This window comes from Pinus tabuliformis, chromosome X (genome assembly GCF_031772625.1).
Source record: "Pinus tabuliformis cultivar Carrire ecotype Pingquan chromosome X, CPIR1, whole genome shotgun sequence".
In the NCBI taxonomy this organism is placed as follows: Eukaryota; Viridiplantae; Streptophyta; class Pinopsida; order Pinales; family Pinaceae; genus Pinus; species Pinus tabuliformis.
The window spans coordinates 114,121,723-114,193,811 of record NC_142308.1 but is presented as its reverse complement, the minus strand read 5'-3'; positions in this window follow the sequence as shown (position 1 = coordinate 114,193,811).

Here is a 72,089-nt window from a genome sequence, read left to right as displayed (position 1 = left end):
CACTATTAACACAAGTTCTTTGATTTACCTATTTAAATATAGGGTATCTTTTGCAACTGTATGAATTGTATATTAGGAATAGCCTACTTGTGTATAAAGTGTTTGATTTTTATTACGAATTGCAATTATATGTACTCTGCATTGCATAAACAAAATACCTGGATAGTTGCAGAGAAGTGTGATTAGCAATACAAAAGGCATCATTGTTAGATGAAATAGTTAATGTAGGTATCAATACTAGTACTATGTGTAATGGTGATTCAAGATTAGATCTAAATTTGTAGTTATTTATTTATTTAGTAGCTTGGGATATGAAGATTCTAGTGGAAACCATGAATATCCCCATTGTGATCTATGTTAACGTGTAGATATATATACTTTTATGTGGCAAGGAGACTATGTGTTTGGTTTGAAAAGTGGAAAAGGATCTTGTTAACATTTGTATAATTATGTCTACAAGTATTTATGACTTGTCCTAACAAGAAATTATTTAGCATTTTGAGCAATGAGATTATATTTTTTTACTACGAATTGGATTTCCAAGGAAAATAAAGACACATTCGTTGGGAGACATGACATGCCTTCTTGAATAACAAAATATTAACTTGTGGCATTTTTTTTTATGTAATGTAGAGTGTGGAGCTGTGGAGGAGATATTTACTACTTTGATGTATATTTTCAATTTTCTTGTTCAACTCCTTAATTCTCTTGGAATTTTTAAGATGGAAGATAGGGTTCCAAAACTCATGACCTACCCCACATTCCTCCACTACTTCCAGAACATTGAGCAGAAAAAATTCAAGTCTACCAAGCCAAATGGACACCAAAGTTGAGTCTCTCCTGTCTCCATAGTCTCTCAAGAGAGCTTTAATGGAAATAAGCTCTTAACAATGGGACTCAAAATATTCTCTGAAATGGGAAATTAGCGATACCCATTGGAAAAAATTTCCAATGAGAATAGAAATCAAATTTTCTATAACATTGATACCAAGAGTTGATTCATCCATCCTGTTTCTTTTCAGTATGGAAGTCTTGTTGGAGCTTAGATGTAACCATTAGGATATTTGATGAAAAATTTAATGTGAATGTAAAATGATAATGAAATGTACACCAAAAATGTAATTAAATGCAAATGAATTGAAGTGGAAATGCCATGTAAGGGACATGTGCAATGGGGGGAAGTTGGTTACAAATATTTTTATGTAAAAGATTAAAATAATCCCTTACATGCTTCTATCACGAGAGGATTTTTTTAGGAGTTGAATAAGGGTTTATAGGTTTTCTTTGCCTTTGGGAGAGCATAGGGTTCAAGGTTTGCATGTGTCACTTGGTGTCGCATAATAGCCTCCCTACCACCATGATAGGGAGGGTTTCTTATCTTGAAGTATATTCCTATTGGCGTTAATGAAATTTCTAGATTTGTGTGTCATATGTGTTTATTTTGCAACAATTTCTTGTGTGGTTCGTTGTCTTTTTATTTACAAAAGTTAAGTTTTTTTTTTTTTTTTGCTCCTAAGTTCAATTTTGCGGCTCCATATATGTAGAAATTATGGTTTAAGTTTGTTTTATTTTTATTTCATTAGCCCTCCCGGCCAAAGTTGCCAACAAGGCTCCTTGTAATTCATTGTGTGGATTGCGAAGGTGACTTCGCACTCTACACAATGAAAGCTAACAAATTATTGCACTCATGACATGACCCTGGAATAAGATCCAATAGCTTGTTAATGTCTAGGTAGTTCCCTGTGAGCTACAGGAATTCAAACCATGAAGGCAAAAACAGACCCTCGAAATTGTTATTGCTTAGTGAAATGTCCTACATATTGACCAAACATTCTATAGAATATGGAAGAACTTTGCCTAATTCTTTTTCATGTAGATGAATAAATGACAATGATGTGGGATTTACTAAGGAGTCCTAGATGCTAAAGCCCATAGCTAATAAATTCACTGCATGACTACAACTATTATAAAACCCTAATGTGCAAGTTTTTCACCACCCATTAATGCCTTCTATAAAAGGTACCATTTATCGTGATTATGTGTTTTCTTAGTTAGTTGTGCTATCATGTTTCTTCAGAGGTATGGAGGAAGATTTCATTGTGAAGAGTGTGGAGGTGGCTTTCATTGTGTAGAGTGCAAAGTGTGGAGGTGCAAAGGAAGTTTTGCAGAGTGTGAAGGTGTGGATGAAGCATTTGTGGAGGAAAAAATAATGACATATTGCATAAACAAAGCATTCTTGAATAACTACGTGAACCCCACACCACCTTAATCAATTAATTAGCAATAAAGGCAAGGACTATGCTGCTTTTCAGGCAGTATTATTATTTATTAATAATATTTTCTCTAAAATTATTAAAGCATAGTTTGACTATTATATATTTTGGTTTTTCTCAAGTATATTTTTTAGTCAATTTTGTTTAAACTGAAAAGAATTTGTAGGTTTCATAAGTTTGAGTTGTGTAATCTATAAAGTTTAAATACTTCATAATTTTTTTTATGAGGTTGAATCCATTTATATACTCAAGAATGCATTTTAAATCATGAAAAATTACAACCTCCTATATAAATCAATTTGAGTGAGTAAAACTAAAACATTTAATAGTTAGACTTCACCAATATTAGTATATAAAATTTTCACCTAATTATATATATGTTGTTGTAAAATAACATAGCAATATATATATATATATATATATATATATATATATATATATATATATATATCTATATATATATATATATATATATATATATCTATATATCTATATATAACGGATCTAGCGAACACCAAGAGGGATAAATTTTGTTGAGGTCCAAACATTTTTAGAGTGAAAAAACTTGAAAAAAAATTGCAACTTGAAATATTTGGTCCCCCTTGCCCCCTAATAAATCTATGGTTATATATATATATATATATATATATATATAGAGAGAGAGAGAGAGAGAGAGAGAGAGAGAGAGAGAGAGCAACGGATCTAGCCAAGACCAAGAGAGATAAATTTTGTTGAGGTCCAAAGTTTTTTAGAGTGAAAAAACTTGTAAAAAAAAGTTCTAACTTAAAATACTTGGTCCCCCTTTCCCCCTAATAAATCTATGGTATATATATATATATATATATATATATATATATATATATATATATATATATATATATATATATATATATATATATATATATATATATATATATATATATATATATATAGATATATATATATATATATATATATCGAGAGAGAGAGAGAGAGAGAGAGAGAGAGAGAGAAACCAACCTCCATCTTGGCCCAAGGACTAGAGTAAGGTTGTTGGTACTAGGCGAGCCCATCAATATGATCACTTAAGATTTCACAAGGCTCAAATTCAATATAACAATATTCACATGCATAAAAGTCATTACAACATTATTTATCCAAGGCATTATAGCTCATTATGTCAATAGTAAGGGTTTGGACATGGATGGGAAAGATAACATCCATTCCACCCAACCACCCAAGACAACCCTAATTGACATTAAATTTTGGGCATTGGTTATCACCCGAGAAGAAATTCAGCCTCCCTCTCACCCCGAAGGAAAGAGAGAACTTGGGTGGGAGAAATAACATCCATTCTACCCAACCACCTAATATAACCCCAATTTGACTTTAAATTTCGGGCATTTTGTATTTTCTAGGGAAGAAAGTTGACCTCCCTCTGAGCTAAAACACAAGAAAGAGGTTATCGGTACTAGGCTAGACCTCACTATAGACTCACTTAAGAGTGAAACATAGTTACTATATTCTAGAGTGTAAACATGTTGACTTATGAGACTTGAAATTGGGTGTAGAGGATAACAACTATTCCACCCAACCACCTAGGATAAACTCAATTGATATATATATATATATATATATATATATATATATATATATGGCATTGAAATATTTCATCTATAATCCACATTAAAATTTTTATCATTAATAATTGATGTAGGAGCATATGAACTTCCAAGTCATTTTCGAAAAATCAAGGCTTTTTGGTGATAAAGCTCCAAAAGCGGCTTCGACATTTCAAAATAATTATAATTCTTTGTTTTTAAAGAATTTTTTTTGAATTATTATAGGATAGCTTGAGAAAAGGAGTTGATAAGAAATATTTTATCCATGAGGAAAAAGAAAATCTTCCTTATACAACATGAGGGGTTATATGGATAGATTGAGTGATTTTAGAATCTGATTTATGGAGTGATTTATGGGTGATTAATGGAGTGATTTTAGGGTTTATGAAAATATGATTTATGGAGTGGTTTATGGGTGAATTATGGAGTTATTTTAGGATCTAGAAAAATTTGTGATGTCTTTAAATTCTATCTAGGCCTATGGGCAATAAAAAAGAGAGTAAGTGTGAGGAAAATAGGAGAATGCTCAAAGGAATGTCGAATTAGGTCAAGAGAAAAAGAAAGCTTCTTAGCGTATGTGTGTGTACATATTTGATTTAAAGAAATATAATTTCATGTAATTTTGATGAATAATAGGAGAATGCTCAAAGGAACGTTGAATTAGGCCAAGAGAAAAAGAGAGTTTCTTAGTGTATGTGTGTTTACAGATTTGATTTAATGAAATAGAATTTCATGTAATTATGTTCATGAATAATTTTAGGTTGTGTTAAATCTAGAATTATAGGAACTTCATATTATATGTACAATCTAAGGTTAAATTAGAAGAGTTTTAGTATATGTGTGAAATCTGAAACTAATTATATATTTGTTGATTAGTTTTTCATGTCGAAAATAAATATTCTACAAGGATTAAGATAGTTTGAATGAAGTGAACCAGGTGAAGAATTCAGTATGTGCATATATGTTTTGTGTGAGTTTTAAAGGAAAGCACCAATATTTCAAAGATAAAAGGTGTATGGGAACCTTGATGTCAGTAGTGCATTGACATCCTAGAAGTAAAGAAGTTAAAACTTGTAGGAAAACTAGAATTTTCCTGTATCAAGTGGTATCAGAGATAGAAATCCCTTGGTGGTAATATTAGGGAATGGCGGAGCTTGCAAAACTTTTAGAGGATTATATTTGGTGAAATCTAATAGGTGAAGCTTTATTGTTTTAATAAAGCTAATTAGGAGATGATATTTGCGATTTTTCTCTTTGGAGGATAAATTTAGAGATTGTCACCATCAAAGGTTTAAAAAATCTAATTGAGATAAATTGTTTTGTTTACAATTTATATTGATCACTATATGAATCAAATTTTTGTGCAGAAAGAACACTGAAGTTATTGGAATGAAATCTACTTGGAAAAAAGTAGAATGGATTTTTATTTGAGATAAATATGGAGAAGAATGTTCTTTGGATGAGGAATATCATTGAAGGACTACAACAATAGAGTCAGTAGAAGGATTGAAGACTGCAACAACAATATGCATGCTTGAATGATTTCAAACAAAGAGTTAAAGTGGTTTCATGTTTTAAACTATATAATTTGTGAAGTAAATACCCAATTACAGGTAGTAGTGATGATGTTTTCTATATAAAAAGGACTATAACCAGGAACAAAGGAATTTCTTGAAGAATTGTGGAAAAAATCCTTTGCAAGTTCTAGTTGAGGTTGGAAGGATGAGGACAAGTGGATATTCTCAGATGAAGTGAATATTTATAAAATCCTAAAATGAAAAAATAATCTTAATAGGTTCTACAGGAGAGAACCAAGGATATCAAAAGGATGGGATTAGAGATAACTTCGTGAGGTATTGTAACAAGTTAAGGAGTAACCTGTTATTGCAAAGGCTTGGATGCATTCTACAAGTGAACAAGGTAAAACTCACAGAGAAAAAGGAAGATGGTTAATGATATTCATGTCATGGGTTCATAGAGAAGCCACAATAGAAGAAAAGAAGATGCCAAATAAAATAGCATAAAGAGAAGAATGAGTCAAGAGGAAGTTGACCAAGAAGTTTCGAACATAAAAGTACAACTGAATAGACTATTGGAATTGCTACGGGAAGGTGAGGAAGGCCAAAGATGAAGATGGATTATGCAGAAGAAAGTAAAGTGGCACAAGTTTCTGGTGCAACTAAAGCAAAGATTGTGTACTTGGTTGAGGAGAGAACTCTAAAAAGCAGAGATGAAAGTTCACTATTGTGAACGTAAACAAGGACCTATCCTTTTTGAATACGAGGATGAAGTACTTGATGAGATCCAATGATCTCATGATTTTAAAACTAATCAAATGCATATGAATGTAGGTCATGTTGTTTTGGATGGTGGAGAGGTTCCTCATTAAGGAAATACTAAATAAATTCCAATTAATGGAATTGTGGATTAAATTCTTACACCAAAGTAAGGAGACATCCTTACAGAGGAGGATGAAGAGAATGAGAGACTTACTGCAAGTCTCATGGACTATTTGGGAATGTCAAATTAGCTTGAAAAGTTGATGTTTGAGGCATCAAATAAGGCCAAAAAACCTTATGGTTTTAAAGCTAATGATTGTGTATGTTTGTAGGTTACATAGATAAGCAAGAAAGATAGTCATCTGAAGTTATCATGAAGATTGATTAAGATGATAGAAATATGCTTTGTAAAAGCATAATTGAGGAAAATGATCAAAATTTTGGTACCAGTCAATATGAAGTTGTTGTAGTGGCTACAACCACCCTCCAAAATTTTGCCTTAGCCTGTTTTGGAGCCTCACTACCAACCTTCACAAAAACTTGCCTTGCTTCATCAATTCTTCAAGCTTCAGTGTCTTTCTTGCTCAAAGGAAGCCTGTCGATCATAGTTTGATCTTTGCCCCTCACAGACTGCTCACCTGGAATTAGTCTAGCTCCATGTTGAGCAGCTTCCTAGTGAAATTTGTGCATTTTTGGAGGGAAACCATCCTTCCCTACAGGAGTTGCGCAATTCCATCTGATAGCCTGCTAGGCTTCAGGATTATGCAATCCTGCTAGCCAACCCTACTAGCAGGATTTGCACAAATTTTTCTATCAATAGGCTATTTAGCCCAGGATTTGTGCAAATCTGGGTAGCAGTTAGCTGCTCTGCCCAGAAATTGCAAAATCCCCTTGGGCAGTTAGCCCAACTGAGAGTCATAAATGCACATTTTTCTCTAGCAGTCAAGCAGTCTCTTGCATGTGTCGCTAAGTTGACCGGTTCCCTTCAAGACTGAGAAAAACACACTTGCATGCAAGGGTTGTCTCTCCCAAGGTAGCATGCAAAGGCATCCCGTTTTTCAAGGATCTATGTTTAACAGTTGGAGGTTACATGCAAGGAACAATTCGGAAACCTCCCTCCAAGTGTCGCTTCCCATAGATTTGTGGCATGCGCGTCACAACCTCGATGTTATAAAAAATCATCAACCAAATGCTGTAGATCTCATTCCTCACATCAAGCTTGTAGCTTTGACATCCCACATCACATCTAGGATCAGTCGGCATATTCAGATCAGCTATTTTGGGGTAAGCTCGCTTCTCATGCCTTGTGCTGCATCTCTATCACTTTTTGGGTTTTCACTTGTATGAGTACTGTTTACTTGATTTCTTTGAACGCATGATGTCGTTTACATGTATTCTAACTTGTCCAAGCTCTGTTTCAATTTTTGTTCCTATCTCACTATTGTCACATGCATGAAACTGTTTTGCATGGACGTTCGCCCAACTGTCGAATGACCTCACCCACATGCATGTTGATCTGTTTGCTAAATCCTCCATTCATGTTTTGCATGCACTCTTTATCACTTCTGCTATCACTTAGTGTCAACATGCATTTCATCGACTTACTTGTTTTCAGTTTCCCAACGGTGAGTCGGGACAACCTTGGCCCGGTCTTTGCCTTCACCAAGGTTGCATTGCACAATCTGGAGAAGGAAGGCTCACCTTCCTCTCCAGATTTGGGAATTTTGGCCCATCACTAGCCTCCTGGACTGAATTGCACATTTCTAGAGGTCAGCGGCTTCTTGGCCCAAAAATTTGCACAAATCTGCCCCTGGGCCAGCAATCTTTCCAACTAGAATCACGCATTTCACAATCCCATCAGCCAACTTCCCAACTAGATTGCGCATTTTGCAGTTCCACCAGTCAGTTAGTCTCCCAGCAACCTAGACTGTGCCTTTTCCAGTCTTGGTAGTCGGTCTCCCAACCGAAATTGCATAACCTTCATGATCATTCACCCAGGTATGTTGCAAGTCAGTTCTCATGTTCATTTTGGTTTTCGACTGATAGATTGCTTGCTATGAGTGTTGCCATGTCTCCAAGTGTCACAGGTGTTCATCTACCTCTCAGCAGTACAAGTATCATGGTTTCCAAGGGAGCAGAGAAGAAGACACCATTCAAAGCACGCTTGAGGATGTAGTCGATCAAGTGTCCATGGGCTTACCTACTCACAAAGACATCAAGTCGTTCGTGGAAAAGGGCATCAAGTAGCAACCTCACAGTGAGAAGCATCATGAACAACAGCTGAAGGTAGCATACCAAATGCATCGAATGCAACAAATGAAGCAAACACACTAAATACAAGACGAAGGTTGTTGACAACATAGAGGCAGAGAAAAGTTGTAATATCAAGTAGATCCATTGATAATGAAAGCGAATTTGGAGGCTCGAGCTATGAAGTCACGACGTGACATGAAGATCACGTGAAGGCAGAAGATGGAACAAAGAAGGAGTTGCATGTGCTGAAGCAGCAACTCGGGAAGAAAACGAAGCTGCACAAATAATCCAATGAGTTGTATTAGGAACAGGAACAGAAGTGGGCGCAAACTGCACTCATGGATGAAACTGCCCGAGTACAAGTTAAGGATCCATCCCAACAGCTGACACAAAGCAAACATGGTGAGAAGTATTGTTGATCACATGCAAAGGATCTAGTAGCATGCATGTTGTTGAGCACACGCATGCAATCCAACTCATTCAACACACTCACCAAGGCGAAGACAAAAAGCAAGTCCAACTGGGGCTGAACATGTACTTCAGCAAGTTGATGTGCACGACCACCATCACACACTTGAATATCAACACGAACACTATGCATCAGTGTGTTTTTTGTTCAACCATACCAAAGAAGACCATGCGCATGTTAGTAGATGAGTTGGATGAAGGGGTCAAACCAATGCACCGGTTGCAATGGAGGCAAGAGTTGGCTTCAGCAAGATGCCACCATGAGGTGCATGCACATCATCATGGACGACCAAGTTTGGCATCAGCTCACCACCTTCACCATCACAAGCATGTCAAATAGTTGGTCTCATCACATGAGTACATGTGCATTATAATGTTGAGTCACATCAAGTGTAAGTCAAGTCTTAAGAGTTGGATGTAACGGTCATAGGGTAGGGGAAGAGTCATGAGTGTAGTTGAACTGTCACAAAGGGGAATGTTAAGGGTCACCCCACCCTTTTGTTATAAATAGTCCCTCATAACTCATTATATAGGCTTTTGGTCAGCCAAGCTTCTACTAAGACTATCTTGAAGAAGACTTCGATAGTATTGTAATGTGCCTTGGCTTCTCCACTGAACTGAGCTAGTTCATCTCTTTGGAGGAGCAGGTAGATGTGGTTGTAACATTCCACAAATGGGGCTAGTAGGTTTACATGGTGTATTGTATGATTGTGACTTACACTTCTTTATATAATAAAAGCGAGCACATTTTCATGCATATGTTTTTATTGTAGCTGGACTGCTCTGGTTGCCTTAATGATATATGTTGATTAACTTATGTACTTGTGTATGAAATGATTTGTATGCAATTATATGAATCTTGTTGTTAATGTGTTGCATATGTTGTTAATGTGGTCACCATCTGTGTCAAATGCTCTGTCGGACACCAGACAGACCTTTCTCATGAACCTTGTTATGTCAACTGGCACATTCATCTCAAACTGATCCATGCATGATGTTCGTGTTATCTTACCTGGTATGTTGTGATTGTCGAATCCATGTCGACTGCTCTTCCGAAAGCTATGCATGTCCTTTGTGTTGTGTGTTCCTAACCGAGTTGCTACTGCTCCCTTTCAACCTAAAACTCACCTTAACCTTCCTCTCCCCTTGAAGCGTTGGAACCTCTCATACTCATTCCTTGACTCACTACATCAGTCACACCCTTGCTACTGACAGCGTTATCTTACTTGCCTCTGTGCGACATTGCGGTCAAGGCATTACCTTACGATCCATTGCTGGGACTCCTAGACCAAACGGTCTGAGGTCTAATTGGGACTTCTTACTAGGGAGATCCCCTTGACATGTTGGTGGGTCCAACACCGTCAACATTTCTGGCGCTAGAAGGAGGGTCTGATGATAAGCAGTGTCCTCTCATATAGTTTTGAACCTTTGCATATCTTTCATGGAGTCTTGCATTCTTCTTCCCCTGAGGTGTTTTTCGAATCATGAATATGTCTCCATCTCAGGGAAGCTTTTCAATCTCTTGTCCACTCACATGTATGATGGTGAAGGCGAAGTGGCCTGGCCTGAGCACTTACATAAATTTCTTTCCATGATTTATGAGGGAGATCATTTTATTGACGAACAGGCCAGTCTGCTACTTGCATTCACACTTCGCGAATCCCCATTTCGTTGGGTGCTCAACCTACCCACTGACACCATGCACTCATGTGAGCACTTCTTTGATCTTATTGAAGACACTTTCTATCATTTTGATCTGGACCATCTTGACTGGACACTGTTACAACTATGGAGGGCTTCACATGAATCCATTATTGATTTTTTGCAACGCTTCCGTGACTTACAGTTTCAAGCTCCGAGGAGCCAGATGAAGCTCACTTACCTCTGGGACCAGTTCGAGTACTACCTTAAGAAATCTACCCATCCCAAGAGGAAGCTTGATATCAATCCTCACTCAACATTCTTCATTGATGGAATTACACAATCTCATGTGGGAGCAGGCACTGTCTCAATGGATTGTCTACTTCCCTCTCATTCAACAGTTCCACCATCACCCTGTGATGTTGAGGATCATGTTCACACACCTATTCAACCTTCACACCCTACTAACATCACTCCACACAATTTTCATGTAGATTTGGTTGTGAGTCCTTTGAGTTCTCATATGCATTATTTTTTTCGACCTCTGTCTTCACACCCAGGTGTTCCTTTGGATGATGTTGTCTTATGTTCATCCATTTTGGACTCTTCATATGTTGTGAATGAGGAACAACTCACTGATGGAGTTGGTGTTACACAACCAACATGTGTTATCATTCATGAAGAGTATGAGTGGGGGCTTGAGCATCAACACTCGGCGAAGGATGACTCCCCTCCATCCAAGCCCCCTCTGTTCTTTCCTAACATCATTGGTGAAATCGCCATCCATGATTTTTCATGTGTATCTTCATCTATGAATGCACCCATTGTTGATCTTTCGCAGGACACACCATATGTTAGCCCATCATCCAAAAACGGAGAGGACCAATCATTCATTGAAAATACACTTGATCCTTCATCTGATCTTTCCAGAAACGCAGAGGGTGAACATCCTTCCTTATCATCCACCCCTATGTGTGATTCATCAAATCATGAGGATGCCGATAAACATCCTGAATTTTCTGATCATGGTTGTCGTGATCTCTTCACCTCATCACCTGATCACGATGTTGAGTCACTCATTGTTAATCCATCTAAGCCACTGGTCTACGAATATCCATCTTTCAACAAAGTTGAAACCCCATAGAGCATCAAGGTACTTCAGCCCAGGCTAATGGTTATGTCTGGCCCTCACTGTCCTAAGGTTGGTTTTGCTTCAGATCAAGAAATTGTTCAAACACTCAAGGCTCCTCATCACTCATTTGTATGCACTCAAGATCAATATAACACTCGGATCACACATCCTCCACTCAAACTGCATGATCCCATTGCTCATGCATTGGAGGAGTCTTATATTGCAAGCACTTGTGTGCGACGCAAGCTATCTTTGTTTCTTTCGTTTGCTTGCATGTCACAGTCAAGAGTGTGCTTGTGCTTCAAAGTTGCACGTAGTCTCACATAGCACCATGATAACTCCACAGATTGTCTGCCATGCACATGCACTCACATATGTCCCATGGGCACTTTGAAAGATGAATTGTGGTTGTCTTCACTGTTATATCTTCCCTGTATGCTAGTCTGCATGACTGGGTTACTCACAGACCAAGCCTTCGCCAATATGGGTCTACCGATGTGCTAGTGGCTGCATTGGAAGTATCACTTCAAGTGATCAGGCCCATGCACCATTAGTGTAGAAGTAGGAGTAGTGTTTTCTTTTAGTTGTTTGCTTGCATGCTTCTTTGCTTACATGCTTTGTTTTCTTGTTTGTTTTCTTGCTTGTTTGTTTACTTTCTTAGCTTTCATTTTTGCTTCTGCTCTTGCTTTGCTTTATTGATTGCTAGTTCGTTCCCTTGTTTCGTTCGTAGGTTAGTTTGCATGAAACCATGTGTGACTCATGAAACGAGATGGGTATAGTACAAGAGGGCTTGTACACCTATGACTACTTGTTTATATGTCATCTTGCTCTGTTTGATGAACTTGTTACTCTTAGTCCACGATACATCGAAGGAAAATACGTACTCTTCAAAGTGAACCTTGGTGTAAGCACAATGCTTGCGCACTATTTAGTGTCACCTTCTCTAGTCGATTATTTTTGGGTTAACCCTTGTCATCTTAGTCAAGTAGAGTGAGGTGAGGGGGAAAACCTTAATAGGCATGTCAAAGATATAATAAACTACTTCTCTGCTTGAACAACCTTCTCTGCTCTCAATAAGTTGGGACCCCTCTTCCGCCTCTAAAATGAATAAGTGATATGCACAATGAAAATGAAAAATGGGAAAAAAAATGAAAAGTCAAAAAATTAAAAATTAAAAATGAATAAGATGAAAGGAGATAAAGGCTTCCTACGTAGGGAGGTGATGCAAGTAACTCCACCGAGGTACTAACCAGGCTTGCTGGTAGTGGATCCATGCTTGTGTTCCTATGTGACTCCACCGGGGTACTGTCTAGGCCTGCTGGCAGTGGAACAATTCTAGAGATGAAACTTCGACTCTAAAGACTATACTTATTGTGCACCTAGATACCCCTCAACCCCAATTGAAACAACTGTGTTTCCTTGGATTGGACTGTGTGTCAATCAACCAAGATTCTGGCAGATGCTACATCTTACATCAAGATAGTTTGAAGCCAAGATGAGCTAAGAATTGAACAATACTTCCAGAGGTGTTAAACTTGTTTTCCCAAACAAGGTCCATTCACAGAACTAGAGTTCTACCAGTGCGTCGCCAAGTGTTGTAGTGGCTACAACCACCCTCCAAAATTTTTCCTTAACCTGTTTTCGAGCCTTCCTACCAACCTTCACAACAGCTTAGCTTGCTTCGTCAATTACTCAAGCTTAAGTGTCTTTCTTGCTCAAATGCAGCCTGTCGATCATAGTTTGATCTTTTCCCTTCACAAGCTGCTCACCCAGACTTGATCGAGCTACAAGTTGAGTAGCTTCCTAGTAAAATTTGCACATTTCTAGAGGGAAACCAGCCTTCCCTCTAGGAATTGTACAATTTCTTTTGACAGCCTACTAGGCTCCAGGATTGCGCAATCCTGCCAACGAACCCTCCTAGTAGGATTTGTGCAATGTTTTCCATCAACAAGCTATTCAGCCTAGGATTTGCATAAATCTAGGTAGCAATCAGCTGCTCTGCCCAGAAATTGTGCAATCCCCTTGGGCAATCATCCCAGCTGACAGTTAGAAATGCACATTTTTCTCTAGCAGTCAAGCAGTCTCTTTCATGTGCAATTGAGTTGACCGACTCCCTCCGGGACTGAGAAAAATATACTTGCATGCATGGGTTGTCTCTCCCAAGGCAGCATGCAAATGAATCCCTTGTTTTAGGGATGTATGTTTAGCAGTTGGAGGTTACATGCAAGGAAAAATTCAGAAACCACCCTCCAAGTGTCGCTTCCCCTAGATTTGTGGCATGCACATCACAACCTTGATGTTATCAAAACTCATCAACTGGATGTTGTAGAGCTCATTCTTCACATCAACCTTGTAGCTCTAACATCCCACATCACATCTAGGAGCAACCATCACATTCAGCTCAATTGTTTTGGGGTAAGCTCGCTTCCCATGCCTTGTGTTTCATTTCTGTCACTTTTTGGGTTTTTGCTTGTATGAGTATTGTTTTCTTGATTTCTTTGAATGTCTGCTATAGTTTACATGTATTCTAGCTTGTCCTAGCTTTGTTTCAATTTTCATTGCTATCTCACTACTATCGCATGCATGAAACTGTTTTGCACGGAAATTCGCCCAATCAGTGAACGACCTCACCCACATGCATGTTGACCTTTTTGCTCAATCCTCCGTTCATGTTTTTCATGTGCTATTTATCACTGCTAATATCACTTAGTGTTGCCATGCATTTCATTGACTTACTTGCTTTTAGTTGCCCGTCGGCAATTCGGGCCAACCTTGGCCTAGTCTTTGCCTTCACCAAGGCTGCATTGCGCAATCTGGAGAAAGAAGGCTCACCTTACTCTCCAGATTTGTGCATTTTTCCCCAGCACTAGCTTCCTGGACTGAATTATGCATTTTACAGTTCCAGCAGTTAGTTAGTCTCCTGGTAGCCTGGACTGTGCCTTATGCAGTGTTGGGAGTCGATCTCCCGTCCTCCTAGTCGAAATTGCACAACTTTCATGATCATTCACCCAGGTATGTTGCAAGTCAATTCCCATGTTCATTTTGGTTTTCGACTGATAGCTTGCTTGCTATGAGTGTTGCCATGTCTCCAAGTGTCACAAGTGTTCATCTACTTCTCAGCAGTACAGGTATAATGGTTTCCAAGAGAGAAAACATGAAGACACCATTCAGAGCACGGTTGGGAATGCAGTCAATCAAGTGTCCATGGGCTTACTTACTCACGAAGACATAAACTTATTGGTGGACAAGGGAATCAAGCAGCAACATCACAATGAGCAACATCATGAACAATAGCTGAAGGCAGCATATCGAATGCAGCAAATGAAGCAAACAAAGTGAATGCAATAGGAAGGTTGTTGACAACATAGAGGTGGAGAAAAGTTGCAAGATCAAGCAAATCCACTGATAATGAAAGCAACTTTGGAGACTCGGGATATGAAGTGATGGTAAGACATGAAGATCGCATGAAGGTAGAAGATGGAACAAAGAAGTAGTTGCATGTATTGAGCCGCAACTCAGGAAGAACATGAAGCTGAACATATAATCCAATGAGTTGTAACAGGAATAGGAATAGAAGTGGGCACAACATGAACTCACGGATGAAACTATGCTAGTACAAGTTAAGGATCCATACCGGCAGCTGAGATAGAGCAAACATGGTGAGAAGTGTTGTTGATCGCATGCAAAGGATCCAGCAGCATGCATATTGTTGAGTGCACGCATGCAATCCAACCCATTCAACACACTCACCAAGGTGAAGACAAGAAGCAAGTCCAACTGGGGCTGAACATGTACTTCGGCAAGTTGATGTGCATGACCACTAGCACACACTTGAAAATCAGCACGAACATTATGCATCAGTGTTGTGTCGGTTCACCCATACCCAAGAAGACCATGCCCATGTTGGTAGATGAGCTAGATGAAGGGGCCGAAACAATGCACTAGTTGCAACGGAGGTAAGAGTTCGCTTCAAAAAGATGTCACCATGATGTGCATGCACATCATCATGGACGACCAAGTTTGGCATCAGCTCACCACCTTCACCATCACAAGCATGTCAAAGAGTTGGTCTCATCATAGCGGACCGAGTGTCAGTGATTTCTTGTAAGGCTTACTCGAGCCATGTTGTCTCACATGCGTACATGTGCATTGTAATGTTGAGTCATGTCAAGTGTAAGTCAAGTTTCAAGAGTTGGATGTAACAGTCATAGAGTAGGTGAAGAGTCATGAGGGTAGTTGAACTATCACAGAAGGGAATGTTAAGGGTCACCCCACCCTTTGCTATAAATAGTCCCTCATAACTCATTGTATAGGCTTTTGGTTAGCCAAGCTTCTACTAAGTCTATCTTGAAGAAGACTTGGACAATATTGTAACACGCCTTGGCTTCTCCATTGCACAGAGCTAGTTCATCTCTTTGCAGGAGCAGGTGGATGTGGTTGTAACATTCCACTGATGGGACTAGTAGGTTTACATGGTGTATTGTATGATTGTGACTTACACTTCTTTATATAATAAAAGCCAACACATTTTCATGCATATGTTGTTATTGTAGTTGGACTGCTCAGGTTGCCTTAATGATATATCTTGATTAACCTACGTACTTGTGTATGAATGGATTTGTATGCAATTATATGAATGTTGTTGTTAATGTGTTGCATATGTTGTTAATGTTGTCACCGTCTATGTTGAATTCCCTATCGGACACAAGATAGACCTTTCTCATGAACCTTGTTATATAAACCTGTACACTCGTCTCGGACTGATCCATGAGTGTTTTTCATGTTATCTTACCTTGTATGTTGTGACTGCCGCATTTGTGACGACTGCTTTGCTGGAAGTTGTGCATGTCCTTTGTGTTGTGTGTTCCTCGCTGAGTTGGGACTGATCCCTTTCAACCTGGAACTCACCTTCACCTTCCTCTCCCTTTGAAGTGTTGGAACCTCTCATACTTATTCCTTGACTCACTGCATCATTCATAACCTTGCTACTGACAGAGTTATCTAACTTGCCTCTATGCAACATCACGGTCAAGACATTACCTTACGACCCACTGCTGGGACTCCTACACCAAACAGTCTGAGGTCTAATTGGGAATTCTTACCGGGGAGATCCCCTTGACATGTTGGCGGGTCCAGCACTGTCAACAAAAGCATAATTTTCTATTATAAACAATTAGAGTGAAGATCGTGTACAATTCATAAATGAAATTTTTGGTAAGTTGTTGCAAGGATTTATTGGTGCAGATAACAAAGAAAAATTGACTATTGGAGACACTCAAAGTAAAGATAAGAAAAAGCATTCAAATGAAATATTTATGAAGTGTGACAAGGAGTGGAAATTTTTTTGAGAGGACTTGAGCCAAGAGAATATATTATTGCTAGAGATGAAACATGCTCACAAGTTCCTAGCAATGAAGGGATGTTTACAGGATCTAAAGAACTAGAGGTCAATTTTAATTTTGAAATTGATTATGAGGTTGAAGGAAGTGTTGATGAACATGAAAATGTGATTAAAGAAATAGAATTTGAACTATTTCTAAAAGGTGAAATCGAGTCTTAAGTACAACATTCAAAGCAAATGTTTAGATATTTTGAGGAAGATATTAGATTTATAGAGAAACGGATTCCAAGAGATACAGGTAATGATGGTTGCAAAGAGTTTGAAAACTCAGCTAATTTTGAGGAACAACTTAGAGTGCCATATAATAGTGGCATGCATGAAAAGAAAATGAAACAGTTGGTGAGGAACAATTATAGCACCATTTACCACTCTTGGTAGATCTGATGCTCTGATTATGGCCTAGGGCAACCCTTCCTTCTAGATTTGGTCCAAAATTAAAAAAAACAATGTTTTGTTCCCTATACGCTACTTTTCCCTGTGATAAAAGCGTGTACACATGGGTCAACGTATACTCAACCCACATACATATGTTAAAACACTTAAAAAAATTAAATTTCCTTAATTTCGAGTGGAGTTCATGGATTTTACCTGTTACTCACCTCCTATTGTCGTGGCCCAACTGTTTCCAATTGAAAAAACTAAGTTGGAGAAGTATAAATAAACCTCCATGGGAAGGCCTTAAGGGAGAAGATATGAGATATTGATACTATAGTGAGATTATCCCTTATCGAGTCTGATGAAATCCTTGTGCCTCCTGCACTCCCCAAATCTTCAGGAAACCCTTGTTTCTTTGTTGGAGATATCCTTGTATTGGTGATGGAGAAAGATTGCTGAGGCCGAGAAAGGATGGATCCGAAGGATGGTTCCGCATGGAGCTGGAGAAGGACCCATGTCTTATTTCTCCACTTTACTTGTAGCTAAGTTCAATAAAGGAATGTTGTTTTGTTTCCGATATTAAATGTGTTTATGCATCTATTTATATTGTAATCCGTTTATGAATCTTATATTGATGCGTAATTGTTAATTCATTTATATGATTCTAAGTTAATACCACGAACATGCTTTATGTTTCCACTGTTGTAAATGTTTCATTTGAATAATTTTCAAGTTTCAAAGACATCAAGAGAAGATGAGGGTTTTCACCCTGCGGAATCTACTCAAATGTAGGACTTCCGAGTAAGGACATTCTTACATAGTTCAATAGAATAAGCATTTAGGTTGATTGCCTGAGCATTTCTTGTTGTGGTTTTTCATCCGCTCTGTTGGGGTTCTCAACCCAAGACCCTAGGGTGTTCTCAACCCAAGACCCTAAGGTGTTCTCACCCACAACAGAATTGGCGACTCCACTAGAAATATCATTCTTGTTATTCCTGATTTGGGTTGTTTGTTCTCAATGAGGGTTTAATTTCTTGATTGCTTGCTTTTACAGTGTTGTTTGATCCATTAGTGTCCCATGCATCAATTCTGATCTTCTTGATCAGACTTTGATTTTTGTTTTTTCCTAATTAAGCTTTGTATACGATGTTTCCTTGGGTTACAATCGTGTATACACGCAGGTTTCTTCAAGCAGACTTGCGTATACGTGAGTTTCTTGTATTAGAAATGTGTGTGCACGCTTCTGTGTCTTTACATAGTTGCGTATGCAATTTTTTGAACTGTTTTTTCAAATCATTCTGCCCAGTTAGGGTTATTGCCTGGTAATTTATGTTTTTGTATGGTCATCTGCTGTCTGGAGAACTCAGTTTTCTTGCAAGATTTCTTTTTCAAAATCTCCTTCTCACTAAAAAGTCTTGATTGTCCTAGGATTGCTTCTTAAACAAGTTTGTAGTTTGTGTCTTGGGTTCAAGGCTTTGTTTTGAAGTTCTTGGATGCTCTCATTTTCCAGAGCAAGAAATTGATTTTGATTTCATTTTCAACCCAGATTTCAAGTTGACTTGTTTTGCTTTTCCTTTTGATTGGCTTTGTTGCTTTTTGTGCTTTTTGAGTGTATTTTTGGCAATTTTGAAAGTTTTTCTTTCTTGACATTTTTGCCGATTTGCTGAAATCTTTTGCAGCTGTTTGGATTAATTTATGCAAGTTTTTAGTATTTCTTGTTTCAAGTTTCATTTATTAATGAGTTTTATAACTTGCAAGATTTAAAGATTCCTTGTGCTTATTTCTTGATCTTTCGAATTTATAGTGCTTTTTGTGACCTCGAAAGTTTCTTTAGTTTCCTTAAAAGAAAAAAGAAAAAAAACATTACTTTTGCTTTTCTTTTTCTAAGATTTTGGCTTTTTGGTTTCTTTTGTTTTGTTTTTGAGCAATTGTGATCTTGTTCAATTTATTTTGCTTGGTTTTTAGGGAAATTTGTTATTGAATTTTTGCCCTCTTTACTTTCAAGTTGGCTTGTTGATCTTGTAAGGCAACACATTTGCTTCTTGTATGAGCATCCATGCACTATCATTATAGTTTGCATTGCAGGCATTTTAGTCTTTTTGTTAGCTTTTGGGTGTGTGGAGTGTGTTTTCTGGAAACAGAAAAAGTTTCTTGTACAAGTTTATTTGTAGAACTCTATAGAAATCAATTTTCATTGAAGAAAATAACTGCATTTGCATGTGGCTAAGTTTCTATTGGTTTCTATTGCATCAAAACATCATTAGTTTCACTCTCATTTTTACCCATGACTTAAAGAACAACCCTATAAAATCAAGCACTTTAATAAAATGAACTAGAACTTTTATTTTTGTCATTAACAAACACCAACAAGTTTAGGTTCATTAGGGCCTTGGAATAGGTGAGTGGAGAGTTAACTCTCCAAGGCTGCTCAGATTATCAAACATAAAAGTTGAATAATGAGTGAAATCCAATATCGTTAGAAAGATCGAGAAAGCTCAGTGACTGAGAGTTAAGCACAAGGGATAGTGAAGACAAGGAAGAGAGATACATACTCTCCTACTTGTTGGATCTCGCCTCACGACTGTTCCGCCCGGCTTTTGATACGAGTTGGTGCCCATAGTTTTCTTTCCTAGCGATCACATAGGTGGATGCTGAGGGGAATCCCATGGAACCTGAGGCAAATATTGCATCACATTCATTAGTACTTCTCGAGGGTACCCTTACGAAGCTTGGGTACTTGCACCGGCAAAGGCTTTTGTTTGGAGGTTAGTGTAACTGTTTCTGTTACCTTCACTGGTAGGCTTGGGTAGTTATTATCCCAATCTATCTTCGGAAGGTCCCATAATTCACTTTGTTGTATTTTGGTGTTCTGTCCTCAACATCCGGAGCGGAAATACTTGGAAGTTTCTTGATTGGTTGCATCTTTAAGGACTTTATATTCGAGTGCTCCTTGCTATTTGGATTTAGTTGCCTTTAGATGGTTTTGTTTTATCACTTTTGAACCTTAGATTCTGAGTGACTAACTTACTACTCCGTCAATCTTGAAAGGATTTTGATATTTCTTTTGAAAGTTGTGGAGTTGCCTCCTTAAGGGAAAAGGTTTTGATTGTGCATTCCTCTTCCTTGGAAAGTCATTTGTACATTCCTGCAAGGGGAGGATCTATGAATAATTTTGGTAAGGCCAAGATTCCTATGGAGACCAACCAAGGTAGCCTCCCAAAAGGGGATCCTTGTGCTTTTCCTTTCTTTGGAAACGTTGGTACCCCCTTGATGACCACTTTGAATATTCTTGGATTAAATGTTGGACTACCAATTTGGTTGTGGTCCACTCCGAATATTCCTGATGTTCTTAAAGCTTCTTAGATGAATGATTTATTTCAAGGGCATCAAATGGGTGTTAATTGTTCATCTTCTTTCAAAGAAAAATATGGGATTCCTCTTCCTCCCTCTTGCAATACGAGATCTAAAAAGAGGAGAAATAGGAAGACGAAAAAGAAGAATGGTTCTATCCAATCATCACCAAACTTTGCTAGTCATGTTGGAGATGAGCCTTCAGTTGCTGCCAGTCAAGTTGGGGGCACAAGTCTGATCACTGCGAGTCATACTAGTAATTCATCATAAACCTATGCTAGTTATGTTGGAGATGAGTCTTCAGCCACTGCAAGTCATGCTGGGGGCATAAGTCTAGTCACTGTAAGTCATACTAGCAATGAATCATCATCAACCTCTGCTAGTCATGTTGGAAATGAGATTTCAGCCGCTACAAGTCACACTGGGGGCATAAGTTTAGTCACTGCGAGTCATACTAGCAATGGGTCACCTACTTCTATGAGTCATATTTTTGTTGACTCACCTACCTCTATGAGTCTATGATTTTGTCAAGTTTTTTATTCAAGTTTGTTTGAATTTCTTTGACATCATATTAGAAATGATTATAGAAAGTCTCACTGTGTTTTGGACAGTTGTCTGGAGGCTAACCTGTAATTTAGGCCCAGAATCCGGGACCACATGCTTTGAACTGGACATTTTGGGTTGCAACCCCATGGATACAGGCTTGTGCATGTGGTTGGAGGCTTCGAATCGCATGGCGAGCTTGCTTTGGGAGCGGTTTGGGGTCTAGGGTAGAGAAGAAGGGTTTGGCAACCTAGGATGGTTTCTTATCCCCTGAGTGTCCTGTAGCACTTGTAGGATGTTGTGAAAGGTCAGTTTATTGTCATTTGTCAGCCCCACTTCCTTAATGGGACATAAGAAGTTGGGTCATGGCATAGTAGCTCTCTGTCTCATGTTTACCCTGGTAGGTCGGTGAAATTTGGTAAATGTGGGAGGGGTGGTTACACCTACCACCCTGGTACATATCCAAGTGGTCCATTCCACAACTTTATAACTCCATATGTCACTGCAGTATGTATGCATGACTGATCAATGTTTTAAGGCATTACAACAACTAACCTCAAGATAGCGTACAATTACAACTGCCACGCTCATACCTATCCAAGTGGTTCATTCCACAACTTGAGTCATTACGTGCTCTTGAGAAACATGTATGCCTAAACATGTCTTACAACTACTTAGGGGAATATACCTGCCTATGGCAAGATTTCACAAAAGGACAAAAAACCCTTAGTTTTTTCACACACCATTGGTGTTATCACACCACTAAGGCTCTCATCACATGTTGGCTCCTTCACTAAACTTCAAACTGTCGACTCCATCTGCATTTTCCCATCCATTGTACAATTCTCTCGCTACATCTCTAGCTCTGATATTAGTTGTTAACCTCAAAAAACTAAGAGAAATCATGGTGTCTAAAGACACTGTTGCTTGGGATCCCAATAGCAATATATGTCAATTTTACCTACAGTCTTTTTTCTGTAAATAGACTATATTCAACATGAATACCATGGGTTCTAATAAACCTTTGAAAAGTGTCAATAACTTGACCAAATCAACTTTACCTAAACTACCTTAACGCAATGGACAAAAACAAAAAGCTCAATTATATGAAATCTAAATTAGTTTCTAAAAAATCCAAATTAAAGGTTAGATTTTTAGTATAATTAAATTTACAATATTTCTTTTCAAAATATACCAACGTTTTCTCATCTTTATAATGAAAAGAAATAAGCAAGCAATGTAAATAAATAAATAATAAATAATTACAAACATGGAAATAACCACGGCTAGCTTAATTAAACTAAACAATAATAAAGACAAAGAATTCATCACAAAAATAAAACAACTAATAAAATGTTGTATTGTTAAATCACCAAAAATTAAGATTAATTAATATTGTTTATATTAAATTATATACACTTTAATATATATGTTTATTATATATATATGTGTGTGTATTTTTTATTTTTTATATGTGTGTGTGTTTTTAATATAACAATAAGTTACCTTAAATTGAAAATATGGAAAAAAAAATAAAATTTATGAAAATGGAAATAATAGAAAAATGAAAAAAAAAACTTAAATAAAAATGAAATAAATCTAAAAACAAAAAACTAGTAACTAACACAAATGGAAGTTATGAAAACAAAGTTAAATAAAAATGAAATAAATCTAAAAACAAAAAAACTAGTAACTAACAGAAATGGAAGTTATAAAGGGCTCATAATAAGACCCCAGCCAATCACTTTAAAAATAAATAAATTTAAATAACAAAAATTGAATTCCAAATGTTAATAAGGGAAAAAAAATTTGGTCAAAGACAAACTAATATGCAAGTCAAAGCAAAACTAAATCTATAAGTACCGCAATTATAATAATACATATTTACCTTTCATTTAAAAAAACCTCCATTCCTCCATGTGAATAGATGCCAAGAAACCTGCTAGGATTGAAAGAACCATTTCAAGTGTGAAGAGGAGGATACAAACCAAGGCCTACCTTGGAAAATAGAGAGCAATAAAATCATTATTGGTATTGGGTTCCACAGCAATAAAGGACATGATTTTAATTGAAATAGATGGAAAAACTTGAAAACAAGAGGCTTGAGCACCCCTCATCAGTCAACATTTCTGCCACATGATAGAAACTCTGAACATTACGGATAATTCAATGCAATTGATACGCCATCGGATTAGAAAAAGCTGCGGAACTGTGAGAACGGTGACTATCTTTATACGAATTGAAGAAAAAGTGTGAAGAGCAAGTACCTCTCGATTAAGATTCTATAGAGCAGTCTTTACAGGTATGTGCTCATCACTTTCAGAACTGTCATCCAATCTAAACCCCCTGTACCTTCAACTTAGAAAGAGATCTTTCAATGGACATCATACCGATCCTGTAGTGGTTTATTTGCAGTTATTTCAACATTTCTAGAAAAGTCCATTGTTTAATAAATATAATGATTTCTAGAAAAGTCCATTGTTTAATAAATACAACGGTTTACAGTTATATTGATAACGTAAAATTCAAATCACTTTAAATTTTATACATTTATTAAAAAAATTATAAAATATTAAAATTATAAAATATTTACATTTCTAAAAAATTTAAATTTAAATGAAAGTGCAAAATATATTAAAAATTTAAAAAAAATGGTTAAGTTAATAGATATGCGTAACAATCATATCTTATAAATTTCAAAATAACATAATACATAAAGAAAAAAGGGTTTAATATAAAAACCTTGGTTATATATATATACCATATTAAACCTTGGTTATATATATATATAAACCTTGGTTATATATATATATATATATATATAATTTTGCATAAAACATTAATATTGATTAATGCCACCGTAACACTGGATAGCTTGCATGTATAACTCGTATGTGCTTAATATTTGCACAGTCCACAACGTTTCTACGGAGGTTAGTGTTAAATATTCACATGGCCTTCGGTGTTTTGGCCATTATTGCCTTGGGTCAGTTGGTCCTCGTATGGTGGGACACGCGACGTGATCTCAACCGAGGGTGCTGAACGCATATGCCATTTGGTTCTACTCTTTTGTGCCATTTGCCTTGCTTCATCCCTGTCGATTCCTGCCCGGTGATCCAACGTTGGTGTGGGTCTAGGGTTTTGCCCCCTAACTACTTTCTCACGCCCAGCACTGGGTGAGTTAATTGTTATCGTCAACCCGAGGTTTCTTGATGTTCTGCAACGACGGTTTGGCTTGTTGAAGGTTTCAGACTGGCAGCTACTCCTCTTGTGGCTTGCCCTGGTTATTGGTCATGTGGTTTCAAGCAAGGTCGATAGTTTCCCTTTTATGTGTGTGTTTGCAAATTTGTTCGATGATGAGACTTACAGGTTGCCACCTCTGTCCACGGTATATAAAAAATATGGGAGAGGTTCTGCTCCAGGGTTTGGTAGGTAAGCTCATAAACCCCGAGATATTCCTGAGTTGTTGATAATCTTATGAACTTATAGCTATTTATTAAGGGGTTTTGATGTATTTGCAGGTAGTCGCTTGGAGAGGAAACCCTCCAGTTTCAGGTATGACCCATTCCTCTTACTAGTATACACATTTTGGTATTTTTCACTATCAGATAGTCTTATATTAATTCCATACTTGTTTGTGGTTATTGGCAGGTACTTTCCCCTCTCTGCTCCGTTCGCGCAAGCTTGGAACATACTCTTAGAAGTTTAATGGCTTACGATTTTATTGGTCGTTTCCAGGTTGGCACTCTTGTTCACAACTATTTAGTTTATGAAGGGTTTATTGCTCCATCGAGCTGAGCTCTGAACATTACTTAGATTTCCTTTACTTTTTAATTAGTTAGTCGTTTACGAGAGCTGGCAGCCTCTGTGCATGGCTTGAGTAATTGGGCAAAAATATTAGTCCCTAAGTCGACCATGAGTTTTTATGGACATATCTATTTTGCGTCTTATTTGTTTTGTGTTAAGTTATCAGTTGAAAAGAACTTTGCGGGTTTTGGTCATATCGACCCAATAGAGTCATTCTGGAATTGTAAGTTATTTTCACAGTAAAACATATATACATATATATTTCAGTTTTGAATGATATCCTTGTTATGTTGTTTCAAATTTAATAATGGGCCAAAGTGCCTCTGTTCTAAATCTAAGAGTATTTAAGATTTATCAACTTGTTATAATTTTCTCGGTCCCTCTGGAATAATTGGTTTAGTAAGGGTTTATACCAGGAATCTTATGGGTTACTACTAGATAGACTTATAATCTTTATGCCTTCTATCTCTGTCGTAGGCTAGTAAATTTTCGCATGGATGATTGATGAGGATACACCTCTACTCGTTCAGTATTTCTTGAATAGTTTCTTGTTATTATTGAAATTTATACAGGGTAACTAGATTATGGTGCGTTAATGAGTATGTGTTTGATTTGAAAAGCATAATACGCAAATGGATTTGGTAGAAATCCTGTAGGGTTTTGCACAGTTGGTTCTGTTGTTTATTGAATAAAAAAATTACAATGAATATTTAAGAGCGTAGGCTTATTTATGTACTGTGTAATACTAAATTTACTTGCTACGTCTTTTGCATATTATCATCAGATATTTTCTATTGTTTTATATACTGAGAAAATAGATAAACCCTGTCTGTTGTTTTTAATGTACTTTTAAAGAGTTTCTTTGTTCAATCATTCTACATACAGGAAATTCTTCTAGCATTAAATTGAAATGAGATTTCCTATTTTGTCATTTAAATCATTATTCCATAGTCCAACATTAATTCTTAATAAAACGTTTCATGGTACTTATCTATTTAGTAATAGCACCCAGTAATAAACAATCCTCTTTGGAAAGTCTCTCCTCCCAACCACGAGTCTGGAAATTATGTCTAGACCCTCCCTCGAGCACTTTCTTTAGTTCACAGTGAATTATTTCCAGCTATAGTCAAGTACCTTGGGCCTCTAGACTCCTATCCTACCTCAAGTCCTGTACTCTTTTCTGACTGTTCTTGAGAATTCTCCCACTAGTTTATTTCACCCAGCTCAAGGATCTCCCCCTGGATTCTTTTGCCCCCATCTAAATCTGCCTTCAGAGCAGACGGGTAACTGTTTTTTGTAACTGTTTCTTTTAATTAATGTAAACAATTTCTATTTTTGTTAAAATAGCATTACCAATAATTTAGGTAACCACAATATATATTTCTTGGCCTTCCAGCCTCAGTCACTTATTGTTTAACAACATAATGTAATAAAACTTAAAGTAACAAATAATAAAAATCAACTTAGTAACCTCAGTAATTTTATGCATTTTGGGGTGTTACATCTCCCCCCCCATATGAGGAACATTGTCCCTGGTGTTCCCTCAACTTTTAGAAAATAACGTTGGTTAAGCTTTCCGCATAAATTCCTCTTCTTCCCAAGTGGCTTCATCTGGGCGAAAGTGCTTCCACTGAACTTTAACCTAGGTGATAACTCGCTTCCGCAAGGTGGTTTCTCTATGATCGAGAATACAAAGAGGTTCTGTCAGAAAATCTCCTTCCAGTTCGACCTGCACAAAACAACTCACAGTCACAACCCCGTTTATTTTTAAAACAGTATATCCAAAATTCATATATCCCACTTAACCGTTTACCTGAATATTTTCCCAGTTAATGATATGTTGAGGGTTATACACATACTTTTTTAGTAAAGACACATGGAACACATTGTGGACCTGAATGTGGCTTGGTAGTGCAAGCTTATAGGCCACTGCCCAATTCGTTCCAAGACTTGAAAAGGTCCACAGTATCGGGGTGCTAACTTAGCACAACCCCGCCACTGTAAGGAACTTTTACGGGGTTTTACTCTTAAATATACGTGATCCCCTAGTTGAAATTCTCTGTATGTCCTCTTTTTATCTGCATACACTTTCTGTCGATCTTGGGCCACCCTTAGATTTTGTCGAACCTTCTTAATAGTCTCCTCCATTTCTGCTAGCATGTTAGGACCCAATGCTAGCTTATTAACTGGGTTATTCTATGGGCACCCTGCACTTTCTTCCATACAACACCTCAAAGGGGCTCATGCCTAGTGATTCATGATGTCCATTATTATACGCAAATTCCACTAGATGGAGATAATCCTCCCACTTATGTGGTTGTTTCATCACAAACATGCGTAGCATGTCCTCCAGCACCTGATTTACCCATTTAGTTTGTCCGTCCATTTGGGGGTGATAGGCAGTACTAAATTGGATCTGAGTACCCAATCCCGAAAAGAGAGTTTTCCAGAAGGTGGATGTAAATTTTACATCCCTATTGGAAATCACCACTTTGGGTATTCTGTGTAAGCGAAAAATTTCCTTCATAAATATGTCTGCGATTTCCACAGTTTTGTAAGTGGATTTCACAAGTATGAAGTGAGCAGTTTTACTCAATTTGTCTACTACCACCATAATTGAGTCATGTTGCTTCTTGGTGTGAGGTAAGCCAGTGATGAAATCTAAAGATATGGTCTCCCATTTCCATTCCGGAATGGGCAATGGTTGCAACAAACCTACTGGATGCTGATGTTTTTCCTTCACCAGCTGACACTCCAAACATTTGGACAAGTATTTTGTGACATCCTTCCTTAACCTGGGCCAAAAATACCCTTTCTTGATGGCTAAAAACAGTTTTTGGTAACCTGGGTGGCCAACACATGGTTTTCTGTGAAACTCATCCAATATCAATTGTTTAACCAAGTTTTGGTTAGGGACATAAATTATGTTCTTAAAAGTAAGAAGGTTGTCAGGATTTATTTCGAATTCTGATGTTTCCTTTTTCAGCAGGGCTTCCTTTGTCTGTTGCCAAAGGAAAGTATACTCCGGATCTTTGATAGATGCTTCCTTTATGATTTCAGGAATATTTGAGCTCACTTGGCTCATTTGGACCTCATAAATACAATGTACTTTTTTGCTCAATGCATCAGCCACATAGTTTTCCTTCCCTTTAAGATGTTTCATGTCGAAATCGAATTCACTTAAGAATGTTGTCCATCTATCCTGTCGAGCATTTAAGCTAGACTGGTTGAAGAAATTTGTAAGGTTGCTATGATCCATTAATAGAAGAAATTTCTTCCCCAATAGGTAGTGTCGCCACATTTTAAGTGCATGCACTACTACTGTCAATTCAAGGTCATAAGAAGAATATCATTGTTCATACTCCTTCAACTTCCATGATTCATAAGCAATAACCTTTCCTTCTTGTGTCAGCACTCCGCCAACACCCTCTTTACTTGCATCCGTGCAAACCATGAAAGACTTTTCCGGATCTGCCACTTTTAACACCGGTGCGGTGGTAAGCAGGTGTTTCAGTTTTTCAAAACTTTGTTGACACTCGGCTGTCCATTGGAAAGTGCACCCCTTTTTCTGTAAGGAGGTCATTGGAAAGGTGATTTTTGAAAATCCCTTAATGAATTGATAATAGTACTCGGATAAACCCAAGAATGATATGACATCAACGTCATTCTTTGGAGTTGTCCATTCCATGATTGTTTTGATCTTCTCTGAGTCTACCGTTATTCCATTTGCTGAAATAATGTGACTCAAGTACTGACTCTGATCTTTGAAAAAAATTACACTTGTTGAATTTAGCATATAATTGATTTTCTCGTAGCATTTGCAATACTATTCTCAGATGTTCTTTAGGCTCCTCCTGATCTTTAGAGTATATTAAGATGTCATCAATGAAAATCAATACAAATTTATCAAGGTAGGGTTGGAAAATAGCATGCATCAGACTCATAAAGGTGGCTGGGGCATTTGTGAGGCCAAATTCCGACACCACAAACTCGTAATGACCATAACGAGTACGGAATGTTGTCTTGTAAATTTCCTCCTCTTTTATTCTTATTTGATGGTAGCCAGATATTAAGTCAATTTTCGAGAATACTTTAGCTCCTTGCACCTAATCAAATAGATCATCCATATGGGGTAAAGGATATTTATTCTTAATGGTTAGCTAGTTTAATTGACAATAACCAATGCATAATCTCAGGGTCTTGTCCTTTTTCCGTATAAATAATACGGGAGCTCCCCAAGGTGACACACTAGGGTGGACTAACTTTTTGTCTGGAAGCTCCTGAAGCTGCATTTTGAGTTTTTTTAACTCAGGTATGCCCATGCGATAAGGGGCCCTGGATATAGGGGCTGCACCCAGAATTAGCTTGATGGTGAAATCAATATCACGCTCTGGTGGTAAACCTGGAATGGATTCCAGAAATACATCAACACATTCTTGAATGACAAGAATGCTTTCCAAGGAGGTCATTTTATTTTTGGTATTTGTAAACCCCACCTGAACAACATATATTTGACAGCCTTATCTGATACATTTGCCTAACTAATTAGTAGTGATAGGATGTAACTTGGTGTTGGTTTTAATTCCTTGGAGTTACTTCCTTTGGCCTGATTCAACAATAAAACATACAGTTTTCTGTTTGCAATCCACTAGGGACCAAAATTTTGCCAACTAGTCCATCCCAATTAAAATATCATAGGAACCTAAAGGAAGTATATTAAGGTCAACATAAATAGGTTGCCCTGAAATTGTTATGGGACAACATTTTGTTTTTGTGATTACCCTTATTTTTGTCCTAGTGGCTAATTGAACTAGCCATGGTTTTGAAAACTTACTGCTCTGCAGTTGACACTTTTCTACCACCTTAGGACTAACATAGCTTAAGCTAGCACCTGGATCAAATAAAACAGAGACAGGTTGCTTAGCAATCATACCTTCACATTCGATCATGGTGGGCTGAAATTCTGCCTGATGATCATCCAGAGCAGCATTAATTCTGGGCATGCTCCTTGCCACTTCCCCAACCGTGGATGCTTCTTGCATATTTGATAGTTGTTATGTTCTTGCCTTATGTGGATAATTTTTATAATAATGGGGTTCTCCGTATCCTCAGCATTGCAACAATGGTTTTGACTGTTGGTCATTAACAGATCTAGTGACTCCTTCTATCGGTCTATTTTTAGAATATGCAGCTTTGGGATGATTCCTAGCTGGAAACTTGCTGAGAGGTTTTTGTTGTACATTCCTGCTACTAGCAAATTTTGGGTGTCTGTTTGGAATTAGGCTTCTACCCTTCCTATTCAACCCCCCTTTAGGTCCTTCATTCTTCTGTTTCATTTGCTGGTAGCAAATGCGGGATTTTCACACAACATCATCCATTGTCTTAGGGTAGTCAAATTCTAGTTTTTCCTTCATAAAGTTGGGTAAGTTGCTAATGAAGCATTGAATTTTTGCCTTTTCCTCTTGCATATAAGGCACATAGCGCAACAAGGAAGTGAATCGTGTCACATATTCATCCATGGTTAAGGCTCCCAATCTTAACTCGTGAAATTCCTTTTCTTTTTCGTCATAATAGCACTCAGTTAGATACTTGTCTTTGAAATGTTTTTGAAACTCATTCCATGTAACCTGCTCTTCGTCAATTTTTCTTACTGTCTTGATTTCTTCCCACCAAAGGGTAGCCTTACCCCTTAGCTGATAAACTGCCAATCATGCCTTCAGTTTATCAGTGTACTCATAAATCTGAAAATACTTGCCCATATCGATTAACCAGGCCTCCGCTGCCTCTTCAGATTCTCCTTCAAAGAGTGAGGGTTTAATTTTTTTAAATTCTCCTTGTAATTCAGATTTCTGTCTTTTGGTTTTGCGCTAGTCGAAGACATTGTCTGAATGTCCTTCTTCATCTTCCCCATGTTTTTCAGCTGACTCAGCATTTTCTTCTCCATGCTGAGTCGTTGGGGTCTTCTCCCAGTCTTTCACACTGGGGTCTAGGTGTCGTTGATTCTATCGATTGGACAAACTTCTTAGAATTATCTCCTGTTCTAAATGTAACTGTTGATTATCCGTTCTTAAATTTGTCATTTTAGCACGCAACTACTGAACAGTTTCTAGTAACATCGCATTATCTTGATGGGATTCCTCGCCCAGCTGTATCCAAATATCCAGATTAGCATTCACATATGTTATTCCGGTTGATTCGGGTGGTTCGGAGCTTCTCTGCATTCTGACCTTTTTTTTATTGTTACAGTCTCTGTGTTCACACATACATTTACTTAGTTAAATATTATATATATTTTTATACAAACAACACATTTGCTTCAGGTATAATTATACATATATCCCAGAGAGTCTCAGTGTACGAACCTGAGCTCTGATACCATTTGTAACAATCATATCTTATAAATTTAAAAATAACATAATACATAAAAAAATAAAAATAAATAAATAAATAAATAGTTTAATATGAAAACCTTGGTTATATCTATCTATCTATCTATCTATATATATATATATATATATATATATATATATATATATATATATATATATATATATTACTCTGCGTAAAACATTAATATTGATTAATGTCGTCGTAACACTGGACAGCTTGCATGTATAACTCGTATGTGCTTAATATTTGCATAGTCCATAATGTTTCTACGGTGGTTAGTGTTAAATGTTCACATGGCCTCTGGTGCTTTGGCCATTACTGCCCAACCTTGGGTTAGCTGGTCCTCGTACGCTGGGACACGTGGCGTGATCTCGACCGAGGGTGCTAAATGCATATGCCATCTGGTTCTACTCTCTTGTGCCATTTGTCTTGCTTCATCTCTGTCGATTCTTTCCCGACGATCCAATGATGGTGTGGGTCTAGGGTTTTACCCCCTAACTGCTTTCTCGCACCCAGCACTCCGTGAGTTCATTGGTACCATTGACCCGAGGTTTCTTGTTGTTCTGTAATGGCGGTTTAGCTTGTTTAAGGTTTCAGACTAGCAGCTACTCTTTTTGTGACTTTCCCTGGTTATGATGTTCAGTCCAGAGAAGGCAAGTAACATTGGTCATGTGGTTTCAAGCAAGGTCGATAGTTTCCCTTTTCTGTGTGTGTTTGGAAATTTTTCCAATGATGAGACTGATAGGATGCCACCTCTATCGAGGGTATATCGAGGGTATATCAAAACTATGGGAGAGGTTCTGCTCCAGGATTTGGAAGGTAAGCTCATAAACCCCGAGATATTCTTGAGTCATTGATAATCTTATGAACTTAGAACTATTTATTAAGGGGTTTTGATGTATTTGCAGGTGGTCTCTTGGAGAGGAAACCCTCCAGTTTCAAGTATGACCCATTCCTCTTACTAGTATACGCATTTTGGTATTTTTCGCTATCAGATAGTCTTATATTAATTCCATACTTGTTTGCGGTTATTGGCAGGTACCTTCCCCTCTCTGCTCCGTCCGTGCAAGCTTGGAACATGCTCTTAGAAGTTTAATGGCTTACAATTTCATTGGTCGTTTCTAAGTTGGCACTCTCGTTCACAACTGTTTAGTTTACGAAGGGTTTATTGCTCCATCAAGTCGAGCTTTGAACATTACTTAGATTTCCTTTACTTATTAATTAGTTAGTTGTTTACGAGATTCAGCAGCCTCTGTGCACGAGTTGAGTAATTGGGGGAAAATATCAGTCCCTGAGTCGACCATGAGTTTTTATGGACATATCTATTTTGCAGCTGGTTCTTTTTTGATAAAGTTGTCAGTTGTAAATAACTCTACGGGTTTTGGTCATATCATCCCAATAGAGTCATTCTGGACTTGTAAGTTATTTTCACACTAAAACATACATATTTATATATATGCGTAGTGAATTTCAGTTTTGAATGATATCCTTGTTATGTTGTTTCAAATTTAATAATGGGCTGAAGTTCCTCTGTTCTAAGTCTTAAGAGTATTTAAGATTTATCAACTTGTTATAATTTGCTCGATCCCTCTGGAATAATTGGTTTAGTGAGGGTTTATACTAGGAGTCACCTGGGTTACTTCTAGATAGACTTATAATCTTTATGCCTTCTATCTCTATCGTAGGTTAGTAAATTTTCGCATGGATGATTGATGAGGATACACATTTGTTCATTCAGTATTTCCAAATAGTTTCTTGTTATTATTGAAATTTATATAGGGTAACTAGAATATGGTGCGTTAATCAGTATGTGTTTGATTTGAAAAGCATAATACGCAAATGGATTTGGTAGAAATCCTATAGAGTTTTGCACAGTTGGTTCTGTTGTTTATTGAATAAAAAAAATACGTTGAATATTTAAGAGCACAGGCTTATTTATGTACTGTGTAATAGTAAATATACTTGCTGCGTCTTTCACATATTATCATCTGATATTTTCTATTTTTTTTTATATTGAGAAAATAGATATCCCTTGTCTATTATTTTTAATGTACTTTGAAAGAGTTTCTTTATTCAATCGTTCTACATACAGGAAATTCTTCTAACATTAAATCGAAATGAGATTTCCTATTTTGTCATTTAAATCATTATTCCATAGTCCAACATTAATTCTTAATAAAATGTTTCATGGTACTTATATGTTTAGTAAAAACAACCAATAATAAACAATCCTCTCTGGAAAGTCTCTCCTCCAAGCCACGAGTCTGACAATTACGTCCAGACCATCCCCCAAGCACTTTCTTTGCTTCACAGTTAATTATTTCCAGCTACAGTCAATTACCTTGGGCCTCTGGACTCCCGTCGTGAGTCAAGTCATGTACTCTTTTCTGACTGTTCTTGAGAATTATCCCACTAGTTTATTTCACCTAGCTCAAGGATCTCACCTTGGATTCTTTTGCCCCCATCTAAATCTCCCTTCAGGGAGATGGGTAAACTGTCTTTTGTAACTGTTTCTTTTAATTAATGTAAACAATTTCTATTTTTGTTAAAGTATCATTACCAATAATTTAGGTAACCACAATATATATTTCTTGGCCTTCCAGCCTCAGTCACTTATTGTTTAACAACATAATGTAATAAAACTTAAAGTAACAAATAGTAAAAATCAACTTAGTAACCTCAATAATTTTATGCATTTTTGGGTGTTACAATATGTCTATTTTGGCATTAGGTTTTAATTTAATTTTAATTATTAATAATTACTATATGTATGGTAGCGATTTAATCTTTATGGTATATTTATAACTTTAGTGGTCTTTATGTTTTCTTTCATTTTTAATTAAATTCTTTAATTAAAAAGGTTGTCATATGAACAACATTATCAGAGATGAGTTATTGTTTTTTAGTGTGTGGTATTGGTAAGCCATGAAATTGCAACAACATCTATTGATTGTGTTGAGAGGCAAATTCTATATGAGTTGATGGGTAACCCTACATAATCCAAGTGACCTAGGGTGTTTCACGGTGCTAAATCCATGTATACAGTAAAAAAAACCAGTTTAAGTAACAAAATCAAGATTTCACCTAAAAAATACACCTAGAAGTCCAAAAAGTCGCACTAAAGACAACTCCCATTCTTTAGCCTAGTATGAAGGCAATGTGTGATTCGTTTTGTGCCCAACCTTGAGATAGCCAAGTGCCCCATTTAGATAGTCTAAATTAAAAAAAAGGCAAAGTCAATTATAATTAAAAAAGACAATGTTAATTATAATAAAACATAAATGAATATGCATATCTGGTTAGTTTTTAATTAAAAGTATTATAAAACATCGATAATCCTACTCTCATTGTGCTTGTTGTAGCTCAATTGGTTGTTAATATTTGTTAATATTAAAACCCAATATAATGGACCTAATAAGAAATACGTAATTAAAGGTAAGAAAATTTAGTTTCTTCTTAATAAGAGGACGATGTGTAATTCATTCAATTCGTAATATAAAATTGATATGTAACACCAGAAAATATTAATTAAAAAAAATCAATACGTGTTATAAATAAAATATTGTACTATGGAAAGTTAAGTAATATCGACATGTATCTAAAAGTATATTAAAACCATTTTAACAAAGACAAAGTGGTTCATAAATAAAATATTTCAATAACCATGTTAAGTAAAATATTTCAATGTTTTTATTTTCCCAAGGAAAAATCACAATTTTATTAATTTTGAACAAAATTACATATTGTAGATGCTAAATAGCATATGCATAAAATAATAGATCATGTTGTCCAAGATCAATAAAAACTCATCAGAGAGTGTACACTAGTCTACTCTTTTCTACCTTTCTTTTTTTATGGTTAAAACATTTCAAGTAGTCTTACTGTTTTTTATTTAGGCCATTTTTTTGTTCAAATTAGATTTAAATATAGAAAAAATTCGTTGGAATTGCAACTTTAAGTTGTGTATTCTAAAATGTTGAAGGGGATGCATTCAAAAATGAAATTTAAAAAACGAAAAGCTATAGGTGGTGTATGTGTGTGTGTGTGTGTGTACCAAGCGCCCAAAAAGATGAGACTAAGACAAAATTGTTGGGTTGTGTTATATTCTTTCCACGACTAGCCTACATAGTTAATGGGGGGGTTAGAGGTGGGGCGGAGCTCCCCCTTCGTTGTGTCGATTGCTCAGCGGGGGGGTCACAAGGGGTATGAGGGGGGCAGACCTACCTATCGTTTTGTGCATGGTTTTAGATGCGATGGTTTCAGTCCATGGTTTTGGATGTGATGGTTTTTTGGTCCATGGTTTTGGATGCGATGGTTTTCGGTCCATGGTATTGGATGCTTCAACATGTATAAATATGTATTGTAACATTGAAAGGAACATAATGAAAAATCAAGCTGGTAGTCCCGGTTTTGGGATCCAGGGGAAAATCTCTGTGTGTATGTGTTTTATGTGTAATGCTCTCGCATTGTTTATTTTTTTTGTTTTAGAATTCATATGAGGGTAATTTCTGTATGGGTTTAAATCCTACATTTGGGATCACAGTTGTTTTGGCTTCAAGGGGATGCCTTTGTTGCTGAGGGGTTTTGCTCGGGCCTGTTGTAGACCCTGTTTAGTGGGAGATTTGCGGGATCAATTCTGGTGGTGAAAGAAGATGGTGAGCAGTGGAAAGATAGAGATTGAGAAATTTAATGGTCAGAGTTTTGAGTTGTGGAAACTCAAGATGGAGGATCTATTGGTGGACAAAGATCAGTGGATCACGATAGATCCGGGTACTAAACCAATGGTAGTGTCTGATGAAGAATGGAAGAAGTTGGATCAGAAGAAAAAGAGCACATTACGATTGTGTCTCAAATTCAATATTTCTGAATGTATCAAGGGAAGCTACGGCTAAGGCTTTGTGTGACAAGTTAGGGACTTTGTACCAATCTAAGTCTCTGGTGAATAAACTATTCCTACAGAAAAAGATGTATAACCTAAGGATGAAAGATGGAGACTCGGTGACAGAACATCTGAACGCATTTAATACTCTGGTAAGTGTTGTGACCACCAACAACCCCCCTCCTCCTTTAGTATTAGCAATAACGCTAAAGAAGTGGGGACCCTTAGTAATAAAAAATCCAAAAAGATTTTATAAAATTTTTTTGTATTATACTCCTCAAAGATACATCGCACAGAGAAGAGTCAAGCATTCCTTTATGAGCACATTAAAACAAATGCGAAGAAGCGGCGTGAAATTCATCACATCGCATACATTGAGAAGCGCCCATAAATGACTAATCTCAAGAAAATCTCCGATGGCCGATATGCGATATCGCATATCGCAACGTCGCATAAGCAGCACACGAATAACTTGACAAATTGCAGCAATCTGCGATCTGCGATCAATGCGATCCGCAATCTGCGATATATACTATCTGCGATGCCGCGATACTGCGATAACTGCGAACTGCGGTCAATGCGATCAAAGCGATCTGCGATCAATGCGATCAAAGCGATCTGCGATCAATGCGATCTGCGATCTGCGAGTCACAGAAATCACCCATTGCAAATTTTCCTCGGCTCAGCACCCAAGAAAAGCTGTCCCTAAACCAAAAAATTGAGCGCACGGCTTAAAGAAAATTAATGAATGTACGTCAAGGTATTCATGAAGGAGAATTTTATGTCTTTCGAAGAGTCAGTTCACTGTGGGTGTCATGATTTTACACATTTGTAGAACTTGAAGCTTTCATGTCAAAATTTCATGAAAGCTTATATCTGTGTGTGTGTGTGTGTGTGTACACACACGCACACACACACAGATATATATATATATATATATATATATATATATATATATATATATATATATATATATATATATATATATATATATATAGATATGGCATTGAAATATTTCATCTATAATCCACATTAAACTTTTTATCATTACTAATTGATGTAGGAGCATTTGAGCTTCCAAGTCATTTTCAAAAAATCAAGGCTTTTTGGTGATAAAGCTCCAAAAGGGGCTTCGACATTTCAAAATAATTATAATTCTTTGTTTTTAAAGAATTTCTTTTTTAAATTATTATAGGATAGCTTGAGAAAAGGAGTTGATAAGAAATATTTTATCCATGAGGAAAAATAAAATCTTCCTTATACAACATGAGGGGTTATATGGATAGATTGAGTGATTTTAGAATCTGATTTATGGAGTGATTTATGGGTGATTAATGGAGTGATTTTAGGATTTAGGAAAATATGATTTATGGAGTGGTTTATGGGTGAATTATGGAGTTATTTTAGGATCTAGAAAAATTTGTGATGTTTTTAAATTCTATCTAGGCCTATGGGAAATAAAAAAGAGAGTAAGTGTGAGGAAAATAGGAGAATGCTCAAAGGAATGTCGAATTAGGTCAAGAGAAAAAGAAAGCTTCTTAGTGTATGTGTGTGTACATATTTGATTTAAAGAAATAGAATTTCATGTAATTTTGATGAATAATAGGAGAATGCTCAAAGGAATGTTGAATTAGGCCAAGAGAAAAAGAGAGTTTCTTAGTGTATGTGTGTGTACAGATTTGATTTAATGAAATAGAATTTCATGTAATTATGTTCATGAATAATTCTAGGTTGTGTTAAATCTAGAATTAGAAGAACTTCATATTCTATGTACAATCTAAGGTTAAATTAGAAGAGTTTTAGTATATGTGTGAAATCTGAAACTAATGATATATTTGTTGATTAGTTTTTCATGTCGAAAATAAATATTCTACAAGGATTAAGATAGTTTGAATGAAGTGAACCAGGTGAAGAGTTCAATATGTGCATACATGTTTTGTGTGAGTTTTAAAGGAAAGCACCAATATTTCAAAGATAAAAGGTGTATGGGAACCTTGATGTCAGTAGTGCATTGACATCCTAGAAGTAAAGAAGTTAAAACCTGTAGTAAAACTAGAATTTTCCAGTATCAAGTGGTATCAGAGATAGAAATCCCTTGGTGGTAAGATTAGGGAATGGCAGAGCTTGCAAAACTTGTAGAGGATTAGATTTGGTGAAATCTAATAGGTGAAGCTTTAGTTTTAATAAAGCTAATTAGGAGATGATATTTGCGATTTTTCTCTTTGGAGGATAAATTTAGAGATTTTCACCATCAAAGGTTTAAAAAATCTAATTGAGATAAATTGTTTTGTTTACAATTTATATTGATCACTATATGAATCAAATTTTTGTGCAGAAAGAACACTGAAGTTCTTGGAATGAAATCTACTTGGACAAAAGTAGAATGGATTTTTATTTGAGATAAATATGGAGAAGAATGTTCTTTGGATGAGGAATATCATTGAAGGACTACAACAATAGAGTCAGTAGAAGGATTGAAGACTGCAACAACAATATGCATGCTTGAATGATTTCAAACAAAGAGTTAAAGTGGTTTCATGTTTTAAACTATATAATTTGTGAAGTAAATATCCAATTACAGGTAGCAGTGATGATGTTTTCTATAGAAAAAGGACTATAACCAGGAACAAAGGAAATTCTTGAAGAATTGTGGAAAAAATCCTTTGCAAGTTCTAGTTGAGGTTGGAAGGATGAGGACAAGTGGATATTCTCAGATGAAGTGAATATTTATAGAATCCTAAAATGAACAAAAAAGCTTAATAGGTTCTACATGAGAGAACCAAGGATATCAAAAGGATGGGATTAGAGATAACTTGGTGAGGTATTGTAACAAGTTAAGGAGTAACCTGTTATTGCAAAGGCTTAGATGCATTCTACAAGTGAACAAGGTAAAACTCACAGAGAAAAAGGAAGATGATTAATGATATTCATGTCATGGGTTCATAGAGAAGCCACAATAGAAGAAAAGAAGATGCCAAATAAAATAGCATAAAGAGAAGAATGAGTCAAGAGGACGTTGACCAAGAAGTTTCCAACATAAAAGTACAACTGAATAGACTATTGGAATTGCTACGGGAAGGTGAGGAAGGCCAAAGATGAAGATGGATTATGCAGAAGAAAGTAAAGTGGCACAAGTTGCTGGTGCAACTAAAGCAAAGATTGTGTACTTGGTTGAGGAGAGAACTCCGAAAAGCAGAGATGAAATTTCACTATTGTGAACGTAAACAAGGACCTATCCTTTTTGAATATGAGGATGAAGTACTTGATGAGATCCAATGATCTCATGATTTTAAAACTAATCAAATGCATATGAATGTAGGTCATGTTGTTTTGGATGGTGGAGAGGTTCCTCGTTAAGGAAATACTAAATAAATTCCAATTAATGGAATTGTGGATTAAATTCTTACACCAAAGTAAGGAGACATCCTTAGAGAGGAAGATGAAGAGAATGAGAGACTTACTGCAAGTCTCATGGACTATTTGGGAATATCAAATTAGCATGACAAGTTGATGTTTGAGGCATCAAATAAGGCCAAAAAACCTTATGGTTTTAAAGCTAATGATTGTGTATGTTTGTAGGTTACATAGATAAGCAAGAAAGACAGTCATATGAAGTTATCATGAAGATTGATTAAGATGATAGAAATATGCTTTGTAAAAGCATAATTGAGGAACATGATCAAAATTTTGCTACCATTGAATATGAAGTTGTTGTAGTGGCTACAACCACCCTCCAAAATTTTGCCTAAGCCTGTTTTGGAGCCTCGCTACCAACCTTCACAACAACTTGCCTTGCTTCATCAATTCTTCAAGCTTCAGTGTCTTTCTTGCTCAAAGGAAGCCTGTCGATCATAGTTTGATCTTTTCCCCTCACAGACTGCTCACCTGGAATCAGTCTAGCTCCAAGTTCAACAGCTTCCCAGTGAAATTTTTGTATTTTTGGAGGGAAAACATCCTTCCCTACAGGAGTTGCGCAATTCCATCTGATAGCCTGCTAGGCTTCAGGATTATGCAATCCTTCCAGCCAACCCTCCTAGCAAGATTTGCACAAATTTTTCTATCAACATACTATTCAGCCCAGGATTTGTGCAAATCTGGGTAGCAGTTAGCTGCTTTGCCCAGAAATTGTGAAATCCCCTTGGGCAGTTAGCCCAACTGAGAGTCATAAATGCACATTTTTCTCTAGCAGTCAAGCAGTCTCTTGCATGTGTCGCTGAGTTGACCAGTTTGCTTCGAGACTGAGAAAAACACACTTGCATGCAAGGGTTGTCTCTCCCAAGGTAGCATGCAAAGGCATCCATTGTTTCAAGGATCTATGTTTAGTAGTTGGAGGTTACATGCAAGGAACAATTCAGAAACCTCCCTCCAAGTGTCGCTTCCCATAGATTTGTGGCATGCGTGTCACAACCTCGATGTTATAAAAAATCATCAACAAAATGTTGTAGAGCTCATTCCTCACATCAAGCTTGTAGCTTTGACATCCCACATCACATCTAGGATTAGTCAGCATATTCAGCTCAGCTATTTTGGGGTAAGCTTGCTTCTCATGCCTTGTGCTGCATCTTTATCACTTTTTGGGATTTGGCTTGTATGAGTACTGTTCGCTTGATTTATTTGAACGCATGATGTCGTTTCATGTATTCTAACTTGTCCAAGCTCTGTTTCAATTTTTGTTCCTATCTCACTATTGTCACATGCATGAAACTGTTTTGCATGGATGTTTGCCCAACTGACAAGTGCTCCCTCTCTGACATCTGCGCTACTGCAACATCTCCATGCATCTCGCACCATTGCACACCTCTCTGTGCCACCTAACACTGTGCAAAACACTTGTGCCTCTCGCATTGTTGCAGCCTGCTAGCTATGCGCTATCTTGGGGTTCCTTGCACTGTCGCTCTCTCTGCCGCTGCATCCACATCCGTCTCTACCCAATCAGTCAGTTCCTGCTACTACACATTTGGGGCTCCTGTAGCAAGGTCTCATCCAAGAGGTTGGGTACCTCAAGGATCCTGCCCCTCCTCCTTGGGACAATCAATCCACATCACCCCACCTCCTACCTGGAGGTATGGCTGCATGCGATCCCTCAGCGCACATGGCTCGAAGTTTCCCCCTACTAAAGGTCTCTGGATGAGTAGATGTCTCTACTCGATCTCCTCTCAGCTTCCTCTGTTGTGGCTCCTCCACAACCTCCTGAAGCTGCTACACCAATCGTGGCTCCTCCACAATCGTCTGAGACTTCTTCTGGCTCTGCATGTTGAGAGGTAATATACTCTCCCTCTCAACCACCAAGTCTCCATCAGTTGCCTCACTGCTCAAGGCTTCGCATGCATCTTGAACCTCAAGAGCATACAGGTTCCTGACCTGTAAACCAATCTCATGACAACGAAAGCATCTCACCTTCGACTTGTCAACCTTCTTCCCATCATTGGAAGAACTGGATTTGGAAAGAGAAACCTTCTCCTTCCCCTCCTTTGCCTTACTCGCTAAGGCACAGTTCTCCTCATCCTGCATGGATGAAGAACCGTCTCTGGTGCTCCATCTAATCTCCTCCTGCACAAGATCTGACCAAAGTCTCTCCCATCCTGGTAGTTTCTCCCTTCCATTCACCGAGTCCTGGTAGCTATGCCAACTCTTAGGAAGGTCAAGGAGTGCTAGACTCACCATCCTCATCCGACAGTCACCCCCACACTTCCCAGCTCATCCCGGCATTGGGTGAACTTCGTGAGATACTGGGGCATACTATCTCCATTCTCACACTGAATGTTTCTGAGTTTATCTCTTGCTTTGGAATTAAATTCCAATTCCACCAGCACAAAACTCAACTGCTTCCGATCTAGAATTCGTGAGAACAAAGTATTTCTTGTACAGAGATCGACTGTATGGGCATTCACCGGATATCTCACCTTCCAAAAGAAGGATGAATCCGGAGGCTACCTGGCCTGACTATAGACTCTGCCTGAAGAAATAAATTGTAAACACTTTCTGAATAGTAGATCTGATGATCAATCCTCGCTTTGATATCCTGTAGAACTTTTCCTACAAATCAAAGGGCTCCGATACCATGTAGAAATTTTGAATAATAAACACATATTCAATGGAGATTATCCTGATCATGTACTATTGCGGAATACATACACAATACATAAGCTCCTCTACGTTGATCATCAATTTACAGAAGCAGAAACATTCACAGGCGCACATAGAAGCATCAATCAAACTCATTAAGACAGTATGTATCCCGGGAAAGCATCTCGCTAAAAACCCCAACTATCTATATATTATATTGATTGAATCATGTAACATTACAAAGTACAATGCTTATCACAAGCAATCCAGTACCAGCTCCACCTGTTACACACAATACAGCTCAGATCTGATCTCGAAATCTCCCCCGCTGCTTGCCTGCCTCCACAGCTCAATACCTGCTCAAGAACTGATGAGAATGGTTTACCAAACTCGTATTTGACCTGCAAATAATCACTCACACTGTGTTGGACGTGAGAACAGGCTAAAATTCTTGGTATTGGCCAATTCATTGGCATACTCAATCCCTCTGATTGTGCAAATCATCATGCACATCTATAGTCACAACTGATAGCAATCTGATCCTCTAACACCTGTCCCTGTTGAACTGAACATGCACTGACATGCAACTAAGTTAACTGATGTATTCTATAGTTGCATTATGAGTTAATAACTTGTGAATTAATTAATAACTAATTCACCCGACTCATCTCTAGTCTATTGATCAGTTAGACTAAATACAACTAGTTTAACAAAGTTAAACTGAACACAACTCCATCAACTGCACCTCCAGTCCACTAAACTCAACTCACTTGAGTTCTAACTGAAGTCCTGCATACAAATATTAGTCATCCCATAGGTAACCACGTATTTCCTTCTGGGATCTGCATGTACCACATCCGTAGCTCATCCTGAAGTGCTCCAAGAGAATAAGATCAAGTTTATAGTCCAAATATTATTATGAGACAATAATATTTGACTTTTCTATTTTTGACAGCCAGTCTAAAAATAGACTTTGATCACTCATACTGTGATCACTCATACTGTGATCACCCATACTGTGATCACCCATACTGTGATCACCCATACTGTGATCACTCCTGCTGTGGTCACTCCTGCTGTGATCATCCCTGCTGTGGTCACTCCTGCTGTGATCATCCCTGCTGGGATCCAAAAATAGAACTTGCGCCATAATTTGCCTGCGGGCCCACTTAGTGAAGGCGACTCCTTTCCACTAAGCTCCATCATCTTGTTGCATTCTCAACAAGCATTTCTTGTTGCACACTTTTCAACAAGCATCATGCATGTTGTTGAGCACATGCATGCAATCCAACTCATTCAACACACTCACCAAGGCGAAGACAAAAAGCAAGTCCAACTGGGGCTAAACATGTACTTTGGCAAGTTGATGTGCATGACCACCATCACACACTTGAATATCAGCACGAACACTATGCATCAGTGTGTTGTTGGTTCAACCATACCAAAGAAGACCATGTGCATGTTAGTAGATGAGTTGGATGAAGGGGTTGAACCAATGCACCGGTTGCAATGGAGGCAAGAGTTCGCTTCAGCAAGATGTCACCATGAGGTGCATGCACATCATCATGGATGACCAAGTTTGGCATCAGCTCACCACCTTCACCATGACAAGCATGTCAAATATTTGGTCTCATCACATGAGTACATGTGCATTGAAATGTTGAGTCACATCAAGTGTAAGTCAAGTCTTAAGAGTTGGATGTAACGGTCATAGAGTAGGGGAAGAGTCATGAGTATAGTTGAACTGTCACAATGGGGAATGTCAAGGGTCACCCCACCCTTTGTTATAAATAGTCCCTTATAACTCATTATATAGGATTTTGGTCAGCCAAGCTTCTACTAAGACTATCTTGAAGAAGACTTCGATAGTATTGTAATGTGCCTTGGCTTCTCCACTGCACGGAGCTAGTTCATCTCTTTGGAGGAGCAGGTAGATGTGGTTGTAACATTTCACTAATGGGGCTAGTAGGTTTACATGGTGTATTGTATGATTGTGACTTACACTTCTTTATATAATAAAAGTGAGCACATTTTCATGCATATGTTGTTATTGTTGTTGGACTGCTCCGGTTGCCTTAATGATATATGTTGATTAACTTATGTACTTGTGTATGAACTAATTTGTATGCAATTATATGAATCTTGTTGTTAATGTGTTGCATATGTTGTTAATGTTGTCACCATCTGTGTCAAATGCTCTGCCGGACACCAGACAGACCTTTCTCATGAACCTTGTTATGTCAACTGGCACACTCATCTCAGACTGATCCATGCATGATGTTCGAGTTATCTTACCTGGTATGTTGTGGTTGTCGCATCCGTGTCGACTGCTCTTCCGAAAGCTATGCATGTCCTTTATGTTGTGTGTTCCTAGACGAGTTGCGACTACTCCCTATCAACCTAAAACTCACCTTCACCTTCCTCTCCCCTTGAAGTGTTGGAACCTCTCATACTCATTCCTTGACTCACTACATCAGTCACACCCTACTGACAGAGTTATCTTACTTACCTCTGTGCGACATTGCGGTCAAGGCATTACCTTACGATCCATTTGCTGGGACTCCTAGACCAAACGGCCTAAGGTCTAATTGGGACTTCTTACTGGGGAGATCCCCTTGACATGTTGGTGGGTCCAACACCGTCAACATTTCTGGTGCTAGAAGGAGGGTCTGATGATAAGCAGTGTCCTCTCATCTATTTTTGAACCTTTGCATATCTTTCATGGAGTCTTGCATTCTTCTTCCCCTGAGGTGTTTTTCGAATCGTGAATATGTCTCCATCTCAGGGAAGCTTTTCAATCTCTTGTCCACTCACATGTATGATGGTGAAGGCGAAGTGGCCTGGCCTGAGCACTTACATAAATTTCTTTCCATGATTTATGAGGAAGATGATTTTATTGACGAACAGGCCAGTCTGCTGCTTGCATTCACACTTCGCGAATCCCCATTTCGTTGGGTGCTCAACCTACCCACTGACACCATGCACTCATGAGAGCACTTCTTTGATCTTATTGAAGACACTTTCTATCATTTTAATCTGGACCATCCTGACTGGAAATTGTTACAGCTATGGAGGGCTCCGCATGAATCCATTATTGATTTTTTGCAGTGCTTCCGTGACTTACAGTTTCAAGCTCTGAGGAGCCAGATAAAGTTCACTTACCTCTGGGACCAATTCGAGTACTATCTTAAGAAATCTACCCGTCCCAAGAGGAAGCTTGATATCAATCCTCACTCAACATTCTTCATTGATGGAACTACAAAATCTCATGTGGGAGCAGGCACTGTCTCAATGGATTGCCTGCTTCCCTCTCATTCAACAGTTCCATCATCACCCTGTGATGTTGAGGATCATGTTCACACACCTATTCAACCTTCACACCCTACTAACATCACTCCACACAATTTTCATGCAGATTTGGTTGTGAGTCCTTTGAGTTCTCATATGCATTCTTTTTTTCGACCTCTGTCTTTGCACCGAGGTGTTCCTTTGGATGATGTTGTCTTGTGTTCATCCATTTTGGACTCTTCATATGTTGTGAATGAGGAACAACCCACTGACGGAGTTGGTGTTGCACAACCAACATGCGTTATCATTCATGAAGAGTATGAGTGGGGGCTTGAGCATCAACACTCGGTGAAGGATGACTCCCTTCCGTCCAAGCCCCCTCTGTTCTTTCCTAACATCATTGGTGAACTCGCCATCCATGAGTTTTCATGTGTATCTTCATCTACGAATGCACCCATTGTTGATCTTTCGAAGGACACACCATATGTTAGCCCATCATCCAACAACGAAGAGGACCAATCATTCATTGAAAATCCACTTGATCCTTCATCTGATCTTTCCAGAAACGCAGAGGGTGAACATCCTTCCTTATCATCCACCCCTATGTGTGATTCATCAAATCATGAGGATGCCGACCAACATCCTGAATTTTCTGATCTTGGTTGTCGTGATCTCTTCACCTCATCACCTGATCACGATGTTGAGTCACTCATTGTTAATCCGTTTAAGCCACTGGTCTACGAATATCCATCTTTCAACGAAGTTGAAACCCCACAGAGCATCAAGGTACTTCATCCCAGGCTAATGGTTATGTCAGGCCCTCACTGTCCTAAGGTTGGTTTTGCTTCAGATCAGGAAATTGTTCAAACACTCAAGGCTCCTCATCACTCATTTGTATGCACTAAAGATCAATATAACACTCGGCTCACACTTCCTCCACTCGAACTGCACGATCCCATTGCTCATGCATTGGAGGAGTCTTATATTGCAAGCACTTGCGTGGTGCAAGCTATCTTTGTTTCTTTCGTTTGCTTGCATGTCATAGTCAAGAGTGTGCTTGTGCTTCAAAGTTGCACGTAGTGTCACATAGCACCATGATAACTCCACGGATTGTCTGCCATGCACATGCACTCACATATGTCCCATGGGCACTTCGAAACATGAAGTGTGGTTGTCTTCACTGCTATATCTTCCTTGTATGCTAGTCCGCATGACTGGGTTACTCACGGACCAAGCCTTCGCCAATATGGGTCTACCGATGCGCTAGTGGCTGCACTGGAAGTATCACTTCAAGTGATCAGGCTCATGCACCATTAGTGTAGAAGTAGGAGTAGTGTTTTCTTTCAGTTGTTTGCTTGCATGCTTGTTTGCTTACACACTTTGTTTTCTTGTTTGTTTGTTTACTTTCTTAGCTTTCATTTTTGCTTCTGCTCTTTCTTTGCTTGGTTGATTGCTAGTTCATTCCCTTGTTTCGTTCGTAGGTTAGTTTGCATGAAACCATATGTGACTCATGAAACAAGATGGGTAAAGTACAAGAGGGCTTGTACAACTATGACAACTTGGTTATATGTCATCTTGCCTTTGTTTGATGAACTTGTTACTCTTAGTCCATGATACATCGAAGGAAAATACATACTCTTCAAAGTGAACCTTGGTGTAAGCACAATGCTTGCGCACTAACTAGTGTCACCTTCTCTAGTCGATTATTTTTGGGTTAACCCTTGTCAGCTTAGTCAAGTAGAGTAAGGTGAGGGGGAAAACATTAACAGGCATGTCAGAGATATAATAAACTACTTCTCTGCTCGAACAACCTTCTCTGCTCTCAATAAGTTGGGATCCCTCTTCCGCCTCTAAAATGAATAAGTGCTATGCACAATGAAAATGAAAAATGGGAAAAAAAAATGAAAAGTCAAAAAATTAAAAATTAAAAATGAATAAGATGAAAGGAGATAAAGGCTTCCTACGTAGGGAGGTGATGCAAGTAACTCCACCAAGATACTGTCCAGGCTCGCTGGTAGCGGATCCATTCTTATGTTCCTATGTGACTCCACCGGGGTACTATCCAGGCCTGCTGGTAGTGGAACAATTCTAGAGATGAAAATTTGACTCTAACAACTATACTTCTTGTGCACCTAGATACCCCTCAACCCCAGTGGAAACAACTGTGTTTCCTTGGATTGGATTGCGTGTCAATCAACCAAGATTATGGCAGATGCTACATCTTACATCAAGATAGTTTGAAGCCAAGATGAGCTAAGAATTGAACAATACTTCCAGAGGTGTTAGACTTGTTTTCACGAACAAGGTCCATTCACAGAATTAGAGTTCTACCAGTGTGTTGCCAAGTGTTGTATTGGCTACAACCACCCTCCAAAATTTTTCCTTAACCTCTTTTGGAGCCTTCCTACCAACCTTCACAGTAGCTTGCCTTGCTTCATCAATTACTCAATCTTAAGTGTCTTTCTTGCTCAAAGGCAGCCTGTCGATCACAGTTTGATCTTTTCCCTTCACAGGCTGCTCACCCAGACTTGGTCTAGCTCCAAGTTGAGTAGCTTCCTAGTAAAATTTGCACATTTCTAGAGGGAAACCAGCCTTTCCTCCAGGAATTGTACAATTCCTTTTGACAGCCTACTGGGCTCCAGGATTACGCAATCCTGCCAGCGAACCCTCCTAGTAGGATTTGTGCAATTTTTTCCATCAACAAGCTATTCAGCCTAGGATTTGCATAAATCTAGGTAGCAATTAGATGCTCTACCCAGAAATTGTGCAATCCCGTTGGGTAGTCATCCCAGCTGACAGTTATAAATGCACATTTTTCTCTAGTAGTCAAGCAGTCTCTTTCATGTGCAGCTGAGTTGACCGACTCCCTTCGGGACTGAGAAAAATATACTTGCATGCATGGGTTGTCTCTCCCAAGGTAGCATGCAAATGAATCCCTTGTTTTAGGGATGTATGTTTAGCAGTTGGAGGTTACATGCAAGGAACAATTCAGAAACCTCCCTCCAAGTGTCGCTTCCCCTAGATTTGTGGCATGCACATCACAACCTCGATGTTATCAAAACTCATCAACTGGATGTTGCAGAGCTCATTCCTCACATCAACCTTGTAGCTCTGACATCCCACATCACATCTAGGAGCAATCAACACATTCAGCTCAACTGTTTTTGGGTAAGCTCGCTTCCCATGCCTTGTGTTGCATTTCTGTCGCTTTTTGGGTTTTTGCTTATATGAGTATTGTTTTCTTGATTTCTTTGAATGCCTGATGTAGTTTACATGTATTCTATCTTGTCCTAGCTTTGTTTCAATTTTCATTGCTATCTCACTACTATCGCATGCATGAAATTGTTTTGCACGAACATTCGCCCAATCGGTGAATGACCTCACCCACATGCATGTTGACCTTTTTGCTCAATCCTCCATTCATGTTTTTCATGCACTGTTTATCACTTCTGCTATCACTTAGTGTTTCCATGCATTTCATTGACTTACTTGCTTTTAGTTTCCCATCGGCGATTCGGGCCAACCTTGGCCTAGTCTTTGCCTTCGCCAAGGCTGCATTCCGCAATCTGGAGAAAGAAGGCTCACCTTCCTCTCCAGATTTGTGCATTTTGGCCCAGCACTAGCCTCCTAGACTGAATTGTGCATTTTACAGTTCCAGCAGTCAGTTAGTCTCCTAGTAGCCTGGAATATGCCTTATGTAGTGTTGGGAGTTGATCTCCCGTCCTCCCGGACGAAATTGCACAATTTTCATGATCATTCACCCAGGTATGTTGCAATTCAATTCTCATGTTCATTTTGGTTTTTGACTGACAGCTTGCTTGCTATGAGTGTTGCCATGTCTCCAAGTGTCACAAGTGTTCATCTACCTCTCAGCAGTACAGGTACAATGGTTCCCAAGAGAGAAAACATGAAGACACCATTCAGAGCATGCTTGGGGATGCAGTCGATCAAGTGTCCATGGGCTTACTTACTCACGAAGACATAAAGTTATTGGTGGACAAGGGAATCAAGCAGCAACATCATGAATAACAGCTAAAGGCAGCATATCAAATGCAGCAAATGAAGCAAACGCAGTGAATGCAATAGGAAGGTTGTTGACAACATAGAGGTGGAGAAAAGTTGCAAGATCAAGAAAATCCACTGATAATGAAAGAAACTTTAGAGACTCGGGATATGAAGTGATGGTAAGACATGAAGATCGCATGAAGGTAGAAGATGGAACAAAGAAGCAGTTGCATGTATTGAAGCCGCAACTCATGAAGAACATGAAGCTGAACATATAATCCAATGAGTTGCAGTAGGAATAGGAATAGAAGTGGGCACAACATGCACTCACGGATGAAACTGTGCTAGTACAAGTTAAGGATCCATACCAGTAGCTGACACAGAGAAAACATGGTGAGAAGTGTTGTTGATCGCATGCAAAGGATCCAACAGCATGCATTTTGTTGAGCGCACACATGCAATCCACCCCATTAAACACACTCACCAAGGTGAAGACAAGAAGCAAGTCCAACTAGGGCTGAACATGTACTTCGGCAAGTTGATGTGCATGACCACTAGCACACACTTGAAAATCAGCACAAACACTATGCATCAGTGTTGTGTCAGTTCAACCATACCCAAGAAGACCATGCCCATGTTAGCAGATGAGTTGGATGAAGGGGCCGAACCAATGCACTGGTTGCAACGGAGGTAAGAGTTCTCTTCAACAAGATGTCACCATGATGTGCATGCACATCATCATGGACGACCAAGTTTGGCATCAGCTCACCACCTTCACCATCACAAGCATGTCAAAGAGTTGGTCTCATCATAGCGGACCGAGTGTCAGTGATTTCTTGCAAGGCTTACTCGAGCCATGTTGTCTCACATGAGTACATGTGCATTGTAATGTTGGGTCATGTCAAGTGTAAGCCAAGTCTCAAGAGTTGGATGTAACAGTCATAGAGTAGGTGAAGAGTCATGAGGGTAGTTGAACTGTCACAGAAGGGAATGTTAAGGGTCACCCCACCCTTTGCTATAAATTGTCCCTCATAACTCATTGTATAGGCTTTTGGTTAGCCAAGCTTCTACTAAGTCTATCTTGAAGAAGACTTGGACAATATTGTAACACGCCTTGGCTTCTCCATTGCACAAAGCTAGTTCATCTCTTTGCAGGAGCAGTTGGATGTGGTTGTAACATTCCACTGATGGGACTAAAGGGTTTACATGGTGTATTGTATGATTGTGACTTACACTTCTTTATATAATAAAAGCCAACACATTTTCATGCATATGTTGTTATTGTAGTTGGACTGCTCAGGTTGCCTTAATGATATATCTTGATTAACCTACGTACTTGTGTATGAACGGATTTGTATGCAATTATATGAATCTTGTTGTTAATGTGTTGCATATGTTGTTAATGTTGTCACCGTCTATGTCGAATTCCCTATCGGACACCAGACAGACCTTTCTCATGAACCTTGTTATATCAACCTGTACACTCGTCTCGGACTGATCCATGAGTGTTGTTCATGTTATCTTACCTTGCATGTTGTGACTGCCGCATTTGTGACGACTGCTTTGCTGGAGGTTGTGCATGTCCTTTGTGTTGTGTGTTCCTCGCTGAGTTGGGACTGATCCCTTTCAACCTGGAACTCACCTTCACCTTCCTCTCCCTTTGAAGTGTTGGAACCTCTCATACTTATTCCTTGACTCACTGCATCAGTCATAACCTTGCTACTGACAGAGTTATCTTACTTGCCTCTATGCAACATCACAGTCAAGACATTACCTTACGACCCACTGTTGGGACTCCTACACCAAACAGTCTGAGGTCTAATTGGGACTTCTTATCGGGGAGATCCCCTTGACATGTTGGCGGGTCCAGCACTGTCAACAAAAGCATAATTTTCTATTATAAACAATTAGAGTGAAGATTGTGTACAATTCATAAATGAAATTTTTGGTAAGCTATTGCAAGGAATTGTTGGTGAAGATAACATAGAAAAGTTGACTATTGGAGACACTCAAAGTAAAGATAAGAAAAAGCATTGAAATGAAATACTTATGAAGTATGACAAGGAGTGGAAATTTTTTTGAGAGGACTTGAGCCAAGAGAATATATTATTGCTAGAGATGGAACATGCTCACAAGTTCCTAGCAGTGAAGGGATGTTTACAGGATCTAAAGAACTAGAGGTCAATTTTAATTTTGAAATTGATTATGAGGTTGAAGGAAGTGTTGATGAACATGAAAATGTGATTAAAGAAATAGAATCTGAACTATTTCTAAAAGATGAAATCGAGTCTTAAGTACAACATTCAAAGCAAATATTTAGATATTTTGAGGAAGATATTAGATTTTTAGAGAAACGGATGCCAAGAGATACAGGTATTGATGGTTGCATGAAAACTCAGCTGATTTTGAGGAACAACTTAGAGTGCCATATAATAGTGGCATGCATGAAAAGAAAATGAAACAGTTGGCGAGGAACTGTTATAGCACCATTTACCACTCTTGGTAGATCTGATGCTCTGATTATGGTCCATAATTTAAAAAAACAATGTTTTGTTCCCTATACGCTACTTTTCCCTATGATAAAAGCGTGTACACGTGGGTCAGCATATACCCAACCCACGTACATATGTTAAAACACTTAAAAAAACTAAATTTCCTTAATTTCGGGTGGCGTTCATGGCTTTTATCTATTACTCACCTCCTATTGCCGTGGCCCACTGTTTCCAACTGAAAAAACTAATTTGGAGAAGTATAAATAAACCTCCATGGGAAGGCCTTAAGGGAGAAGATATGCGATATTGATACTATAGTGAGATTATCCCTTATCGAGTCTGACGAAATCCTTGTGCCTCCTGCACTCCCCAAAGCTTCAGGAAACCCTTTTTTCCTTGTTGGAGATATCCCTGTATTGGTGATGGAGGAAGATTGCTGAGGCCGAGAAAGGATGGATCTGAAGGATGGTTTCGCATGGAGCCAGAGAAGGACCCATGTCTTATTTCTTCAATTTACTTGTAGCTAAGTTCAATAAAGGAATGTTGTTTTCTTTTCGATATTAAATGTGTTTATGCATCTATTTATATTGTAATTCATTTATGAATCTCACATTGATGCGTAATTGTTAATTCATTTATATGATTCTAAGTTAATACCACGAACATGCTTTATGTTTCCACTGTTGTAAATGTTTCATTTGAATAATTTTCAAGTTTCAAAGACATCAAGAGAAGATGAGGGTTTTCACCCTGTGGAATCTACTCATACATAGGACTTCCGAGTAAGGAAATTCTTACATAGTTCAATAGAATAAGCATTTAGGTTGATTTCCTGAGCATTTCTTGTTGTGGTTTTCCATCCGCTCTGTTGGGGTTCTCAACCCAAGACCCTAGGGTGTTCTCAACCCAAGACCCTAAGGTGTTCTCACCCACAACAGAATTGGCGACTCCACTAGAAATAACATTCTTGCTATTCCTGATTTGGGTTGTTTGTTCTCAATCAGGGTTCAATTTCTTGATTGCTTGCTTTTACAGTGTTGTTTGATCCATAGTGTCCCATGCATCAATTCTGTTCTTCTTGATCAGACTTTGATTTTTGTTTTTTCCTAATTAAGCTTTGTATACGATGTTTCCTTGGGTTACAATCGCATACATACACGCAGGTTTCTTCAAGAAGACTTGCGTATATGTGAGTTTCTTGTATTAGAAATGTGTGTGCATGCTTTTGTGTCTTTACATAGTTGCGTATGCAATTTTTTGAATTGTTTTTTCAAATCATTCTGCCCAGTTAGGGTTATTGCCTGGTGATTTATGTTGTTGTATGGTCATCTGCTGTCTCGAGAACTAAGTTTTCTTGCAAGATTTCTTTTTCAAAATCTCCTTCTCACTAAAAAGTCTTGATTGTCCTAGGATTGCTTCTTAAACAAGTTTGTAGTTTGTGTCTTGGGTTCAAGGCTTTGTTTTGAAGTTCTTGGATGTTCTCATTTTCCAGAGAAAGAAATTGATTTTGATTTCGTTTTCAACCCAGATTTCAAGTTGACTTGTTTTGCTTTTCCTTTTGATTGGCTTTGTTGCTTTTCGTGCTTTTTGAGTGTATTTTTGGCAATTTTGAAAGTTTTTCTTTCTTGACATTTTTGTCGGTTTGCTGAAATCTTTTGCTGCTGTTTGGATTAATTTGTGCAAGTTTGTAGTATTTCTTGTTTCAAGTTTCATTTATTAATGAGTTTTATAACTTGCAAGATTTAAAGACTCCTTGTGCTTATTTCTTGATCTTTCGAATTTAGTAGTTCTTTTTGTGACCTCGAAAGTTTCTTTAGTTTCCTTAAAAGAAAAAGAAAAAAAACATTACTTTTTCTTTTCTTTTTCTAAGTTTTTGGCTTTTTGGTTTCTTTTGTTTTGTTGTTGAGCAATTATGATCTTGTTCAATTTATTTTGCTTGGTTTTGAGGGAAATTTGTTATTGAATTTTTGCCCTCTTTACTTTCAAGTTGGCTTGTTGATCTTGTAAGGCAACACATTTGCTTCTTGTATGAGCATCCATGCACTATCATTATAGTTTGCATTGCAGGCATTTTAGTCTTTTTGTTAGCTTTTGGGTGTGTGGAGTGTGTTTTCTGGAAAAAGAAAAATTTTCTTGTACAAGTTTATTTGTAGAACTCTATAGAAATCCATTTTCATTGAAGAAAATAACTGCATTTGCATGTAGCTAAGTTTCTATTGGTTTCTATTGCATCAAAACATCATTAGTTTCACTCTCATTTTTACCCATGACTTAAAGAACAACCCTATAAAATCAAGCGCTTTAATAAAATGAACTAGAACTTTTATTTTTGTCATTAACAAACACTAACAAGTTTAGGTTCATTAGGGCCTTGGAATAGGTGAGTGGAGAGTTAACTCTCCAAGGCTGCTCAGATTATCAAACATAAAAGTTGAATAACGAGTGAAATCCAATATCGTTAGAAAGACCGGGAAAGCTCCGTGACTGAGAGTTAAGCACGAGGGATAGTGAAGACAAGGAAGAGAGATGCCCCCTCTCCTACTTATTGGATCTCGCCTCACGACTTTTCCGCCTGGCTTTTGATACGAGTTAGTGCCCATATTTGTCTTTCCTAGCGATCACATAGGTGGCTACTGAGGGGAATCCCATGGAACCTGAGGCAGATATTGCATCACATTCTTTAGTACTTCTCGAGGGTACCCTTGCGAAGCTTGGGTACTTGCACCGGCAAAGGCTTTTGTTTGGAGGTCAGCGTAATTGTTTCTATTACCTTCACTGGTAGGCTTGGGTAGTTATTATCCCAATCTATCTTCGGAAGGTCCCTTAATTCACTTTGTTGTATTTTGGTGTTCTGTCCTCAACATCCGGAGCGGAAATACTTGGAAGTTTCTTGATTGGTTGCATCTTTAGGGACTTTATAGTCGAATGCTCCTTGCTCTTTGGATTTAGTTAGCTTTAGGTGGATTTGTTTTAACACTTTTGAACCTCAGATTCTGAGTGACTAACTTACTACTCCGTCAATCTTGAAAGGATTTTGATATTTCTTTTGAAAGTTGTGGAGTTGCCTCCTTAAGGGCAAAGGTTTTGATTGTGCATTCCTCTTCCTTGGAAAGTCATTTGTACATTCCTGCAAGGGGAGGATCTATGAATAATTTTGGCAACGATTAGATTCCTATGGAGACCAACCAAGGTAGCCTCCCAAAATGGGATCCTTGTGCTTTTCCTTTCTTTGGAAACGTTGGTACCCCCTTGATGACCACTTTGAATATTCTTGGATTAAATGTTGGACTACCAGTTTGGTTGTGGTCCACTCCGAATCTTCCTGATGTTCTTAAAACTTCTCAAATGAATGATTTATTTCAAGGGCATCAAATGGGTGTTAATTGTTCATCTTCTTTCAAAGAAAAATATGGGATTCCTCTTCCTCCCTCTTGCAATAAGAGATGTAAAAAGAGGAGAAATAGGAAGACGAAGAAGAAGAATGGTTCTATCCAATCATCACCAACCTCTGCTAGTCATGCTGGAGATGAGCCTTCAGTTGCTGCCAGTCAAGCTGGGGGCACAAGTCTAATCACTACGAGTCATACTTGTAATTCATCATCAACCTCTGCTAGTTATGTTGGAGATGAGTCTTTAGCCATTGCAAGTCATGCTGGGGGCATAAGTCTAGTCACTGTAAGTCATACTAGCAATGAATCATCATCAACCTCTGCTAGTCATGTTGGAAATGAGCTTTCAGCCGCTACAAGTCACACTGGGGGCATAAGTCTAGTCACTACGAGTCATACTAGCAACGGGTCACCTACCTCTATGAGTCATATTTTTGTTGACTCACCTACTTCTATGAGTCTATGATTTTGTCAAGTTTTTTATTCAAGTTTGTTTGAATTTTTTTGACATCATATTAGAAATGATTATAGAAATTCTCACTGTGTTTTGGACAGTGGTCTGGAGGCTAACCTGTAATTTAGGCCCAGAATCCGGGACCACATGCCTTGAATTGGACATTTTGGGTTGCAACCCCATGGATGCAGGCTTGTGCATGTGGTTGGAGGCTTCGAATCGCATGGCGAGCTTGCTTTGGGAGCAGTTTGGGATCTAGGGTAGAGAAGAAGTGGTCTAGCTTAGGGTTTGGCAACCTGGGATGGTTTCTTATCCCCTGAGTGTCCTGTAGCACTTGTAGGATGTTGTGAAAGGTCAGTTTATTGTCATTTGTCAGCCCCACTTCCTTAATGGGACATAAGAAGTTGGGTCATGGCATAGTAGCTCTCTGTCTCATGTTTACCCTGGCAGGTTGGTGAAATTTTGTAAATGTGGGAGGGGTGGTTACACCTACCACCCTGGTACATATCCAAGTGGTCCATTCCACAACTTTATAGCTCCATATGTCACTGTAGTATGTATGCATGACTGATCAATGTTTTAAGGCATTACAACAACTAACCTCAAGATAGCGTACAATTACAATTACGTGCTCCTGAGAAACATGTATGCCTAAACATGTCTTACAACTACTTAGGGGAATATACCTGCCTATGGCAAGATTTCAAAAACGGACAAAAAACCCTTAGGTTTTTCACACACCATTGGTGTTATCACACCACTAAGGCTCTCATCACATGTTGGCTCCTTCACTAAACTTCAAACCGTTGACTCCATCTGCATTTTCTCATCCATTGTACAATTCTCTCGCTACATCTCTAGCTCTAATATTAGTTGTTAACCTCACAAAACTAAGAGAAATCATGGTGTCTAGAGACACTGTTGCTTGGGATCCCAATAGCAATATATGTCAATTTTACCTACAGTCTTTTTCTTTAAATAGACTATATTCAACATGAATACCATGGGTTCTAATAAACCTTTGAAAAGTGTCAATAAATTGACCAAATAAACTTTACCTAAACTACCTTAACACAATGGACAAAGACAAAAAACTCAATTATATGAAATCGAAATTAGTTTCTAAAAAATCCAAATTAAAGGTTAGATTTTCTAGTATAATTAAATTTATAATATTTCTTTTCAAAATATACTGACGTTTTCTCATCTTTATAATGAAAAGAAATAAGCAAGCAATGTAAATAAATAAATAATAAATAATTACAAACATGGAAATAACCACAACTAGCTTAATTAAACTAAACAATAATAAAGACAAAAAATTCATCACAAAAATAAAACAACTAATAAAATGTTGTATTGTTAAATGCCATCACCAAAAATTAAGAAATATGATTAATTAATATTGTTTATATTAAATTATATACACTTTAATATATATATGTGTGTGTGTGTGTGTGTATTTTTTATTATATATATGTGTGTGTGTTTTTAATATAACAATAAGTTACCTTAAATTGAAAATATGGAGAAAAAAATAAAATTTATGAAAATGGAAATAATAGAAAAATGAAAAAAAAAGGTTAAATAAAAATGAAATAAATCTAAAAACAAAAAACTAGTAACTAACAGAAATGGAAGTTATAAAGAGCTCATAATAAGACCCCAGCCAATCACTTTAAAAATAAATAAATTTAAATAACAAAAATTGAATTCCAAATGGTAATAAGCCGAATTTTTTTTTGGTCAAAGACAAACTAATATACAAGTCAAAGCAAAAGTAAATCCATAAATAGGGCACTTATAATAATAAGTATTTACCTTTCATTTAAAAAAACCTCCATTCCTCCATGTGAATAGATGCCAAGAAACCTGCTAGGATTGAAAGAACCATTTCAAGTGTGAAGAGGAGGATACAAACCAAGGCCTACCTTGGAAAATAGAGAGCAATAAAATCATTATTGGTATTGGGTTCCACAGCAATAAAGGACATGATTTTAATTGAAAAAGATGGAAAAACTTGAAAAAAAGAGGCTTGAGCACCCCTCATCAGTCAACATTCTGCTACATGATAGAAACTCTGAACATTACGGATAATTCACTGCACTTGATACGCCATCGGATTAGAAAAAGCTGCGGAACTGTGAGAACGGTACCTCTCGATTAAGATTCTATAGAGCAGTCTTTACAGGTATGTGCTCATCACTTTCAGAACTGTCATCCAATCTAAAACCCCTGTACCTTCAACTTAGAAAGAGATCTTTCAATGGACATCATACCGATCCTGTAGTGGTTTATTTGCAGTTATTTCAACATTTCTAGAAAAGTCCATTGTTTAATAAATATAATGATTTCTAGAAAAGTCCATTGTTTAATAAATATAACGGTTTACAGTTATATTGATAACGTAAAATTCAAATCACTTTAAATTTTATACATTTATTAAAAAAATTATAAAATATTAAAATTATAAAATAATAACATTTCTAAAAATTTTAAATTTAAATGAAAGTGCAAAATTTATTAAAAATTTAAAAATAATGGTTAAGTTAATAGATATGCGTAACAATCCTATCTTATAAATTTAAAAATAACATAATACATAAAGAAAAAAGGGTTTAATATAAAAACCTTGGTTATATATATATATATATAATCTTGGTTATATATATATATAACCTTGGTTATATATATATATATAACCTTGGTTATATATATATAATTTTGCATAAAACATTAAATATTGATTAATGCCACCGTAACACTGGATAGCTTGCATGCATAACTCGTATGTGCTTAATATTTGCATAGTCCACAACGTTTCTACGGAGGTTAGCATTAAATGTTCACATGGCCTTCGATGCTTTGGCCATTATTGCCTTGGGTTAGTTGGTCCTCGTATGCAGGGACACGCGACGTGATCTCAACCGAGGGTACTGAATGCATATGCCATTTGGTTCTACTCTTCTGTGCCATTTGCCTTGCTTCATCCCTGTCGATTCCTGCCCGATGATCCAACGTTGGTGTGGGTCTAGGGTTTTACCCCCTAACTGCTTTCTCACACCCAACACTGGGTGAGTTCATTGTTATCGTCAACCCGAGGTTTCTTGATGTTCTGCAACAACGATTTTTTCTTGTTGAAGGTTTCAGACTGGCAGCTACTCCTCCTATGGCTTGCCCTGGTTATTGGTCATGTGCTTTCAAGCAAGGTCGATAGTTTCCCTTTTATGTGTGTGTTTGCAAATTTGTTCGATGATGAGACTTACAGGTTGCTGCCTCTGTCCAGGGTATATCAAAAATATGGGAGAGGTTCTGCTCCAGGATTTGGTAGGTAAGCTCATAAACCCCGAGATATTCCTGAGTCATTGATAATCTTATGAACTTAGAACTATTTATTAAGGGGTTTTGATGTATTTGCAGGTGGTCGCTTGGAGAGGAAACCCTCCAGTTTCAGGTATGACCCATTCCTCTTACTAGTATACACATTTTGCTATTTTTCACTATCAGACAGTCTTATATTAATTCCATACTTGTTTGCGGTTATTGGAAGGTACTTTCCCCTCTCTGCTCCGTTCGCGCAAGCTTGGAACATACTCTTAGAAGTTTAATGGCTTACGATTTCATTGGTCGTTTCCAGGTTGGCACTCTTGTTCACAACTGTTTAGTTTATGAAAGGTTTATTGCTCCATTGAGTCGAGCTCTGAACATTACTTAGATTTCCTTTACTTCTTAATTAGTTAGTCGTTTACGAGAGCTGGCAGCCTCTGTGCATGGCTTGAGTAATTGGGCGAAAATATCAGTCCCTGAGTCGACCATGAGTTTTTATGGACATATCTATTTTGCGTCTTATTCTTTTTGTGTTAAGTTATCAGTTGAAAAGAACTTTGCGGGTTTTGGTCATATCAACCCAATAGAGTCATTCTGGAATTTTAAGCTATTTTCACAGTAAAACACACACACACACACACACACATATATATATATATATATATATATATATATATATATATATATATATATATATATATATGGTGCATTTCAGTTTTGAATGATATCCTTGTTATGTTGTTTCAAATTTAATAATGGGCCAAAGTGCCTCTATTCTAAATCTAAGAGTATTTAAGATTTATCGACTTGTTATAATTTTTTCGGTCCCTCCGGAATAATTGGTTTTGTAAGGGTTTATACCAGGAATCTTATGGGTTACTACTAGATAGACTTATAATCTTTATGCCTTCTATCTCTGTCGTAGGCTAGTAAATTTTCGCATGGATGATTGATGAGGATACACATCTGCTCGTTCAGTATTTCTGAACAGTTTCTTGTTGTTATTGAAATTTATACACGGTAACTAGATTATGGTATGTTAATTAGTATGTGTTTGATTTGAAAAGCACAATACGCAAATGGATTTGGTAGAAATCCTGTAGGGTTTTTCACAGTTGGTTTTGTTGTTTATTGAATAAAAAAAATACATTGAATATTTAAGAACGTATGCTTATTTATGTATTGTGTAATACTAAATTTACTCGCTATGTCTTTTGCATATCATCATCAGATATTTTCTATTGTTTTATATACTGAGAAAATAGATCAACCTTGTCTGTTATTTTTAATGTACTTTTAAAGACTTTCTTTGTTCAATCATTCTACATACAGGAAATTCTTCTAGCATTAAATCGAAATGAGATTTCCTATTTTGTCATTTAAATAATTATTCCATAGTTCAACATTAATTCTTAATAAAATGTTTCATGGTACTTATCTATTTAGTAATAACAACTAGTAATAAACAATCCTCTTTGGAAAGTCTCTCCTCCCAACCACAAGTCTGGAAATTATGTCCAGACCCTCCCTCGAGCACTTTCTTTACTTCATAGTGAATTATTTCCAGCTACAGTCAAGTACCTTGGGCCTTTAGACTCCTGTCCTACCTCAAGTCGTGTACTCTTTTCTGAATTTTCTTGAGGATTCTCCCACTTGTTTATTTCACCCATCTCAAGGATCTCCCCCTGGATTCTTTTGGCCCCATCTAAATCTGCCTTCAGGGCAGATGGGTAAATGTTTTTTGTAACTGTTTCTTTTAATTAATGTAAACAATTTCTATTTTTGTTAAAATAGCATTACCAATAATTTAGGTAACCACAATATATATTTCTTGGCCTTCAAACCTCAGTCACTTATTGTTTAACAGCATAATGTAATAAAACTTAAAGTAACAAATAGTAGAAATCAACTTAGTAACCTCAGTAATTTTATGCATTTTGGGGTGTTACATCTCCCCCCCACATATGAGGAACACTGTCCCTGGTGTTCCCTCAACTTTTAGAAAATAACGTTGGATAAGCTTTCTGCATAAATTCCTCCTCTTCCCAAGTGGCTTCATCTGGGCCAAATTCCAACACCACAAACTCGTAATGACCATAACGAGTACGGAATGTTGTCTTGTAAATTTCCTCCTCTTTTATTCTTATTTGATGGTAGCCAAATATTAAGTCAATTTTCGAGAATACTTTAGCTCCTTGCACCTGATCAAATAGATCATCAATATGGGGTAAAGGATATTTATTCTTAATGGTTAGCTAGTTTAATTGACGATAACCAATGCATAATCTCAGGGTCTTGTCCTTTTTCCGTACAAATAATATGGGAGATCCCCAAGGTGACACACTTGGGTGGACTAACTTTTTGTCTGGAAGCTCCTGAAGCTGCATTTTGAGTTTTTTTAACTCAGGTATGCTCATGCGATAAGGGGCCCTGGATATAGGGGCTGCACCCAGAATTAGCTCGATGGTGAAATCAATATCACGCTCTGGTGGTAAACCTGGAATGGATTCCAGAAATACATCAACACATTCCTGAATGACAAGAATGCTTTACAAGGAGGTCATTTTATTTTTGGTATTTGTAAACCCCACTTGAACAACATATATTTGACAGCCTTATTTGATACATTTTCCTAACTAATTAGTAGTGATAGGACATAACTTGGTGTTGGTTTTAATTCCTTGGAGTTCCTTCCTTTGGCCTGATTCAACAATAAAACATACAGTTTTCTGTTTGCAATCCACTAGGGACCAACATTTTTCCAACCAGTCCATCCCAATTAAAATATAATAGGAACCTAAAGGAAGTATATCAAGGTTAACATAAATAGGTTGCCCTGAAATTGTTATGGGACAACGTTTTGTTTCTGTGATTACCCTTATTTTTGTCCCAGTGGCTAATTGAAGTAGCCATGGTTTTGAAAACTTACTGCTCTGCAGTTGACACTTTTCTACCACCTTAGGACTAACATAGCTTAAGCTAGCACCTGGATCAAATAAAACAGATACAGGTTGCTTAGCAATCATACCTTCACATTCGGTCATGGTGAGCTGAAATTCTGCCTGATGATCATCCAGAGCAGCATTAATTCTGGGCATGCTCCTTGCCACTTCCCCAAACGTGGATGCTTCTTGCATATTTGATAATTGTTATGTTCTTGCCTTATGCAGATAATTTTTGTAATAATGGGGTTCTCCGTATCCTCAGCATTGCAGCAATGGTTTTGACTGTTGGTCATTAACAGATCTAGTGACTCCTTCTATCAGTCTGTTTTCAGAATATGCAGCTTTGGGATGATTCCTAGCTGGAAACTTGCTGAGAGGTTTTTGTTGTACATTCCTGCTACTAGCAAATTTTGGGTGTCTGTTTGGAATTAGGCTTCTACCCTTCCTATTCAACCCCCTTTTCAGTCCTTCATTCTTCTGTTTCATTTGCTAGTAGTAAATGCGGTATTTTTGCACAACATCATCCATTTTCTTAGGGTAGTCAACTTCCAGTTTTTCCTTCATAATGTTGGGTAAGATGCTAATGAAGCGTTGAATTTTGGCCTTTTCCTCTTGCATATAAGGCAATAGCGCAACAAGGAAGTGAACCATGTCACATATTCATCCATGGTTAAGGCTCCCAATCTTAACTCGTGAAATTCCTTTTATTTTTCATCATAATAGCGCTCAGTTAGATACTTGTCTTTGAAATGTTTTTGAAACTCATTCCATGTAACTTGCTCTTTGTCAATTTTTCTTACTGTCTTGATTTCTTCCCACCAAAGGGTAGCCTTACCCCTTAACTGATAAACTTCCAACAATGCCTTCAGTTTATGAGTGTACTCATAAATCTAAAAATACTTGCCCATATCGATTAACAAGGCCTCCGCTCCCTCTTCAGATTCTCCTTCAAAGAGTGAGGGTTTAATTTTTTTAAATTCTCCTTGTAATTCAGATTTCTGTGTTTTGGTTTTATGTTGGTCGAAGACATTGTCCGAATGTCCTTCTTCATCTTGCTTGTGTTTTTTAGTTGACTCAACATTTTCTTCTCCATGCTGAGCCATTGGGGTCTTCTCCCAGTCTTTTGCACTGGGGTCTAGGTGTCGTTGATTCTATCAATTGGACAAACTTCTTAGAATTCTCTCATGTTCTAAATGTAACTGTTGATTATCCATTCTTAAATTTGTCATTTTAGCACGCAGCTACTGAACAGTTTCTAATAACATCACATTAGCTTGACAGGATTCCTCGCCCAACTGTATCCAAATATCCGGATTAGCATTCACATACGTTATTCCGGGTGATTCGTATGGTTCAGAGCTTCTTTGCATTCTAAATTTTTTTTTTTTTTGTTACAGTCTTCTGTTTTCACACATACATTTACTTAGTTAAATATTATATATATTTTTATACAAACAACACATTTGCTTTAGGTATAATTATACATATATCCCAAAGAGTCTCAGTGTACAAACCTGAGCTCTGATACCATTTGTAACAATCACATCTTATAAATTTAAAAATAACACAATACATTAAAAAAAAATAAAAAAAATAAAAAAAATTGTTTAATATGAAAACCTTGGTTATATCTATATATATATATATATATATATATATATATATATATATATATATATATATATATATATATATATATATAACCAAGGTTTTCGTATTAAACAAATATATATATATATATATATGTATATATATATATACATATATATATATATATATACATACATATATATATATATATATATATATATATATATATATATATATATATATTACTCTATGTAAAACATTAGTGTTGATTAATGCCGTCGTAACACTGGACGTCTCGCATGTATAACTGTTATGCGTTTAATATTTGCACAATCCATAATGTTTCTATGGATGTTAGTGTTAAATGTTCACATGGCCTCTGATGCTTTGGCCATTATTGCCTAGCCTTGTGTTAGCTGGTCCTCATACGCTGGGACACGCGACGTGATCTCAACCAAGGGTGCTAAATGCATATGCCATCTGGTTCTACTCTCTTGTTCCATTTGTCTTGCTTCATCTTTGTCGATTCTTGCCCGACGATCCAACGATGGTGTGGGTCTAGGGTTTTACCCCCTAACCGCTTTCTCGCACCCAGCACTCGGTGAGTTCATTGGTACCATTGACCCAAGGTTTCTTGTTGTTCTGTAATGGCGGTTTGGCTTGTTTAAGGTTTCAGACTGGCAGCTACTCTTTCTGTGACTTTCCCTGGTTATGATGTTTAGTCCGAAGAAGGCAAGTAACATTGGTCATGTGGTTTCAAGCAAGATTGATAGTTTCCCTTTTCTGTGTGTGTTTGGAAATTTTGTCCAATGATGAGACTGACAGGATGACACCTATATCAAAGGTATATCAAAACTATGGGAGAGGTTTTGCTCCAGGATTTGGAAGGCAAGCTCATAAACCCCGAGATATTCTTGAGTTGTTGATAATCTTATGAACTTAGAACTATTTATTAAGGGGTTTTGATCTATTTTCAGGTGGTCTCTTGGAGAGGAAACCCTCTAGTTTCAGATATGACCCATTCCTCTTACTAGTATACGCATTTTGGTATTTTTCGCTATCAGACAGTCTTATATTAATTCCATACTTGATTTCGGTTATTGGCAGGTACTTTCCCCTCTCTGCTCCGTTCGTGCAAGCTTGGAACATGCTCTTAGAAGTTTAATGGCTTACAATTTCATTGGCTGTTTCCAAGTTGGCACTCTCATTCACAACTGTTTAGTTTACGAAGGGTTTATTGCTCCATCAAGTCGAGCTTTGAACATTACTTAGATTTCCTTTACTTATTAATTAGTTTGTCGTTTACGAGATTTGGCAGCCTCTGTGCACGAGTTGAATAATTGGGGGAAAATATCAGTCCCTGAGTCGACCATGATTTTTATGGACATATCCATTTTGCAGTTGGTTCTTTTTTGGTTAAGTTGTCAGTTGTAAAGAACTCTACGGGTTTTGGTCATATCAACCCAATAGAGTCATTCTGGACTTGTAAGTTATTTTCACAGTAAAACATACATATTTATATATATGTGTAGTGCATTTCAGTTTTGAATGATATCTTTGTTATGTTGTTTCATATTTAATAATGGGCCGAAGTTCCTCTATTCTAAATCTTAAGAGTATTTAAGATTTATCAACTTGTTATAATTTCTTCAGTCCCTTCGGAATAATTGGTTTAGTGAGGGTTTATACCAGGAGTCACTTGGGTATCTTATAGATAGACTTATAATCTTTATGCCTTATATCTCTATCATAGGCTAGTAAATTTTCGCATGGATGATTGATGGGGATACACATCTGCTCATTCAGTATTTCCGAATAGTTTCTTGTTATTATTGAAATTTATACAGGGTAACTAGATTACGGTACATTAGGCAGTATGTGTTTGATTTGAAAAGCATAATACGCAAATGGATTTGGTAGAAATCCAGTAGAGTTTTGCACAGTTGGTTCTGATGTTTATTGAATAAAAAAAATACGTTGAATATTTAAGAGCGCAGGCTTATTTATGTATTGTGTAATAGTAAATATACTTGCTACGTCTTTCACATATTATCATTAGATATTTTCTATTTTTTGTATACTGAGAAAATAGATAAACCTTGTCTATTATTTTTAATGTACTTTGAAAGAGTTTCTTTATTCAATCGTTCTACATATAGGAAATTCTTCTAACACTAAATCGAAATGAGATTTCCTATTTTGTCATTTAAATCATTATTCCATAGTCCAACATTAATTCTTAATAAAACGTTTCATGGTACTTATATGTTTAGTAATAATAACCAATAATAAACAATCCTCTCTGGAAAGTCTCTCCTCCAAGCCACGAGTCTGGCAATTACGTCCAAACCCTCCCCCAAGCACTTTCTTTGCTTCACAGTTAATTATTTCCAGCTATAGTCAATTACCTTGCGCCTCTGGACTCCCGTCCTGCGTCAAGTCCTGTACTCTTTTCTGAATGTTCTTGAGAATTATCCCATTGGTTTATTTCACCCAGCTCAAGGATCTCCCCTTGGATTCTTTTGTCCCCATCTAAATCTCCCTTCAGGGAGATGGGTACACTGTTTTTGTAACTGTTTCTTTTAATTAATGTAAACAATAATTTCTATTTTTGTTAAAGTATCATTACCAATAATTTAGGTAACCACAATATATATTTCTTGGCCTTCCAGCCTCAGTCACTTATTGTTTAACAACATAATGTAATAAAACTTAAAGTAACAAATAGTAAAAATCAACTTAGTAACCTCAGTAATTTTATGCATTTTGGGGTGTTACAAGATGTCTATTTTGGCATTAGGTTTTAATTTAATTTTAATTCTTAATAATTACTATATGTATGGTAGTGATTTAATCTTTATGGTATATTTTAGAATATCTTTAGTGGTCTTTATGTTTTTTTTTTCATTTCTAATTAAATTATTTAATTTAAAAAGTTGTCATATGAACAACGTTATCAGAGATGAGTTAGTGTTTTTTTAATGTGTGGTATTGGTAAGCCATGAAATTGCAACAACATCTATTGATTGTGTTGAGAGGCAAATTCTATATGAGTTGATGGGTAACCCTACATAATCCAAGTGCCCTAGGGTGTTTCACGGTGCTGAATCCATATATACAGTAAAAAAAACGAGTTTAAGTAACAAAATCAAGATTTCACCTAAAAAATGCACCTAGACGTCCAAAAAGTCGCACTAAAGACAACTCCCATTCTTTAGCCTAGTATGAAGGCAATGTGTGATTTGTTTTGTGCCCAACCTTGAGATAGCCAAGTGCCCCATTTAGAATAAAACTAAATTCTAGTCTAAATTAAAAAAAAAAAGGCAAAGTCAATTATAATAAAAAAAAAAGACAATGTCAATTATAATAAAACATAAATGAATATGCATATTTGGTTAGTTTTTAATTAAAAGTATTATAAAACATTGACAATCCTACTCTCATTGTGCTGCTTGTAGCTCAATTGGTTGTTAATATTTGTTAATATTAAAACCCAATATAATGGACCTAATAAGAAATACGTAATTAAAGGTAAGAAAATTTAGTTTCTTCTTAATAAGAGGACGATGTGTAATTCATTCAATTCGTAATATAAAATTGATATGTAACACCGGAAAATATTAATTAAAAAAAATCAATACGTGTTATAAATAAAATATTGTACTATGGAAAGTTAAGTAATATCGACATGTATCTAAAAGTATAGTGGTTCATAAATAAAATATTTCAATAACCATGTTAAGTAAAATATTTCAATGTTTTTATTTTCCCAAGGAAAAATCACAATTTTATTAATTTTGAACAAAATTACATATTGTAGATGCTAAATAGCATATGCATAAAATAACAGATCCTGTTGTCCAAGATCAATAAAAACTCATCAGAGAGTGTACACTAGTCTACTATTTTCTACCTTTCTTTTTTTATGGTTAAAACATTTCAAGTAGTCTTACTCTTTTTTATTTAGGCCATTTTTTTGTTCAAATTAGATTTAAATATAGAAAAAATTCGTTGGAATTGCAACTTTAAGCTGTGTACTCTAAAATGTTGAAGGGGATGCATTCAAAAATGAAATTTGAAAAACGAAAAGCTATAGGTGGTGTATGTGTGTGTGTGTACCAAGCGCCCAAAAAGATGAGACTAAGACAAAATTGTTGGGTTGCGTTATATTCTTTCCACGACTAGCCTACATAGTTAATGGGGGGGTTAGAGGTGGGCGGAGCTCCCCCTTCGTTGCGTCGATTTCTTAGCTGGGGGGTCACAGGGGGTATGAGGGGGGCAGACCTACCTATCGTTTTGTGCATGGTTTTCGCACATGGTTTTAGATGCGATGGTTTTCAGTCCATGGTTTTGGTTGTGATGGTTTTTTGGTCCATGGTTTTGGATGCGATGGTTTTTGGTCCATGGTATTGGATGCTTCGACATGTATAAATATGTATTGTAACATTGAAAGGAACATAATGAAAAATCAAGCTGGTAGTCCCGATTTTGGGATCCAGGGGAAAATCTCTGTGTGTATGTGTTTTATGTGTTATGCTCTTGCATTGTGTTATTTTTTTTGTTTTAGAATTCATATGAGGGTAATTTCTATATGGGGTTAAAACCTACATTTGGGATCAGAGTTGTTTTGGCTTCAAGGGGACGCCTTTGTTGCTGAGGGGTTTTGCTCGGGCCTGTTGTAGACCCTGTTTAGTGGGAGATTTGCAGGATCGATTTCGATGGTGATCCAGGTGGATGTTGGTGGCCACCCACCTATCCCATTTGGACCCCCACAACTGTCTCTTTCAGTTTTTTTGTTTCCTTAATTATAGCACAGTTTGCTATTTTTAGCAGTTTTTCGGGTCCTAAACTTCTGGAGCCGTTTTGAGGCCCTAAACGACGTTTTTTGGGAAATCCACCACCGACTATTTTTTTGACTAAAAATCGTCTTTTCCGTCGCAGTCCTCGGAGAGATCTTTCCAACGGGCTATCATGCACCTCAAACGGAGATAGTACGACCAATTCGCGACCCCGGGAAGTTGATGTACCAACTTACCCAAAAACGGGGCCCACAATTTGGCGTTTCATCTTCTAGGCTTAGGTTTTGGAATGTGAAGGGTTTTCCATTGTTTCTAAACAATAAATAGGCCCTCGAGCCTCATTGTAACATAGTTTTTGGAGAACAGTTTAGAGGCATGTAGCCGACACATCTCTTCTCAGAGATAAGCTACCATCGCCCTAGCTGGGTTATTTCCATTCCTATTTGTAATCATATTTCAATATTTTACAGTAATGAAATGAAGTATTATTTCCACTGCATATTTCAATATTTTACATTAATGAAATGAAGTATTATTTATGCTACATATTTGTCTTTATGATTATCTCTGTATTTTATTGCGTTCCTGTTTAAATCCGGATCAGTGGTATCAGAGCGGTCTGCTTTTTCTCTGTTTTTCTTTGCATGTCCCCAACGAGGTCGGGATATAAGGAGTTAGGTCTAGAACTGGTCGAACCTTTGCAAGACCAGCCTCGCAAATCTCGACGACCTCCCATGGCGGATGAGAAGAAAAACGAGGGGGCAGGAGATCCTATCAAAATCTTGCTCGAAGAAGTCCCCGAGCGACAAAGGAACGCGATGATGGACAACTTTTCCCAAATCCTTCAGCGGCTACCTAGAGGCGACGCATCGGCTTCCAACAGCTACTCTAGAAATGCCACACCGTTTAAGGTACAAGTTAATTTTGAAATCCCCATCTTCGAGGGTCAAATAGACGCAGATGCTGTAGATAAATGGTTAAATCTGCTCGATGGGTATTTTTCTGTTCATGAATTTTCAAGTCGGGAAAAGATTGTTTTCGCTCTTCTCAAAGCAGCCCCCCACGTCAAGGACTAGTGGGAAACCTACTGCAAATAGAAGGATGAAAGTACAGGCTCACCGTTTTCAGCTGCACCCACTTGGAATGACTTCCGAGATGCCATCAAGGAGCAGTACTACCCTGTCAAAAGCTATGAGGACAAGTACATCAAATGGACCACACTGCGGCAGGGACGAGACCAAGATGTGCCGGAGTTCACAAACATTTTTCATACCCTTCGCACACAATTGGGTATCAAAGATTCTGAGCTGCATCTGCTACTCAAATACCGCGGCTGCCTACACAGATACATCCAGGAAGAGATGGAGTTCTTGAATATCTCCTCACTCGGCACAGCATACCGTTACGCTGTCAAAATCGAGCAAAAGTTCAAACAGAAGAAGCGAGACTTTGGATCTGCAAATCCAAAGCCCAAAAAACAAAGCCAAGGCGGGGTGACCCAAGACAACCCGTCGAAGCCGCAAGAAAAGAACAACACCACGAAGCCGAAGAAGGATACAGGAAAGTGGTGTGAGTTCCACAAGAGTCCCACTCATAACACAAGTGAGTGTCGGACCAAATAGTCGCTGGTGGCCGAGTTGAAGGCTTCCGAATCAGAAGCATGTTCCGACTCTGAGTCAGAACCCGACAAGGGGAATGACAAAGGGAAGCAGATCGTTGATGCGGATCCCAGCGCCACTGTTGCTACTGCCAAGATCCAGAAAAATGAGCTCGAAGATCCAGAGGAGGGGGAATGTCTTTTCCACTCATAGATGTGGGTGAAGGGTTCGCCGTTGCAATTCATTGTCGACAGTGGCAGCCAAAAGAACCTCATTTCAGCAGAGGTCGTGAAGCAGTTGGGCCTACCAACTACACCACACCCACAGCCGTACAGTATCGATTGGCTTCACGAAGGACGAGATCTCAAAGTTCGCCAGCAGTGTCGCCTTCCCTACAGCATCAAGCCCTTCACAGTCGAGGTATTGTGTGATGTTGCACCTCTGGATGTTTGTGATGTACTATTAGGGCAGCCATACTTGTGGAGGCGACATGCTGTCTATGAGTCAAGGCCTCGCGCTATCATCATTTCTTTGGATAATTCATTATACAAGTGTTGTGGGGAAAAGTATCCAACACGGAATGACCCTATCCCACTCTGAGGGTGATAGTTCCTTAGCAACAGCTGAAGCAAAGCTATCTAAAGTTACTTCTTTATGACATGCAAGAGATGAAAGGAAGAGATCCACTTACCGATGTCTTGCGCAAATGATCGATCCAATCTCCTCTATTTGCCGCTTGCTCCCAGCTCCAAGTCTTCTCACGGGCCCAGCTACACGAGATCCTGCAAACAAGACAAGAAAAGGAAACTACAAGAAGCATGCATTCATAATTGATTCAAGGATTAGCATAAATCAAATACGCAAGTAAGACAATACACCATTGAAACACATGCGAATAGAAGAACCTCAAATGCTTTATTAATATAAGGAAGTAAGGTTCAGGCGGTGATACAACCGTGAGAGGTCCAATCCAGCATCACCTTCCCGACGGAAAGAAATCTCCTCTTCACCTCCCTCAAGCAATCACCCAATACTCACAACTGTAAACCAACAGCAATTCTTTGCACAAAATTCCGGCCTCCAGATCCCATGGGATGAGATCCTTATATAGAGTTTTGGAGTGAAGATAAGTCAGCTTGATGTGTGACTTGTTGTCCTCTTCAACTCCTAGTTTTTCTTCAGTCCTTGAGTCCACTCGGAGTTTCTACCTTCCACTTGTAGTTTTAGAACCTCTTTACTCATCATTAGGCGAATCTTCTGATCCAAGTGTCATTTTGGAAGCTTCCTGGGCATTGGCACATTGAGAAAAGATTCCTCCACATGTCAAAGTACGCCCAGCGCAGGTAGCCTTTGTTGCACTTGCTATGCAGCGCAGGTACACCATGGAGCTTTTGTCATTCAGCGCAGATGCTTAGTGGAGCAGCTGCTTTGATCCAAAATTGACCTGTTTTTGAGTGTTTTTCAGTGGAGAACTGATTTGCAGTGCTGTGGTTTGCTGACCTTGTTCCTCTAAGGGTAAGAACAACATGTTTAGGGACTTTGGATCCCTCAGATTATTGACATTTCATGCTCTATGCTGTAAGGCACAAAAATGTCTATAACAGTTGCCCCCTAAAGTATGAGGTCGTTTATCGGGTGAAATGCTTTATTAGGAGGATCCGAAGTTCATTCAATCGTTGGGAGGTGACCTGTAACAAAATACAATACAATACATTATCTTTTCATACTTTCTTTTCATGATCT